Below are 72,089 nucleotides of genomic sequence, written 5' to 3'. Positions count from 1 at the left end.
CAACAATTAAAAAAAATAGTTTTAGAAATAGATTTTAAAAACGGAGTGTGTGATGGTTGTGTGTCAACTTGGCTGGGTCGTGATTCTCAGTGTTTTGGCAGTTGTAAAATGTGATCAGTTCCTTGTTGAGATATGATACACGATCACCCCATGATGGGATCTGCTGTGTGGTACCACTGGGGACGGGGCAGCTGACCACCCCCTCAGTCTTCATCTCTCTGCCCTCCACTGCCTAGGCATTCCTGCTCTCCTTCCTGGGGCTTTGGTTTTGTTCTAGATTCTGCAGCTGGCTCCTGTTCCTCTGACCTCCAGTTCTTGGGACTTGAGCTAGCATATTACCTGTGGTCTTGTCTGCCAATCTTGAGATTCGTCAGTCTTCACAGCCTGCAAGAGCCCTGCTCTCCAGCCTACCGATCTTGGGTTCTCCAGCCCCTGCAGCTATGTGAATCAGCAGAAGTCTGCGACAGCGCTGCTTTCCCACCAGCCGATCTTAGGTTTGTCAGCCCCTGTGGCTACATGAATCAGGAGAAGCCTCTCTCCTGCCCCACGGACTTGGGATGTTACAGCCTTTAAAAACTGTGTGAGCCATTTCCTTGATATAAATCTCTCTCTCTCTCTATGTGTGTGTGTGTGTGTGTGTGTGTGTGTATAGTATGTATATGTATATATACACTTTACTGGTTTTGCTTCTCTAGAGAACCCAGCCAAAAACAGGTGGCACAAAGATACAGATAAAATTCACAAAGTAAACCGTAAGGTAATTTAAGAAAAATTTTCATATTTGAAGGACTTGAGTATCAAGATTGAAATGGGCCGTCTGATGTTCAACATAATAAATTAAAAAAAATCTACATCAAGACTGTGAAGCCATTGTGAAGGCATTGTAGGACTGTAAGCATGTTTGGATGTATCTTAATGGTACTGATCCCAGGTGATTTGTGGATAACAAAATGGAAGAGAGATTAGAAGATCCACTTAGAGCAAGAGAGGCACACACAAGGATCACATTTTTAATATCTACCTTTTTTTGTGTGTGTGTGCTTTCTTTGCTTGTCTTTTAATTTTTTAATGAAAGCTGGACATATTGTGCAGTACAGTTCAGACTGAGGTAAATAAATTTTATGCTTAAACATGGCATGGCTCTTCTACTAGGCATTTAGTGTGGGGGTGTTGAGTCAATCTAGTCAGGATTTTAGTTGGGTTTGGAAGTTATTGTTGCTATGGTTATTCTCAGTGTACCACAACAGGAATTCTATTCCTCTAGGATTACTTTGTGTTTAGAATGGTGGCTGGTTTCTCAGAGGACTTTCCTCAATGTCTGCTCCACCTTCAACTTCAGGTCTTTCCTTTGTTCCTGTGCCTTTGATGGATCTCCCCACACTGTTGACCCTCTCACTAAAAGTACACAGCTATCAGCTTTGACTAGAAGGTTGTTAACCTGGCTTGTGGGGAAGGGTACTTACTCTGTTCCTCTGATTCAGTGTCAGTATTATGCAGGAACTGTGTCCCTTGGGTACAGGGCTGGGACCTTCTCAGTGATCCTATGTGTCCCTACTTGTAAAAGATCTATAATGGTGTGGACCCAGGAGTATTTCTACTTCTCCCTTTGAGGGAGGGGATTTTTATGTTCTTTTCTCCTAGCTGTAATGATTCTTCACCAGTACACTAACTGCAATAAGGGTTTGCTGTTCTTTACCAGCAACCTTTATTCCTCAGGAAAAGTTTAGGGGTGAAAGATCCAGGCAAGGATTTAAATTTTCCCTGTGGTGGGTGCTGTTTCCCTCCCTAGACCTGCACCATCCCCACTCATCTGTCAGTTTGTCTTACTGTGGTGGATTGTGTGTTGCTGTGATGCTGGAAGCTACACCACTGGTATTCAAATACCAACAGGGTCACTTATGGTGGACAAGTTTCAGCTGAGTTTCCAGACTAAGACTAGGAAGAAGGGCCTGGCTGTCTACTCTGAAAAAAATTAGCCAGTGAAAACCATATGAATAAAAGTGGAACATTGTCTGATATAGTGTCCAAAGATGAGCCCCTCAGGTTGGAAGGCACTCAAAATATGACTGGGGAAGAGCTGTCTCCTCAAGGTAGAGTTGACCTTAATGATGTAGATGGAGTTAAGCTTTCAGGACCTTCATTTGCTGATGTGGCATATCTCAAAATGAGAAGAAACAGCTGCAAACATCCATTAATAACTGGGACGTGGAATGTACAAAGTATGAATATAGGAAAATTAGAACTCATCAAAAATGAAATGGAATGTGTAAACATTGATATCCTAGGCATCAGTGATCTGAAGTGGACTAGCACTGGCCATTCTGAATCAGATAATCATATGGTCTGCTATGCCGGGAAGGACAAATTGAAGAGGAATGGCATTGCATTCATTGTCAAAAAGAACATTTCAAGATCTAATCTGAAATACAATGCTGTCAATGATAGGATAATTTCTATATGCCTACAAGGAAGACCAGTTAATACGGTTGTTATTCAAATTTACACACCAACCACTAAGGCCAAAGATGAAGAAATTGAATATTTTTACCAACTTTTGCAGTCTGAAATAGATCCAGCATGCAATCTAGATGTATTGATAATTACTGGTGATTGGAAAGCAAAAGTTGGAAACAAAGAAGGACCAGTAGTTAGAAAATATGGCCTTGGTGATAGAAATGACTCCAGAGATCACATGATAGAATTTTGCAAGACCAATGACTTATTCCCTGGAAATATCTTTTTTCAACAATATAAACAGCAACTATACACGTGGACCACACTGGATGGAATACACAGCAATCAAATCCACTACATGTGTGGAACTAGACGATGGAAAAGCTCGATAACATCAGGCCAGGGGCCGACTGCAGAACAGATGATAAATTACTCATATGCAAGTTCAAGTTGAAACTGAAGAAAATTACAGTTTCATGAGAACCAAAGTAGAACCTTGAGTATATCCCACCTGAATTTAGAGACCATCTCAAGAATAGATTTGATGCATGGAACACTAATTACTGAAGACCAGACCAGTTGTGGAATGACAACAAGGATATCATACATGAAGAAAGCAAGAGGTCATTTAAAAGACAGGAAAGAAAGAAAAGACCAAAATAGATATCATAAGAGACTCTGAAATCTGCTCTTGAACATCAAGCAGCTAAAGAAAAAGGAAGAAATGATGAAGTAAAAATGCTAAAAAGAAGGTATCAAAGGCAGGCTCAAAAAGACAAAGTAAACTATTATAACGCCACGTGCAAAGACCTGAAGTTAGAAAATCAAAAAAGAAGAACAAGCTTGGCATTCCTCAAGCTGAAAGAATTAAAGAAAAAGCTGAAGCCTCAAGTTGCAATACTGAAGGATTCTATCGGCAAAATACTGAACAATGCAGGTAGCATCAAAAGAAGATGAAGGGAATACACAGAGTTACTGTACCAAGTAGAATTGGTCAATGTTCAATCATTTCAGGAGGTAGCTTTGTGATCAAGAGCTGATGGTACTGAAGGAAGAGGTCCATGCTGCACTGAAGACATGGGCAGAAAGCAAGGCTCCAGGAATTGATGGAAAACCAACTGAGATGTTTCAACAAATGGATGCAATGCTGGACGTGTTTACTCCACTATGCCAGGAAATTTGGAAGACAACTACCTGGCCAACCAACTGGAAGAGATTCATATTTATGCCTATTCCAAAGAAAGATGATCCGACAGAATAAGGAAATTATCAAACAATATTGTTAATATCACATACAAGTAAAATTTTTCTGAAAATCTTTCAAAAGCATTTGCAGCAGTACTTCAACAGAGAACTACCAGAAATGCAAGCCAGATTCAGAAGAGGACGTGGAACCAAGCCATATCATTGCTGATGTCAAATGGATCCTGGCTGAAAGCAGAGAACACCAGAAAGATGTTTACCTGTGTTTTATTGACTATGCAAAGGCATTTGACTGTGTGGATCATAACAAATTATGGACAACACTGGGAAGAATAGGAATACCAGAACACTTAATTGTATTCATGAGGAACCTGTACATAGTCCAAGAGGCAGTCATTCAAACAGAATAAGGGAATACTGCATGGTTTAAAATCAGGAAAGGTGCGTGTCAGGGTTGTATCCTTTCATCATACTTATTCAGTTTGTACACTGAGCAAATAATCCTAGAAGCTGGACTATATGAAGAAGAATGGGGCCTCAGGATTGGAGGAAGACTCATTAACAACCTGCGTTATGCAGATGACACAACCTTGCTTGCTGAAAGTGAAGAGGACTTGAAGCACTTATTGATGAAGATCAAAGACTACAACCTTCAGTATAGATGACACCTCAACGTAAAGAAAACAAAAATCCTCACAAATGGACCAATAAACAACATCATGACAAATGGAGAAAAGATTTATCAAGGGTTTCATTTTACTTGGATCCATAATCAATGCCCATGGAAGTAGCAGTCAAGAAATCAAACGACGCAGTTCATTGGGCAAGTCTGCTGGAAAAGACCTCTTTAAAGTGTTAAAAAGCAAAGATGTCACTTTAAGGACTAAGGTGCACCTGACCCAAGCCATGGTGTTTTCAATTGTCTCATATGCATACGAAAGCTGGACAATGAATAAGGAAAATCAAAGAATTGATGCCTTTGGATTATGGTGTTGGGGAAAAATATTGAATATACAATGGACTGCCAAAAGAATGAACAAATCTATCTTGGAAGAAGTATAGCTAGAATGCTCTTTAGAAGCAGGGATGGCGAGACTTTGTCTCACACACTTTGGACATGTTATTAGGAGGGACCAGTCGCTGGAGAAGGACATCATGCTTGGTAAAGTAGAGGGTTAGCGAAAAAGAGGAAGACCCTCAACGAGATTTATTAACACAGCGGCTACATAAATGGGTTCAAACATATCAATGATTATGAGGATGGCTCAGGACTGAGCAGTGTTTTGTTCTGTTATACATAGGGTCACTATGAGCTGGAGCCGACTCAACGGTACCTAACAACAGCAACAGACCTGGACCATAGAATGGCTTTCTTAGTAATCTCACCCTACTCCAAATGTTTTTGCTGAGCACTCCTTGAGGTCTCTGCAGAAGAAACTGAAACTGATGCTATTTCCTCTTTTGTTTGTTGCTCCACGCATTCTGTATTCTACACTCAGTCTTTAAAAAGTGTTGCTGTCGATCCTGACTCATAGTGGCCTTATAGGACACAGTAGAACTGCCCCATAAGGTTTCCAAAGTTGTCGTCTTTACAGAAGCAGACTGCCACATCTTTCTCCCTCAGAACAGCTTGTGGCTTTGAACCTTTGACCTTTCAGTTAGCAGACAAATGCTTAAACACTGTGAGATTTGTGCCTATCGTTTGATCTTTAACAACTAAAAAAAATTAGCAGAATTTTTATTATTGTCATGTGCAGTGTCTGGCAGAACCTGCCCCCAGTAAGCAATTTATCCTGCTCTCTCTCTCTCTCCTTGGAGGCACCAGTGTTTCCTTAGATTTTTGGGTTAATTAGCTGCCATATGATCTCAGCTCTCTGATGAGTTCAAGAAAAATTGTGATTTTACAGCTTATCTGGCCTTTTTGTTGTACAACAGAGTGGCAGGTGGCAGAACATATGGCAGTTCCTATCCCAATGCTGGGGTAAAGAGTTGAAGTTTAAGGTCAAACTTTCTCTAAAACACCTTTAATATTTTCGGTAAAATGTTTAGTTAATTAAGCTTAACGTTTTGATAGATTCTATTAGACATGTCTAGTGATCCATCTCCTATCTTCTCAACTCATACTTTACTCATCCCATTTTTATGGCAACCAAGTTTAGTAGATGTAATGGACAACATCTCACCTCAGCTACACTACATATCTCTTTCTTCTCATAATCATAGAAATTGAAAAAAAAATTTACCTACAGTTCCTGCCTCCCAACAAATCAAACATTTAATTTTACATTTTGTTATCTAGCTCTTGTCCATACACATAAAATAATTTGAGGTAGTTGATATAAATTTGTATTCTGATAGGGTTTCATCGGTATGAGGTTTTGCTTGTTTGCTTCACCTACTATGCCATCATAACTATCCATTCATGCTGCTAAATAGTCATCATAATCTCACATAATGACTGCATTCTTATGACCATTCCTGGAGTTCATGTAACCTAATTTAATTAAATGCCCCTTATTGTTCATATTTGGTTTTAATTTTTCAGAAATTTCCATAATAAACTTTGACATACAGCTATTTTTTTTTTCTTTTAGGTTATTAAAGTAAATTTACAGAAGCAATATTACATCAGAGTTTACAAGCCTGGATATGGTCTTTATATGATTTGTCAACTTTTTAGCAAAAATAGTGTAACAACCAATATATTAATTAGTGAGTCAGTTTTACTGTAGGTTCATCAACATTAATTATTGTCCATTTTAATGTGTTTACTTAGTAGATGTAAACAGTCAAATCATATTAAATTTGTGTTTTACTGCTACTGACACCAAATTATTTTTATTTATCATTATTTACTAATGGTGTTTCCTTTTGTATAAATGTTCTTTTACCTCTTCATTTACTAAGGTAGAATTTAATATTTTTCTTATAGACTCAATATAATATGCTAAAACCTGTGTAATATGGATATTAACCCTTCTCATGTTTAAAAAAAATGTTTTTGCTTTCTTTTTTATTTTAGGTAATAATGGCAGTAAATGTCAGTCAACTTACATTTCCTTTAGGTAGTATTACTGGTTCTCCCCTAGCCATGCTTTCCCTGCCCCTACTAATACAGTTTATTTATTTTTCATACAATTTTTATTCACCTATAAACTCTTGAAGGCAAGGGCCAGGTCTTCTCCATGGTCAGTATAGTTTACGACATATGAGATCTTTACCTTTTAAATTTATTCTATGGCTTTCAAGTTGTTTATCAAGTTGTTGCCTTTAACTAACTTGAAATATATTTTATGTGAGTGTGACTCTGAATTATTTTTAAAGTACTACTCAATTATCCTAATATCAGTTTCATTAAATATCTCTTCTTTCCCCCATTGTTTTGTAAGATTGTCATATATATTAAGTTCTTATGTATAAAAATACTAGTTTCTGGATTTCTCACACTGTGTTACTATTCAATGAATGTTTTGTTTTAACTGGGTTCCTAGTAAATGTTTTGTCACTGTCTGAACACTTTCATCTTTTTAAATACACACACACAGGGGAAGCAGAATTTGGATCCAATCCACTCTCATTTGATTCAGCGGTCACTTTTCGTTGATCTGACCAAGTTGTTGGATGACCAGCTCACTAAATTACTGAATTTTTTCAAAATTTTAGTTTTGGTAATTATTCACACCAGTAGTTTCTACAGAGGATTTGACCTGGCAGCTGAGTTAAATGACAATTTCCCATTTCAGATGCTGAGGCATTTTTCCAGGACTCAATAGTTAAGATGTGAATGGATGAGCTTTCCTTCAAGCACACTTTGTAGGCTTTTCTGTCTTTGCAGGCTTATGCCCTGTCCCTGCTTTTACCTCTGCTGGTGAAAAGGGGCTTACAAACTCTCCTTAACCTGCTAAGGATAGAAGCCTAATGGTTTCCCTGCAATTGGTAATTTGGCAAATTGATTTTCAGAGAACTGATCTAGAACCATCACCAAGCACCTTTTCCTACTGTAGTTAAATTATATTTCCATTCATAAATTAAATGATTTTAGCAGCTGGAAGCAAACTTTTTTTTTTTTTCCTTTGATGGGGGAGAGGGTAACTGATTTTATGTAAACACATGGTGTCAAATGACATACCAAAAGACAATCACCCTCCACACCACCTTTACCCAAAAATGTTGTTTCCCCTCAGATTCTTTTGTTGAGCTGGGATGTAGCAATACAGTGTGGATATGGATGTGGGGGTAGAGAAGAGAAAGTAGAAAGGCAAGACTGAGAAGTGAGAGTATAAGATTAAGGGGAAGGTCTCTCTGCCTTTACCTTTATATAACACTTTACCACTTGGAGCCCAAACACTTTCAAATACACTGTCTCATTTGATCTGCTTAATCAGTTAATGAATTTTTCAGAGCCCATATTACTCTATTTTTCAGTTAAGTATATGGAGGCTCATAAAAGTTAAAGAACTTCCCCCAAAGTCATACAGGCAGTAAGTGAAAGAATCTGCACTAGAAACAACCTCCCAACTCTTCTTTGCTTACCCCTAACTCCTATTTGGATGCTTTTTACATCTCTACCTAAAAGAACATCAGTCAAATTCCATTTCCTTTAGGTATTATTTGTTTAGGTTTGCCTCTAGGCATGCTTTCCCTGTTCCTGTTAATACAGTTGATTTATTTATTATTTTTCATGTACTTTTTATTCATCTATGAACTCTTGAAGGCAAGGGCCAGGTCTTCTCCACAGTCAGTGTAGTTGACAACATATGTCTCCTGGATCCCCAGATAATTTTTTCCTTTGGCTAGAGGCTTCCTTAGGTGGCTTGAATATGGCCAATAAACATTGACCAATCAAGTAGTTTCTAAGCTCCTCCATTACCCATTGCCATCAAGTTGATTCTGACTCATAGTGACCCTATAGGACAGTAGAACTGCCCCATAGAGTTTCCAAGGAGCGCCTGGGGGATTTGAACTGCCAACTTTTTGTTTATGTTAAGTTGGCACTTAACATAGCACTTAACACTATGCCACCAGGGTTTACGCTAAGGTCCTGGCAAGACTCATAAGACCTGAATTTAAGAAGGAGAATAATATGTCAGGCTGTTTGCTCTAGGAACAGACAGCAGAGAGGTTTTCAAGTTTAATTCACTAAGTATCAGCTTGCAATGTCTATCATCTCTCCTAGAAACTGGGGATTTCTAGTTTTCTTCTCTTAACAATACTTATCATCTGGAAAATTTGAGTTCTGGTGTTGATCTAGCTATCTTAAATGGTATTACAATATACTGTTCAGTGAGAAAGTTAAATGCAAGAGCATGTTGGGAAAAGAACTTAACAAGAAGGCTGCAGCCACTTTAGAAGTGTAAAACTCCTTCCACAGGGGAGCTTGGATGCTAAAACTTCTGTCAAAGGGTGTGAAAATGACATCAGTGGTCTGTTATCCCCTCATAAACGAACCAGACCTGTGCAGGGATGTTTGAGCAATGTCAGTCTTGTCAAACCCATAACAAGGTTTGACATCTGTTAAATCATTAAAGGCACAAATAAAATGTTAACCAAGAAGGAGCAAAGAGGTGCTGATAGCATGTATTAGGACTAAAAGTAAGAGGCCAGAAAGAGGTGATTAATTCCTGGATTTTGGAATATCACTATAGCTTGTTGGCTAAACCTTCCCAAGTTCCAAGTCACTGGCAACTACTCTGGTAATAAAAAGACAATGGAAATCTGTAATAGATGGCTTTAGGGCTTTTAACACTGATATGGCTCTTTCCACAATAAGTAGATACCCTTTGGTTCCTCACATCCTCGTCTTTCTGCAGACTCCTTGTTTCTGTTCCATGGAATATGATTCTCCCTGACCTCAAAGAGAACTTTATCCGTGAACAAGTACCATAAGAGAAAAAACAAAGATTGGCCTATAGTTCTCATTCTAGTTTTTACACTCAACGAAACAGTGAATTCTACTTTATCTTTTGTGTCCAGGGGCATACAATTGTTGGAGGCTCACTTACACAGAAAATAGAGAAATGTCCCTTCAAAACCTGTGGCAAGAACAAAGCTAGGTAGTCATCAAATTGCTTTATTTTCATTTTCCTGGGCATGAAGAAAGATTGCATTTCTCAGAATCTCCTGCAGGTATCATGAGGCTGTAGGATTGATTTCTGGCCAATAGAATGTGAACAGAAGTCAGAAGTGTCACTTTCTGGCTTAGGCAGTTAAGAGCAGGTGTGCTTTCACCATATACTCTCTTTTCCCTTTACACAGCAAACTCAAAAGTCAAGTTCCCAATGGTATAGTTAGAAGAAGGAGTCAGGCTGGGTCTCTGAGTCACCAACTGGAGGAAAGATGCCCAGAAGAGCTACCTGACCCCATACAGGACCCATAAGTGAGTGAGAAATAAACTATTATTGGGCTATGCTGCTGTTACCCAGTGGTTGGTTGACACTGCAGTTAACATTAATTTCCATGACTAATAAATAACTTCCATAATGTTGATACTTTTTAAGAAGAAACAAGCCTGAAGTGTATGTGATAATTGTACCATGAAGGGACAGGTGTGCACATGCACCCAGTTAAACTCAAGAAAACCCAACTGGCTTGAAGAGGGACAGACACCAGCCTCCAAAATTAGGTACATGGGAACTTCCCGTAGCTACAAGAAGAGGAAAAATAAAGTACCATTCCACTCCCTTGGGGCTGCCAATCAAGGAAAGAATCCTTAAAAAGAATGGCCAGAGTACCTTAGCTCACTAAAACAGACTTTCATTGCTGGATGGAGATGAAGATGGATCTGGGGTAGGGATAAGAAGAACCCACAGCATGAGGAACGGGCAAGTAATCTGGACCACCCACCTAATCCCACACAGGCAGGACGACAACCTTTCAGCAGGACCCAACTTGTACTCAGGCCCGGAAATGGGAGTTTAGTGTGATCATGAAGACTGTAAAAGAGGCAAAAGGAAAGTTCAGCAGCTTGGTGGCAATGCCCGTAGCAGCAGAAGCTCCAGAATTGCCAGTCTTCCAGGAAGGAAGTGTGTGAATGCTGAGCCAGCAGGACTAGGCCAAGGCTCTGGGTTGGCCAGAGCACCAAGGCCCCTTGGAGGATAATCCATGAGAACCATTTTTTGGGAGAACACAGAGGATTGAGGGAGGGGCAGGGTTGCAGTTCCAATCACGTAACTTGTATGGGGAACTAGGAAGTGACTTTGTAAAATATATTATCTCTTTCCCTACTAGGGCTGTTCTAGAGCATGGTTTAATGGCTCTGGTTGTAGCTCTCTTCTAGAATCTGTACATTTTTTTTTTTTTTTAATTTTTATCATACTTTAAGTGAAAGTTTACAAATCAAGTCAGTCTCTCATAAAAACATTTATACATTCCTAGTTGCTCTCCCCCAATGAGATAGAATGCTACTTCTCTCCATCCTGTATTTCCATGTCCATTCACCCAGCTTCTGACCCCCTCTGCACTCTCATCTCCCCTCTAGACAGGAGCTGCCCACATAGTCTCGTGTCTACTTGATCCAAGAAGTTCACTCCTCACCAGTATCATCTTCTATCCTATAGTCCAGCCCAATCCCTGTCTGAAGAGTTGGCTTTGGGAATGGTTCCTGTCTTGGGCTAACAGAAGGTCTGGGGACCATGACATCCTGGGTCCTTCTAGTCTCAGTCAGACCATTAAGTCTTTTTTTTTTTTTTAATGAGAACTTGAGGTCTGCATCCCACTACTCTCCTGCTCCTTCAGGGATTCTCTGTTGTGTTCACTGTCAAGGCAGTCATCAGTTGTAGCCAGGCACCATCTACTTCTTCAAGTCTCAGGCTGATGTAGCCTCTGATTTATGTGGCCCTTTCTGTCTCTTGGGCTCATAATTACCTTGTGTCTTTGGTGTTCTTCATTCTCCTTTGCTCCAGGTGGGTTGAGACCAATTGTGGTCTCAACATCTCAGATGGCCACTTGCTAGTGTTTAAGACCCCAGACTCCACTCTTCAAAGTGGGATGCAGAGTATTTTCTTAACAGATTTTATTGTGCCAATTGACTTAGATGTCCCCTGAAACCATGGTCCCCAAACCCCTGCCCCTGCTACGCTGGCCTTAGAAGCATTCAGTTTATTCAGGAAACTTCTTTGCTTTTGCTTTAGTACAGTTGTGCTGACCTCTACTGTATTGTGTGTTTTCTTTCCCTTCACCTAAAATAGTTCTTGCCTACTATCTAATTAGTGAAAACCTCTCTCCCTCCTTCTCTCCCCACTCATGTAACAATCAAAGAACATTTTCTTCTCTGTTTAAACTATTTCTTGAGTTCTTATAATAGTGGTCTCGTACAATATTTGTCCTTTTGCAACTGACTAATTTCACTCAGCATAATGCCTTCCAGATTCCTCCATGTTATGAAATGTTTCACAGATTCATCATTGTTCTTTATCGATGTGTAGTATTCCATTGTGTGAATATACCCTAATTTATTTATCCATTCATCCGTGGTGGGCACTGTGGTTGCTTCCATCTTTTTGCTATTGTAAAAAGTGCTGCAGTGAACGTGGGTGTGCATATATCTGTTCATGTAAAGACCGTTATTTCTCTAGGATAAATTCCAAAAAGTGGGGTTGCTGGATCCTATGGTAGTTTTATTTCTAGCTTTTTAAGGAAGCACCCAATCGATTTCCAAAGTGGTTGTACCATTTTACATTCCCACCAGCAGTGTATAAGTGTTCCAGTCTCTCCACAACCTCTCCAACATTTATTATTTTGTGTTTTTTGGATTAATGCCAGCCTTGTTGGAGTGAGATGGAATCTCATTGTAGTTTTGATTTGCATTTCTCTAATGGCTAATGATCATAAGCATTTCCTCATGTATCTGTTAGCTACCTGAATATGTTCTTTAGTGAAGTGCCTGTTCGTATCCTTTGCCCATTTTTTAATTGGGTTCTTTATCTTTTTGTTGTTGACTTTTTGCAGTATCATGTAGATTTTATAGATCAGATGCTGCTCAAAAATGTCATAGCTAAAAACTTCTCCCCACTCTGTAGGTAATCTTTTTACTCTTTTGGTGAAGTCTTTGGATGAGCATAGGTATTTGATTTTTAGGTGCTCCCGGTTATCTAGTTTCTCTTCTGGTGTTTGTGCACTGTTAGTAATGTTTTGTATACTGTTTATGCCATGTATTAGGGCCCCTAGTGTTGTTCCTATTTTTTCTTCCATGATCTTTATCGTATTAGATTTTATGTTTAGGTCTTTCATACATTTTGCTTTTGTTTTTGTGCATGGTGTGAGGTATGGGTCTTGTTTCATTTTTTTGCAGATGAATATCCAGTTATGCCAGCACCATTTGTTAAAAAGACTGTCTTTTCCCCATTTAACTAACTTTGGGCCTTTGTCAAATATCAGCTGCTCATACGTGGATGGATTTATGTCTGGATTCTCAATTCTGTTCCATTGGTCTATGTGTCTGTTGTTGTACCAATACCAGGCTGTTTTGACTACTGTGGCAATATAAGTTCTAAAATCAGGTAGTGTGAGGCCTCCCACTTTGTTCTTCGTTTCCAATAATCCTTTACTTATCTGGGGCCTCTTTCTCTTGCATATGAAGTGGGTGATTTGTTTCTCCATCTCGTTAAAAAATGTTGTTAGTCCATCAATGGGTGAATGGATAAATAAATTGTGGTATATTCACACAATGGAATACTAGGCATCGATAAAGAACAGTGAGGAATCTGTGAAACATTTCATAACATGGAGGAACCTGGAAGGCATTATGCTGAGTGAAATTAGTCAGTTGCAAAAGGACAAATATTGTATAAGACCACTATTGTAAGAACTTGAGAAATAGTTTAAACCGAGAAGAAAACACTCTTTTGTGGTTAGGAGATGGGGGAGGGACGGAGGGTGGGAGGGGGTATTCACTAATTAGATAGTAGATAAGAACCACTTTAGGTGAAGGGAAAGACAGCACACAATACAGGGGGGATCAGCACAATTGGACTAAACCAAAAGCAAAGAAGTTTCTTGAATAAACTGAGTGCTTCAAAGGTCAGTCAGTGTAGCAGGGGCAGGGGTCTGGGGACCATGGTTTCAGGGGACATCTAAGTCAATTGGCATAATAAAATCTATTAAGAAAACATTCTGCATCTCACTTTAAAGAGTGGCGTCTGGGGTCTTAAACGCTAGCAAGCAGCTATCTAAGATGCATCAATTGGTCTTAAGCCACCTGGATCAAAGGAGAATGAAGAACACTAAGGACACAAGGCAATTACAAGCCCAAGAGACAGAAAGGGCCACATGAACCAGCGACTACATCATCCTGTGACCAGAAGAAGTAGATGGTGCCTGGCTACAACTGATGACTGCCCTGACAGGAAACACAACAGAGAACCCCTGAGGGAGCAGGAGAGCAGTGGGATGCAGACCCCAAATTCTCATATGACCAAACTTAATGGTCTGACTGAGACTAGAAGGACCTCAGTGGTCATGGCCCCCAGACCTTCTGTTGGCTCAGGACAGGAACCATTCCTGAAGCCAACTCTTCAGACATGGATTGGACTGGACAATGGGTTGGAGAGGGATGCTGGTGAGGAGTGAGCTGCTTGGATCAGGTGGACACTTGAAACTATGTTGGCATCTCCTGCCTGGAGGGGAGATAAGAGGGTGGAGGGGGTTAGAAGCTGGCGAAATGGACACGAAAAGAGACAGTGGAGGGAGAGAGAATGGGCTGTCTCATTAGGGGAAGAGTAATTGGGAGTGTGTAGCAAGGTGTAGCAAGGTGTACATGGGTTTTGTGTGAGAGACTGACTTGATTTGTAAACTTTCACTTAAAGCACAATAAAAATTATTTAAAAAAAAGTGTTGTTAGAATTTGGATAGGAATTGCATTGTATCTATAGATCACTTTTGGTAGAATAGACATGTTTACAATGTTGAGTCTTCCTAAGCACAAGGAAGGTATGTTTCTCCACTTATGTAGGTCTCTTTTGGTTTCTTGCAGTAGTGTCTTGTAGTTTTATTGTATAGTTCTTATAAGTCTCTGTTAAGAGTTATTCCTAACTATTTTATCTTCTTGGGAGCTACTGTAAATGGTATTGATTTGGTGATTTCCTCTTCAATGCTCTTTTTGTTGGTGTAGAAGAATCCAACTGATTTTTGTATGTTTATCTTGTATCCCGGTACTCTGCTGAACTCTTCTATTAGTTTCAGTAGTTTTTTTTTTTTTTTCTGGAGGATTCTTTAGGGTTTTCTGTGTGTAAGATCATGTCATCTGCAAACAGAGATACTTTTATTTCTTCCTTACCAATCTGGATGCCCTTTATTTCTTTGCTCTGGCTAGGACCTCCAGCACAATGTTGAATAAGAGTGGTGATAAAGGGCATCCTTGGCTGGTTCCTGTTCTGAAGGGGAATGCTTTCAGTCTCTCTCCATTTAGGATGATGTTGGCTGTTGGCTTTGTATAAATGTCCTTTATTATGTCGAGGAATTTTCCTTTTATTTCTATTTTGCTGAGAGTTTTTATCATGAATGGGTGTTGAGCTTTGTCAAATGCCTTTTCTGAGCCAATTGATAAGATCATGTGCTTCTTGTCCTTTGTTTTATTTATATGATGGATTACATTAATTATTTTTCTAGTGTTGAACCATCCCTGCGTACCTGATATGAATCCCACTTGGTCGTGGTGAAATATTTTTTCAATATGTTGTTGAATTCTATTGGCTAGAATTTTGTTGAGGATTTTTGCATCTAAGTTCATGATGGATATAGGTCTACAATTTTCTTTTTTGTGCTGTCTCTACCTGGTTTTGGTATCAGGGATATGCTGGCTTCATAGAATGAGTTTGGGAGTTAGAATCTGTACAGTTTAACAGAACATAGTTGTCTTCTCACTCCTTTCTACTTCTCTTTCCCTGAGAAAGCTTTAGGGAGTTGTCAAGAATGGCCAAGGAAACCATGTCACAGGCATAAGCAGGCCTCCCTGACTTCCCCTTCCTGATACCAGATGGATTCCATTGTTGGCTAAACACTGGAGGCTAGGAAGAGACAGATGAGTACCCAGTACTCTACTGTCATGGGGTGGGGGAAATTCTTCCCCCCATGTGCCTCTCTCCTTCTGCCATCATAAGACTTGCTTTTCTTCTGCTATTACATGCACTTGCTAAGGAAAAAGAGCTGGATATTTGTTCTAGATCATTCAGCCTGTATCCCACAAAGAACAAGCACAACCATTAATGTGCACATACTGGCTGACAAGGAGACAAGATAGCAGGACGGGGCAAGGAAGGAGGCCTATGAAGATCTCCTCCCCAAAGTTTTGCAGCCTAGGCCAGACAATAGCAGAGTGTTAGCCTGTCCCACTTTTTACACTAAGTTAATAGATGTTATGAAAAGAATAATATTTTATTCACTCATAAACATTTACTGTGTACAGTGATGCAGAGCACTGGCTTAGTACTTTTGGGGACACTAATGTAGACTCTCCCTGCACTCACCGGGCTTGTGATCTAATCGAGACTATAAGAAATATAGGGAGCCATGTTGGCACAGTGGTTAAAGTGCTCGGCTGCTAACCAAAACCTCAGCAATTCAAACGCACCAGCCGCCCTGTGAGAGAAAGATGTGGCAGTCTACTTCTGTAAAGATTTACAGAAAACCTATGGGGGACGTTTTACTCTGTCCTATAGGGTCGCTGTAATGACACGTGCAAAGAGCTGGAGGTGGAAATCCAAAAGGGAAGAACACACTCGGCTTTTCTTAAGCTGAAAGAACTGAAGAAAAAATTCAAGCCTCGAGTTGCAACAGTGAAGGATTCTATGGGGAAAATATTAAACGACACAGGAAGGATCAAAAGAAGATGGAAGGAATACACAGAGTCATTATACCAAGAAGAATTAGTCGATGTTCAACCATTTCAAGAGGTAGCATATGATCAGGAACTGATGGTACTGAAGGAAGAAGTCCAAGCTGCTCCAAAGGAATTGGCGAAAAACAAGGCTCCAGGAACTGATGGAATACCAATTGAGATGTTTCAACAAACAGATGCAGCACTGGAGGTGCTCACTTATCTATGTCAAGAAATATGGAAGACAGCATCCTGGCCAACTGACTGGAAGAGATCCATATTTATGACTATTCCCAAGAAAGGTGATCCAACTGAATGTGGAAATCATAGAACAATATCATTAATATCACATACAAGCAAAATTCTGCTGAAGATCATTCAAAAATGGCTGTAGCAGTATATCAACAGGGAACTGCCAGAAATTGAGTCCAGCTTCAGAAGAGGATGTGGAGCCAGGGATATCATTGCTGATGTCAGATGGATCCTGGCTGAAAGCAGAGAATACCAGAAAGATGTTTACCTGTGTTTCACTGATTATGCAAAGGCATTCAACTGTGTGGATCATAACAAATTATGGATAACATTGCGAAGAATGGGAGTTCCAGAACACTTAATTGTGTTCATGAAGAACCTTTACATAGATCAAGAGGCCGTTGTTCAGACAGAACAAGGGGATACTGATTGGTTTAAAGTGAGGAAAGGTGTACATCAGGGTTGTATTCTTTCACCATACCTATTCAGTCTGTATGCTGAGCAAATACTCCTAGAAGCTGGACTATATGAAGAAGAACAGGGCATCAGGATTGGAGAAAGGCTCATTAACAACCTGCGTTATGCAGATGACACAACCTTGCTTGCTGAAAGTGCAAAGAACTTGAAGCACTTCCTAATGAAGATCAAAAACCACAGCCTTCAGTATGGATTAAACCTCAACATAAAAAAAAAAAAAAATTTTTTTTTTTTTATGTTGAAGAAAACAAAAATCCTCACAACTGGACCAATGAACAACATCATGATAAATGGAGAAAAGATTGAAGTTGTCAAGGATTTCATTTTACTTGGATCCACAATCAACAGCCATGGAAGCAGTAGTCAAGAAATCAAAAGACACATTGCATTGGGTAACTCTGTTTCAAAGGACCTCTTTAAAGTGCTGAAGAGCAAAGATGTCACCTTGAAGGCTAAGGTGTGCCTGACCCAAGCCATAGTATTTTCAATTGCATCATATTCATGTGGAAGCTGGACATTGAATAAAGAAGACTGAAGAAGAATTGACGCCTTTGAACTGTGGTGTTGGCAAAGAATATTGAATATACCATGGACTGCCAAAAGAACAAACAAATCTGTCTTAGAAGAAGTAAAACCAGGATGCTCCTTAGAAGCAAGGATGACGAAACTGCGTCTTACATACTTTGGACATGTAGTCAGGAGGGATCAGTCCCTGGAGAAGGACATCATGCTTGGTGGAGCACAGGGTCAGCAGAAAAGAGGAAGACCGTCAACGAGGTGGATTGACGCAGTGGCTGCAACAATGAGCTCAAGCATAACAACGATTATGAGGATGGCTCAGGACCGGTCAGTGTTTCGTTCTGTTGTGTATGGGGTCGCTATGAGTCGGAACCAACTCGACAGCACCTAACAACAACATAGGGTTGCTATGAGTCAGAATCAACTGCAGTAGGTTTGGGTTTTTTGGTGTTTATGAGAAATATTTTCCAATAACTTTAATACAAGGTAGGATGTGTTATGTGCCTAGAAGAGGAGGAAATAAGATGCCATGAAGGTTAATTCAGAGGAGAAAGAGATTACCCTCAGCTGGAAAGTGGATTCAAGATCATACAGTGTTGGTGCCATATGGCGCCATAGAGATCATCTCATCGAAATACTTCACGTAGAAACTAAGGATGTTAAGTGATTACTCAGACTCACAGAGCCAGTGACAGAGCCAACGAAGCCTTGAGCCCCTCTCTTCTGAGGGCCTACCTGCTATTTCATGCTGCTTCTCGGCACCTTGGCTGCCTCAAACTAAAAGAAATTATTTGCTGTTAAAGATTTAGTCATTCAACACATAAACCATCATGAGGTTTCTGACCTTGAGAAGCTTACAGTCTAGTAGAACAGGTCAAACATGCTCACTTACATCTCCATACTTCCCTTTTACTTGGAATGTCTGAGATACAAATAACTTTAGAAAATATAGAGACTGAAATATACTGTATTTATATTTAACTTATTATCAAACCACGCATTTTAGTAGGGGGAGAAGGATGAGAGTTTAGTGGGTACTGAACAGGTAAACTATGGAAGAAGGAAGAATGACAAAAAGAGAAATCCCTCTGAGGGTCAATTGTCTGGATTGTCCTAGGTCATGGCTCCAGGAAAGAGAACTTATCTTCATAACGCCTAGCATCATTGCTGCGGGTACTCAATGTAAAAGCTCAACATAGGCACAAGCAGGGCGAGGTAGGAGGGAGAAAGAGGAGTGTCACCTTGTATTTTGGCCCTGCCCCAAATCCCTAGTACTTATGAGAATGCTGACTTACTGTAGGACCTGATAAACCTTAGTGCTAACCTCCTTCGCCCTCCCTCTGCCCCCCCAAAAGATAAATACTACTCAAAGATATATACGTCTTCTTGGAACCCATGATTCATCCCAACATCTAGGTGGTTGAGACAACCTCCACACCTACTGGTGACTAGGAGTATGGCTGCTGCACAGAGCTGCAAGTGGGACTGCAGCTTCAAGGACTGGCCCTCTCCCATCCTTGCTGGGTCAAGGCAAGACCTGTCTTACCAACACCCACTTCTCTCTATCAGAAACTGGCCTTACTCTTTAACCACTGTGGACAAGAAGGGAGGATAAAGGAGCTCACAGACCTGACTTGCCTGAGTGCACTGACATGTCTTCAAGTCCAAACTTTGGAAGTCTCACTTGCTCTGAGTCCCAAAAGTAGAAGCACCTTTGAATGCTGTGTAGCTGTAGAAATGGGTGAAGGAAACTAATATTTGTGGCACGTTGATTACAAAACAGCAGTAATAGCCTCACACCGATAAAAAAGTTTCTTAAGTTTGTGGTATCCTTTCTATAGCTCTCTGGAATACATTCAGAGTACCTGGGTGGTTCAATTAATGTGCTTGGCTGCTAACTGAAAGATTGGAGGTTGGAGTCCACACAGAAGTGCCTTGAAGAAAGGCCTGCCAAACTACTTTAAAAAAAATCAGCCACTGAAAACCCTGTGGAGCACAGTTCTACTCTGACACACATGGGGTCACCATGAGTTGGAGTTGACTCCGTGGCAACTAGTTTTTATGGGATATATTAGCCAAATTTTATAAAGGAAACTGGGTCTGAGAGAGAAATTAAGTGACTTGTTCAGGGTTATAGCACTGAGTGCAGAAGCCAGCATTTGAATCCAGCTCTGTATCATTCCAAAGTTCTTTCCAGACACCAGACTGTCTTTATATAGAAAAGCAGCTATGATCAAAAAGTAACAAAGTAAAAATAGCCCAGGAAGAGTATCTGTGTCTGTTGGGGAAGGGAAGCAGTGGTTCTCCCAACTGGAGCACCATGTAAAACACACCATTGCTGCTCCTGCTAATACCGTCATCGTTGTCGTCATCGCCAAAAGGAATATATTGCTTCCTGTAAGGCATCCACATGATTTCTCCTTGTGCTCAAGAAGGATCAATGAGTTTCATTTTTACCCTGGCTCAGAAACAAGTTTAAAGTGCATCTTTAAGAACTATCTAGAACTGCACATGCGTATCAGAGTTCTAATTCTTTTCTCATCTTGACCCTGGATTGTGACTTCTATTGTGTCTGGTTCTAACTTCTTACTCAACATTTACATATTTATTCATTATATGTATTATCTTGAGAGTCCTCAAAACTTCAGTGGAGTAAGTAAGATATACATGACATTAATAAGAAAAATAATTTACCTAAGGTAGGGCTTTCATCTGTAGCATCACACGGATTCTTCAGTCCTTTGAATTCTATTGCTAAAAAAAACTGAAGAAAAATCAAGACACCATCTGGCTGCCTTTGGAAAGACAGAAGTAATTCAGGCCTTTGATCTGCTCTGCACGTGGATCAAGAAAGGGAAGGAGGACCAAGTCTCCCTGACACAGACAATCGTTTGCTTTATTAAACAAGTGTCTTGTATTACACACAGAGAGTAGTGCATCACATGGATGCACACCAAAAAATTATGATGAAAAGTAGATACTGAGCATGCTGAGTACTTTGAGTTTTGAAACATTAACATCGCAGCTGTTTCTAATAATTTTTCTCCAAATGCAAGCATATTTCCACATGTACTAATGTAACTGTAACTGCCCCAAAATGTTTCATTTTTTAAGTGAAGTCTTCTTAGAAATAACTGTGCAACTGAGAGCCCATAAGCACCTTGGATCACCACCTCACAACCAGGTTACTTTGTGTTTATTTTTCCATCGCCGGCCATGATTAAAGATAGGGACTGTTTGAAACAGTTGACCGACTTACAAGTTTTGAAATGTGCCTTACTTATAAACTTGTGAAATGTGCTTTTCTAAGAAAAAAGCAGAGACAACCTCACTAATGACAGAAGTGAAGAAAGTTATTAGGTAGGGTGCCCTGGGAATTAAAATGAAAACTGCAGGGGGGAAGAAGCTCGTTCCTCGCCCACGATCTGGGGCCATAGTAACAGTAACAGGTCGTGGAAACTTGCCTGGGAAATAGCCCCTGGGTGGCTCAGAGCTGAGTCTGGTTGGTCGGTTGGTTGGTTGGTTAGTTGGTGGGTTGGTCGGTTGGTCAGTCGGTTCAGTTAAAAGTCAGGTTAACCTGTACTCAGATGGAAAGAAAACGCATATTGATACACTACTTCTAATTACCTTCATTCAAATTCTCTCCCCTATATTTTTGTAAAGGGTCGAGAGGCTTCTTTCTTTAGTGTCTCTTCCCACGGAGGTTTGACACACAGAGGCCGGTGCCTTCTCCGGGGCTGACTTACGCTGGCTGGGTGACTCAGGGCTGCCTCCATGGATGGCATCCTCAGTTCAGGGCAAACTACAGAGCCCCAGGATGCTTCCTTTTCAGCCCAGTTTCCATTGGGACCAGCTCCAGCCTCTCCGGCGGCCTCCCCCTCCCTCCGGAATTACGAAGTCTCACAGAGCTTCTGTGGGTGGGGAGGTGGCGCGGGGGGGGGGGGGGGTCGGCACGGAGCCTGGTGCTGGGTGCGGGGCCAAGCCCGAGTCTTCAGGGCGTGCCTAGAGAAGCTGTTCCGCCCCAGGCCGAACCCAGAGCAGTGCGGCGGCCCTGGGTCCCCAGAGGGCGCCAAGTGCCCCCTACCCAGTTTCCTGGCCGCGCCGACCCGCCCTCAGTCTCCGGGGTTCCCCGGAATCTATCCACCCCGAGTCCCTCTGTCCCTGCGAGTAGTCGGGTCTTCGGTGCTGAGACCCCAGCGTGGGGGGTAAGGGGCGCAGGCCGGGGCTCAGTTACCTCCCCCCCATCCCCAGTCCCTCAAATCTGGGCGGGATGTGAACAGCCGCACAGCGAGATACTTGTCAGTATCTCGGTTAACCCCCACCCCCCCCCCCCCACCAGGGACTATGTTATTCCATCACCACCCCGCTGGCAAGCCCGGCAAGTATTATTATCCCCGTTGTAACGCTTTTTTTAACGCCGAGGAAGCCAGTCTCGGGAGGTTAAGAACAGTACGTGGTCACAGTCACAGAACAAAAGCATGCGGAATCGCTTCGTGAGCAGAGCTCAGTTGTTCCCCTGCCTCCACCCCCGAATCCCCTAGAGACGAAGAGGCGGAGGGCGGGGGGTGCAGGCCGAGGCCGGAGGCCGGGGTGGATTCGCGTGGACCCCGGGGGAGGGGGGGAAGCGGTGGGCTGCGCGGCTGTCAGGTCACCAAGGGCCCAGGACCGCCGAGCCGAGAGCGAGAAGGGACACATGCGCCGCGGGGGCTCAGAGCAGCGATGCGGCCCTGGCACTCGGAGCGCAGCAGCCGACAAAGGGGACGCACAGTTCCCGGGCGCCTCAGGCAGAAAACAGGCCATGCGCGGTCCCCGGAACTGGAGCTTGTCGCCCCTGGGGCCATAAGTTTTCACTCACTTTGCTCTTTAAAGCGATTTAAAAAAGAAACCCTTAATACAAATATATGGGAAAAAGTAATATTCTCGTCTCACTGTCAACCTCTCCCTAACCGAGATTGACAGCCTGGAGCCAACCCTTCCACCCCAAACCACATCCACCGCCCTTCCTTCGACTCTGTATCTGGCATCATGTACTCCAAGGCCTTCTCACAGGGTGGGGCAAGACCCAGGACGCCTAAACTCGGGTCTGTGCGGTTGTGTGGTCTTACGGGTTCGAGGATGTTTCCGAAGATTTTCATGATAATTATTACTTCCACTCTTAGGAGCCGGGGCGCCGCGTGGGGCTGGTGTTGGCCTCAGCCAGAACGCGCCCTTCTCGCCCGGCGCTTGAAGGCGCAGGCGCCCAAGCTAATCAATAACCCTTTGCCGGCTATGAACAGCAGGGGGCTGAGAGGCCTTTTCAAGACAGACGCCTCGGGAGATGATGTATTTATTCTTCGCACTTACTGTGCACTTAGCACCGAGAGGGCTGTTCTTTGCACTTATCAACGAGAGCCCGCGGCTCTGCTGCGGCCCCTGACATCGCGGCTGCAGAGCGCGAATCCGCCCGGAGCCGCGGGCGCCGCTACCGCCCTCGCGGGTTCTTTCGGCCTCAGCTCTCCAACAGGTGGCTAAAGCCGCCGGCAAGAGATTGGGACGCCCCTTCGCCCTGCCGGACACACACTTTCCGGGATTCAGCGGCGTCTCCACGCTGCTTCCCGGCCGGCTGTGCGGGCCCCCTGCCTTGCGGACAGGATGCTCCCTGGAAACAGACGCGGGGCTCGCGGGAGCCTGAGGCCCGGAATGGGGTGTATTTGCCGGAAAATGAATATATCTGCTGGCTTGGGGCTCCAAGTAGCTCCACAGCCGCCCGCAGAGGGCCGAATCTCCCATCCAAGTGTCGTGAGCCGTGAGAGCAACTCTTCTCGGATCCAGAGACACTCCGGGGTTGTTACTTCCTCTCTCTCGGTCATATCCCCCTCCCTGAAGTTTGCCTCCCACGTCCTCTTTATTTTACACATACACGCCACTGGAGAATTCTCGATAATGATTGGGGGTCATTTATCCGTGGTGATACCTTCCTCCCCCAAAATGACCCTTCCCGAGATGACGCCAGACGCGGGCCGACTCAGGTCCTCGCTCCGGCCTGGGTAGTGGAGCCCCACTCGCTCCAGCCGGGCGAGCCCAGCAGTCTAAGAATCGCTGCTGCAGCAGGAGCGCGGCACTGGGCGCGCTGCTTTGCTACACCGCCGCGATGGTGATTTATGCTCCAGCCGCTCGCGAGAACCCCAACGCTTTGGCTGGGTTAATTTTTGTCAATACAGCCTCATCACACTGAGATAGTTTGTAGCTTGCAGCGGATTTTATTTATCACCCTGCACATCTGAAATATAGTGAGACATAAAAATAACCGACTTTGGAACTCTGTCTCAATACTGGAGCCGTCGGGGAATAATTTGGCTAACTGGCTTGGACGTTTCACCTTCTAAACAGAAATGCAACTCTCAAACTGTAAATCAGATTGTCTTCGGCAAGGAAAAAAAAAAAAAAAAAAGAGCACCCAAACCAGAAAGGAATGGGAACTAAATGAAAGAAAACGCAGGTATTGACCAAAGCAAAACAAGCTTCAGAAACCCAGACCGGATTTTAATTTTAAGTGTGTAATCTCACGGAGAACGTGAATTCCTGAATGTTTTGCCGGTGGAATCCACCCCAGGGATTCTCGGATGACAGCACTAACTGAATTGATTTACTTCTATTTACTATTATTGCTGTCGTCGTTATTGTTATTGTCATTATTAAGTAATAAATAATATTCATAATATATAAATAAACTTGAACCAACCTTACTCTAGTCCCCTTGACTAGTTCTAATTATAAATGAAAACAAGGGGACGAAGAACGGCCTGGGCAGGACTGGGTGGGAGCTCAGGAACGGGCTTAAATCTTGGAAAAGAAAGACATCAGAAATTTTCCTGGCACTCCTCTCGTTCCCAAAATTTTCGTGAATGGATTGAAAAGAATCTGCTAGTGTTCCATTGAGCATCAGAGATCCCTCTCGCCCACCTACCTGGAACCCCCTAATAATGAATGCTCAATTTCTTACCGCTCCACGTAGACTGAATGTTCAAAATCACGGCCAGGATGAGCCCTTAGCAAGGCAGGAACTGGAAAGGAAGAACACAGATACAGGCGACCACTCAACAATTGATTACAAGGGGAACTCAAAACACAATCAAATAAAACTTTTCCTGGGGGAAGGCGCATCTGCTATTATTTTGCATTATTTTCCCCCCAAGGAAATTTCATTTTAGCGCCACAAAACGGAGACCAGTCTCGTGCCTGTTGCCCTATGCTTCCACTACGGAAATCTGAGGATGGTTTTCTTGACCTTGTACCCACAGCGACTTTATGCGTAGGCAGCTGCCGCATTCTTAGGGAATTTTGAAAAAAAGTACGTATTCATTTAAGCTCATTTTAAATCAAGACCATTGGCATTAATTGCTTCCAATATTTCTCCAAATAAACTGGAATAGTAGAGCGGAGGCTCTTAAAAATCCACAAAATTAAATTTAAATTTAAAGATACCACAGAGGGCTTCAGGTGGAAAATTAGAGGGATTATTTTTAAATAACTTTGAAGATTAAGGGGGAAAGACCTTGGTAATTGCAACGTTTCTAACCACTGATCAAAAACCAAACCCGTTGCCATCGAGTCAATTCCGACTCATACTGACCTTATAGGACAGAGTAGAACTGCCCCATAGAGTTTCCAAGGAGTGCCTGGAGGATTTGAACTGCTGACCTTTTGGTTAGCAGCCATCGCTTTTAACTACTATGCCACTAGGGTTTCCTCGACTTATAGCGGCTCTATTATATCCACCGTTAGTACTGAATATAGGAGCCCTGGCGGCACAGTGGTTAAAGTACTCGGTTGCTAACCAACGAGTCGCTATGAGTTGGAATCGACGCCACGGCAGTGGGTTTAAGTTTTTTGGGTTTAGTATTCAATGTGTAATATTAGATTATTATTGCAATCAAAACGTGTGCTTTCACATTTAAATGAGGGAATTAAAATTGAATCTAATATTTTGATGGGAACAGGATCTTCGGGTAATGGGAAATTTTCTTCAAGAGCAAATGAATCGGTGCTGTTCTGAAAGTTGCATGGTTCAATTCCTATCTGGTAGTTTTTATATAGGCCCGAAAATGGCTTAGCTCAAGTTGGTATCTCTACTTCTTCAGAGCAGAACTCAATGAAACGTAGTATGCCTGCTGAGGGGCACCTCCTGTGTTGTGAGTAATCCTTTGCCAATAGATGCCCTAACATCCTTTTTGGTATAACCAGGTGGAAACTAAAAGGAAAAAAAAAAATGCCTTTCTACATATTTATTTTTATTTATTATTTTATTTCTAATACATCAACATGAGTTCTTTCTCTTAGGATCCCAAACCACAATATCTGAAAAATAATAATACTAACCAAAGGTGTATCTGAAAAATTAAATCTACAGATGTAATACGTACTGTGAACCCTATAAAATGCGTTTACAATGCTGACTTAAAGAAAGAAATTTATAACTTTCATATGTACCTTCCTTGTGCAATAGGCAACTGCCATATGTTTCCGACTTCCATAATTCAGTTTTTGCTGGACATCTGTAGCAGGTAGTGAGTGCTTCTTAAAGTACATTTTATGTAATTTGAGAAGGAACCCGCACCAAAGACTAAAGGTTAACATAAAAAAGCACAGTCTTCGTAGAAATGCTAGTTTTTCTACATTTACATCACCTAATACACATGGGTGAGATAGCCTTTTTTTTTTTTCCTCCTCCTTTATGTGACTGAATTTTGAAATAAAGTGATTTGGAAATGTGGTATATATGTATATACATATATATGTATGTATATATACTGAGAATTTTTTACAAGAAACATTTCCAAAAGTATCTTAACATTTTGGTAGCATTCCTCTAGTTACTACTACTCTAGCCTTTTGCTTCAAGATTCTTATCTGGCTGTCCCTGAAAACCCAGGTTGGAATATATATTCCAGTATGATTGTTTTAATTGGGACAACGTTTTAAATTTATTTTGAAAAGGAGAAAAAACCCTGAGCTCTTCCATTTTTCATCTGTCTTAATTGTTTTTTTTTTAGTCGTACAATTCTTAAAGGAATGGAAGAGTTTTCACAACTGAAAACAAAACCAAAAGTCATAGCATGTCCAAGTTTTTGCCCATGTGTTTAAATGCAGGGTCCATCCCCAATGCTAATACTATTTTTCAATAGCTCCCTTCTTTTTGTGCAATTCCAGTGCTGGCTTTAAATTAATCTGTTAAAAATCTTTTCATTCAGCTGAAACTGAAATGCCTCATCTGTCAGTACAAAAGTATGAATAAATACCAGCCACATTCTTCATTGTTTATACAATCAGCAGATTATATAAATGTGCACAGAATTTCCACTGTTTAAGAACTAAGGATATCTACAGATGGGAAGCATGGGAACAGGACCCAATTTACAGCCAATTAGGGGGTGTAATAATTTTTATAAAAAGTTTAACACCAAACCAAGTGGCTCTTAAGTGGGGCCTAATCCAGGACATGTAGTTCCATTTTCAATTCATTTTATGAAGCCGGCAGACTTAGGTAATCTTTCTTTATAGGGGAAAATAGCATTAAATATTTAATTCCAAGAACATGAAGGTGCATATTTTAAATGTCAGTTTAAACATGATTTTACATAGCACAGACTATTAATATGCCCATTAACTACTTAGAAAATATTATTTGATTTCTCCATTCATTTTCTCAATTTGATTTATGTACAAATCGACTTGTTGCAGTGCTGGTATCAGCGCTGTCCAAGTACCCCCCGTCTTCGAGCACTCATTTACATCTGGATGTTAATTTCATTATTTCTTCAAGTTATCTCATATTTGGATCGGGTATTAGTGATGGGGACCACTGTGGCCCTCTTTGAACGTTTCTGTTTCTAGCCCGTTTCTATAAGGTTGTGGGAGGAGCTGGGTCAATGAGTGAGGGGGAGAGGGTGGTGGTTTTTCACTCAGGGGAAAAATGATTGCAGTACCATCTGAAGGCAGAGCAGAGAGTGCAAGAAATTGGACGTGAATCGGGAGGCTCATTTGCCCAGCTGCGAACTCACCCTGTGTTTTCTTCTTGACACATCACCAGGTTTATTACCTCCTCGCTGCCCCACGACTTAATCAGTATGAAAGCCCCTTCTCCTTTTCCCCTTTCTTCTGCTATCCCCAAGCTGTAGAACTTTGGGGAGACGGAGGGATGCAGACAAGTTTACCCTGCGGGTACGTGGCAGCCGAAACTGCGCACCTCCCCTAAGCCCCAACCAACCAGAATGAGCGCTGACTGAAAAATCAATACTAGGAAAGGTTTCCCGCCGGTAACTGAGTTAAAGCGCTCACAAGTACTGCAGTGCTCTTCTGCCGGCTGCGTGGATTCTTTTGTACCGATGCTAGGTCGGTTTCAGTTGACTGGAATCTAAAAGGACAGGTTGTTGGAAGGAAAGAGTCGCCAACATATGGGTGCGTGATGTTTGTGTGAGCAAGTCCTCGACAGGAGCGAGCCTCAAAGAATTGCGACTCTGGATTGCTTTCTCCACCCGGACTGGATTTGCAGCTGCGAGCCCTAGACTCTGCAACGAGGCAGGCTGTGACAGCGCAGCGGTTAGCCCCGTGGCTGCCTTATTTACTCTCCTTAGTCTTTGTAAATTATACCGATTGTCATTATTTTTATTAACGCAGATCAGAGAGGGGAGGCGAGAAAAAGAGTATATGCGAAGAGAAGAAGGAAGAAAGTAGGATAATGTAGGAACAGGAAGGAGAGAGCAAGCCCCAACCCTAGTGTACGGCTCCTTCCTCTGACCCAGGGGAAAAAAACCAAACCCGTCGCCATGGAGCGGATTCCGACTCATTAGACCCTATAGGACAGAGTAGAACCGCCCCATAAGGTTTCCTAGGAGTGCCTGGTGGATTTGAACTGCTAAACTTTTGGTTAGCAGCCAAGATCTTAACCACTATGCCATCAGGGTTTCCCTAAGATTTAGAGCGGCATCTAAAGTCCATGGTCCTCAATTAGGATATGGCTCCTTCCCAGGTTATGTTACAAAGTAAAGAAGCCAAATAAGTACCCCTCTAAGGGCCTGGATTTGGTCCTTGCTCACCTCCACTCCTCAGCCTATTTCTGTATTTCTCGCTCAGCTAATCTTTTAGCTAATAATAAACATCTTTTTATGCGTGGGAAGGAAGCCCAGCTCCTGCCTGTTTGGGAAACTCGGGGACCACCCGATGAGCCTCGACTTCAGGGGCCAAGAACAGACTCTCCTGTAAAACAGGACTGTCTGCCCTGGGGCTAGGGACGAACCTGAAGGAAGGCAAAACATTTGCCCAGTTGTGAACCCTGTGTCAAATTCTGAGTCCCGAAAACCAAATGCAAGGATTAAAAACGCCAGCAGGTATGTGCCTACGGTGATTATAGAGAGTAAAAGGAAAAAAAAAAGTCTAGAGAATGAAGTCCTGACGCGTAGGGCTTTTTAAATTTAGAATTCAAGAATAAACCACTCTTTAAAAATAAAACATGTGCATCTTATAAGTTAGGTAAGATGAAATTATATATATAATTATATATATATATATATTCAATACTGTGAAAACAGGCTCCAGACTGAAAACGCAGCGGGAGCCAACAGAAAGAATGCGCTTAAAAAAAAAAATTCTAAACTATCCGATTTTAAACTGTACCAAGAAATAAAGAGAGACCGGATATGCTTTTTAAAAGCTCCCCCACTATCCTTAACTTTGCTATCTGGAGGGACCGGGATTCCACTGGTGCACCAATCTGCCGGACCTGGAGGAGGAGAGATCTTCTGCCCTCCCCTCCCCCCAAGTCCCTGAGCCAGACTCAGTCTGATAATTTTCTTATCTGAGTGACTTTCATTTGAGATAGAGCCCGGCTGGTCTTGTCAGAGGCTTGACAGTTTAATTCAGCTCTAATAGTTTCCTTAAGGTAACTCATCCTCGGAGAAGACATTTTCTGTCCTAAAGTGACTCCTCCACCCATGTTTGCACGCGGTCAGGTGCACACACGCGCACTCGCAGACGCATACCACGAACACGAACACACAGGGACAAATGTACATACTCTCACTCACGCTCACACACGCTCATCCAGACGTGCATATGCGTGCAACTCACTGACCAAGCTCTCCTCGCGTGTACACGCGCCCCAGCCCGGTTTCCTTTCCTCATGGACTCGCAAACCGAAAGGGCTTGTCTCTGCCCGGGAGCGCGCCGGCAGCGCTTTTGGAAAAAAAGACCTTTCCAGGGCTCTGGCCTCGCCCTCCCTCGGAAGGCTGCGCCCCCGCTGCGCCCGCCGGATCGCTGCTTCCGTTTTTCCTTCCTTTCTTCCTTCCCTCACCCAGTAGAGGTTCGACACCCCCTCTCTAGAAGCAAAGTTCAGGGTGCGCTCCAATTTACCACCCGGTGGGCTACGGGGTGGGGGACAGCTGGGCCTCTTCGGTCCCGGAGCCTGAGCCCGATTCAGCGCGAGCCCGAGGTGGCGAGCAGCTGCGCTACTCTATCGCTATGGTTTCCAGAGCCCAGCCTGGACCAGGACTAAAGGGACTGGCGTCTTCTTTCCCCAGGAGCCCCGCGCACAGCTGGGTTATTTCTAAGGGCCCCGTTCTATCTGACATCGCCAGGCCCCGCTTTCCAGTTTGTTGTCCTTGCGGTCACAAGTCCCCCGTGTCAGCGCTTTCTCGGGTCTGAACCTCTCCTTCCCGGGGGTAAAGGCGAAAGATGTGGCAGAGGGAGCGAGTAGGGCTTGGGACTCTTGTGATACTGAGAGTGCCATGCTGGCCTGTGTACTTCCTCCTAAATCTGCGTGAGCTGCAGGGCATATAAAGGGACAAGTACCCGTCTACAAAAGAGACTGAGACTCGCGTCTGGGAATCTTGTTCGTCCGTAGGGGCCTCAGGTTTCTCCCGACTGGCCGCTTCTCCTCCCTCTGCCGGAGGCCCAAGTAGAACCTTGGGCTCCAGCTACTCCTACCCTAGGCTGCAGAGTCTCCAGGGAGACAAAGGCTCAGAGAACTAGACGCGGCGTGAGGGACGCCGGGTCGCTACTTCTCAGGGTCGACGAGAATCTGGGGCGGGGCGCTCCGTGCTCGCAACCGGCCACTACCAGCTGCAGAGACCCTTTAGATGCTCAGCTTGCCAGGAGCATTCCCTGGTCACGTCCGCCCCCTTTGCACTCGCGGCCCAAGCCCTCCAGACGGCGATCTGTACTCTCTGGCCATCGCCCGTCCTGGGACCCGCTTAAGATTCTGAGTTCGCGCTTATTTTTAAGGCTGTCGAGGCGCCGCCAAGCTTGGAGGCCCACTGGAGACAGGAAAGCCCCAGACCAGTCGCAAAGCCTTTCTTTTACAAATGCAAAGCATCTCCCAGTTGAGTGTGTTTTTTTTTTTTTCAAGCGTTTAAAAGAGGTCCCCTCAGCACCAGTATTACCGAGTCCTTTCTGATCACAAGGCTGCTGGATAAGGCTGGGCAGTGTGCACGTGCCTCTGTGCACCGCCAGCTCAGATTCCCGCTGCTCCGCTGCTATCCCGCCTAGGGAGGGACCGCGCGTCCACCCAGCTACGGTGAAAATACCGTAGCAGCGAAACTACTCCATCAATCATGGTACGGAAAGCTTAAAGAGAAGTCAAAGATAACAGGACAGCTAACAGTTCCCGGAGGCTGAAGTGAATGAAGGAGAGGAAACACAATACTTGGTTGCGTAAAGGTTACGAATAATACACATTATGAACTTTATTCTACAAGAGATTTCCTCTATTTACACCAAAAATCTTGACAAAAAATCGAGTTGGAAAAAGTACAAAACAAACTGTACATACGTGTTTGGTATCATTCAACTAAGAAAGGTCGTTCTTGTTTCAAACTGGCGTTTTAATGAAACAAGTAGACTCTCTAAAAGCCTGAGATTAAAGTGGTAAATTGTCAAAAGTAGAGCAAATAAGTTATGTTAAACCAGTTTAAAAAAAATTCAGTGGGAAATGATTTTGCATCTTAAAACTTCACTTTAAGTTTCACGAGCTTTTAAGGCTAAATCCGTACCATTAAAGACACGTTGTTGTTGCTGTTGTGTGCTATCTAGTTGACTCATCGCGACCCTATAGGACAGGGTAGAACTGCCCCTTTGAGTTTCCAAGTCTGTAATCTTGACGGAAGCAGACTACCACATCTTTCTCCCAGGAGAGGCTGGTCGAACCACCAACCTTTTGGTTAGCACCCCAGCGCTTAAACACAGCATCACCAGGGCTCCATTGAAGACACACAGAATTAAAATCCCATGACCTGAGTTTTAAAATACTTAACTACCGTGCTTAGAAAAAAAAGGCCAGCTCGCCGGCACACTTTTTTTCTGGCTAGTTTATAGGAAAAATTGAACGATGATGTAAAATTCTGCCCTCCCAAATAGAAAGGATTTTAACATTTCTTGAACCCACTCCCAAAAGGAAAATCCAAGGAGTAAAAATAAATAAACAAATAAATAAGCCTAGTGCCACGACGGTGCAGTGTGGGCGCTTAAAATGCAAGAGTGTTTAAATTAGAAACGACAGGCCTGGGTTCTGTGAATTCTCCCGACTACCAAAACTTTCAGACTTGCAGCAAGCAACCTTAAGTGGTAAGGCAATGGGACGGGAATTTAAGGTCTCCTGAAGGGTTCTTGCTATTCTAACTTGGTGATCTTCTCGGTTTAAAGACAGGAGCCTGCATCTTTCTTGGTCCTGCGGAGGAAAGCTGGAGAGTCTCGGGGTCTAGACTGGGCTGCAGGCGGCGGAAGACCCTCCGGGTCCGACGCGCGCAGGGCTCGCACCTCCAGCCAGACGGCGGCGCTTTTCACTCCTATGTTTTCGCGACCTTGTAAGGAAGTGGGTGCGGGCTCTGGCGGCGTCGGCTCCCCCTGATTGGACGGCCGTCTCAGTGATTGACAGGTGCCCCTGGCTCCTCCCCCGCCGCTTTATTGACATTAATGAACAAGTTCTTCCCACCGCTCTCCTGCCTGGAAGTGCTGACAGATCAAGGCAACAAATTTCAATTACAATCCCTAATTTGTGTCCGCAGAGTGTTTTTTTTACCCATGTTAGTCCTCTCTAGTGCATCAGTCGAGGCAGATCTTGGAGCAGCAAGAGGAGGTGGAGGGGGTGGGAGCGAAGGAGTGCATCAGTGAGAGAGCGCGCGCGGGAGACCGAGGGAAGGAAGCTTGGCAGGCGCGTCGCTGGTTCCTCGGATCCCAACAGGAGCGAGAAAGAGGAAACGCCAAATTTGTTCTTGCCCGCGACAGGGAAGGGGCAGAGCTCGGCCTGCGTGAGGCCCCGAGAGTTGTTTAAATTTTGGTGGGGGAAGGAGAGCGAGTGTGTGCGTGTGCCCGCGTGAGTGTATATGAGAGAGTGGCGCGCGGCCGACGGGCGGGCGCCGGGCGGCGGGGATGGCCGAGAAGCGGAGGGGCTCGCCATGCAGCATGCTAAGCCTCAAGGCACACGCCTTCTCCGTGGAGGCGCTCATCGGCGCCGAGAAGCAGCAGCAGCTGCAGAAGAAGCGGCGAAAGCTTGGCGCGGAAGAGGCGGCCGGGACCGCGGACGACGGAGGTTGTAGCCGCGCCGGCGGCGGCGGCGCCGGCGCCGGCGCCGGAGGAAAGGGCTCCTCTGAGGGAGACGAAAGCGCCGCGCTCCCGCAGCCAGCTGGGGCGGTGTCCGGGCCCGACCGGAGCTGTACAGACCTGGAGCGGAGCTGCGGCTCCGGCGGAGCCGCGGGTGAGTCGGCCCTTTCCCGCCTAACTTCTACCGGGCGCGTCCTCCGGGCCGGCCCGTACCGCGGCCGCGAACCTTAACTTCTCAGAGTTTGGGGGTGTGCGTGCACCCCGTGTCCCGACGTGCCAGAGGCAACACGCGTCGGCCGTGAGTATCACGGCGAAAACTTGCTGCTTCCCTTGCCGCTTGTGCGCGCAACTCTGGTCACGCTCCAGACGGTTAAAATGAAGCTTCCAGCCTTGCTTCGCAACTCCTCAGCCGCGGCTGGGAAGTTTCCTCATCTGCCTCCCTTGGGCTCCCAGCCAATGGGTGCTCTTTTTTTCCTTACTAACTTTTAAAAGCGTGGTGGGTGGAGTGGGAAGCAACAGGGGAATCCCCCCGAAACCGGAACGAATACCCTAAACCGCTTGTGCAAACCAGGAAGAAGGCGGCATATTTGCAACGATTTCCCGGGGGTAGCTGACCATCCTCCAGCCTTTCCTTCTAGATTTCCGCTGTACAAGGCCGAGGGCGACCGCGAGGTTGCTTTTCGTGCTATCTCGCCGCTTTGCTGCTTGGCTAGAAGCGCAGGAAAGCCCGGGAGGTTGGCGGGAGACGGGTCTGAAGAGCTTTTTAGAAGTTGCCTCTCTCCGGGCCGAAAGTGAGGCGCTCAGACGCCTATTGATTGCGAAGAGAGGCCCAGGCGCTGTGGGCCAGGGGCCGGGACACCACGCTCTTTGGCTGCTTACCCTTCGGAGCAAAGGCTATGTTTGGACCAGCACTAGGGGCTCTGAACTCGAGAACCCGGCTCAGATTCTGTTGAGCACGAGTTCTAGACCCCCGCGGCGGCGCGAAATATTTTTGGGGCCTTGACCCCGCCGAGGCCGGGCGGGTGGGGTGGACGCGGCCCGCGCCTAGCTCGGGCTCCGGACTTGGGGGCCACGCAGGCCTCACTCGAGTGCTCAGTGTCCCCTCAGCGGGCAGACAGCGGGTGTTTATCGATGGGCCTGTTAGAAGGCTCAGATGGCACCAAGGCTTCTCGTTTTCTCCTGGTTCTTCTCCCTCTCCTCACCCCCTCCAGGGGGTTCGCGTCTCCCTGGCCGGCTTCACCTCTCAACTTCTCACCCATTCCACCCTCTCTGTCCTTTTCTGGCCAGGCGGTTGTGAGGACGGCTTCCTGCAGGGAGCTTCCCCACTGGCGTCCCCGGGGGGCTCCCCGAAGGGGTCCCCTGCACCTGCCTTGGCCAGGCCCGGGACCCCGCTGCCCTCGCCGCAGGCCCCGCGGGTGGATCTGCAAGGAGCCGAGCTCTGGAAGCGTTTCCACGAGATCGGCACGGAGATGATCATCACCAAGGCGGGCAGGTAAAGTAGGAGCTGGCGCGAACATTCCCCATGTCCCCCGACCCTGGTCTCACCTCACCTCCTTCAGTTAGGAAGGAGAAGGGCCTGTTGCGCAGTGAGAGCTCTGGTTCGAATTTACGGGCAGACGTGACAAGGCCCTGGACGGTGGTTCACTTTCGAGGTGGGCTTTGCCTTTCTAGTACAAGCCATGAGGTGCACAGCCTGGCTGCCCTATTACCGGATAAAAAAAAAAAAAAAGGATGCCGGGGAGAAAATCACTGCGCCATCGATGTTTGCAGTTAAGGGTAGTTATAGATTCGAAGTCGTATTTAAATCCGTCCATACATTTATTTAAGCTCTAGTTATCATTCCTGGGAACAAACAAACAGATTTTTTTTTTTTAACACCGTTTACTCTTCAGCCAAGCTATTATTTGCTTTTTCGGATTTGAGACTTTGAGGTTGGTTCTATATCAAAAGATTCACTGGCAATGTGAGGACGTTATGTGTTGTGCTATTTTGATGTTAGACTCGGATGAAAAGTCACTGAAGTCACTAATAATACATGTTCAACCGCCTGTAATTGCGAAAATAATTACCCTGCTTTAAAAAAAATCATTGTTTTATAGATCCACAGTTACGTGATTTTTTTTCCTAAATGAAATTCAACTTCTTAGTTCTAAATATGCTGAAGAATATAAAACTTTTCTAAGAAGTTATATCAGCTTTTTGAAAGTATAAAATTTGTACGTGCATCAGTTAGTAAAATGAATGGATTTGTTGGCTAGATCATATTAATTTGAGGTAGGCACAGAAATATTTGCATTTTAAAGTTTTCAGTTCATGTACTGCAATGAAATCTATGAATAATATGCTCACTTAAAAGAAACTTAAAAACACACACCACTCTTTCAGGGAGTACACATGGTAAAAACCTGGATAGCATGAAAATATCCAAACTTATTAGAAATTACAAAAACATATTTTATTGAATCCATATGGTACCTTCTGCATTTTCACTGAGCTTTTATTAATGATCCAAATTCAGCCTTCAACAACACAAAGCAACAGTTGTCTTATAAAGGAGGTAGTTACAGACCTTTACTCTTTATCTTACAGGTGCAGTGAAATACCACTAGAACAGCCGGCATATTAAAACTGTTCTCATGCCTAGTTAGGAATAATGGACTTTCTTTTCTCTGGAAGTGGTCTTTTAATGGCATTATTGCTATAGAATAAAAATCTGGTAAATAACCATACTAAAACTTGTGTTATAAGATTAAATTAGCAAAAATTAGATTTAACTGGAAAGTCCTAGACATAAATCATTAGATGACAATTTTTAAAAATTCTGTTTTTTTTCCCCACTCAAAACAAATAGTTTGCTGGTATTCCTTGCTACTACTATGTCCTTTTTAAGGGGTACGTGCATTTACTTTAGCATCTCCTTTGATACACATCTCTGAGAAGCCAAGAGAAAATGTTTATTTTAATTTGTTTTAATTAACAAAATTTTAAGTAAGTGTGGTTAAGTAAGAAATTATTTTCAGTGTACAGAAGGGGAAGGAATGATTTGGTAAATATGCATTGTGCTTAGTTTCTGCTTTCAATAAAGAAGTTTTACTATACCTTTCAAATTTAGAGCAACTTTTGCACTTCACCTTTACCATGCTGCAGACAGGAAGTCCTGTCTCAATAAAGAACATATTGTTTGGTTATAGCATGGCACATTGGCTCCTTGTGGCTTTTTATAACCCTTTTAAAATTTCACATTATAATATATTTTACCACTTGCAGAAATTCGACTTTTTTATTTTTATTATTTGATATATTTTATTATTTGTATTATTGAAGTAAATATGTTCATTAACTCTTGTTTTATAAAATAAAATGCATTATTTAGTGCTATTACTCCTTCAGTATACAGTTCAGCTTTTAAACTATTCTGACATTTCAGTAAACATGGAACACATGGACAGGGCACAACAAATTACAGTGAAAAAACATCAGTTTTGATATCCCTTCCCTGTGTTCTGATTGTTTGAATTATATTTACCAAAGTGAATGCTATAAATTTGTGTATATGAAAAATGGAGATTTGAGAGGTTTGTTTGCTTATTCATTCTCCATGTCTAAGCATAAACAAAAACAAACCCAAACCCTCTTTTCCTTTCCCTCCTTTACACATAGGCGCATGTTTCCAGCAATGAGAGTAAAGATCTCAGGATTAGATCCTCACCAACAATATTACATTGCCATGGATATTGTGCCAGTGGACAACAAAAGATACAGGTACAGTGATTGTCTACAGAAACTACTAGGATTTTGTAGGCTAGTACCTGTTTGATCTGTGAGGACTGTGATAGTTGTTTCCAGTAGCCTGTAAAATTTCCAGTTCCATAATCCAACCACCTGTGGGTTCCAGCAGCCCAGCTGGTGTCTTCTCTTTTAGCAAATGTGAAAACAATTTTTGTTTTGTTTTTAATAGACAGACAGATGTCTTCAAGTATAGCACTTTATCGACAGGGGCCACTTTTAATGCAGCTTGGTGTTGGTAAACTGAATGTGTCCTTTAGATGGGTTCACGTTTCGATTCGAATTTTGAGGGAAAATGTTAAGTTTGTAGATTACACTGTTTCATTTTCTTTGTGATTTTTTTTAACTCTTCAAATAAATTTTCTTTATAACTTGTTACATTCAAAATCATAAAATGTCTGGGGAATTTTTTCCTTTCCTTAACTTCTGAAATGTGAGAAAATTATTTCAGATTTTCTACAATTAAGAAAAATAAAATCTCATAATTTATTATATTGACATCTTTAAAATGTTAATAAACTGTTACCTTACCGTTGTTTTTTGGTTGATTGCTAACACAATATATATATATTTTTAAACCTTATAATACCTGGGTTTTGAAATAGAATATATTTATCTAAATACCAAGTAATCTTTGAAAAGATATACATTCTTTAGTTTCAAACCAACCTTTGCTCTTTTTCTTTTGCAAGAAAGCAAATCTGCAGTTTTTAATGATAGTGATTTTTATCTTCATGAAGTTAAAATCAGTAACATTTGAAAAAGGAAGTTTTGAATGTTTGGAAAATAGGAAGACGCTGTTTTAATTTTGGTTTTCTTAGTTTTTCATAAATAGAGTGATTGCAAGATTGCAAGTGATTGCTTTTAGTAAGTTTTTAAATGAAATCAGATTTGGTTTTTGCTACTTTTTAAAATATAGGGCTGCTTTTTTGAAACATTTATGGTGTTAAAATAGTATACAGGTTTTAATTAGCACATAGAACTATGAAATACTGCAAAAATGGCCATGTAAATGGCAGTTTAATTATTTGTATTTTATGCATAAGTTGTATTGCTTAGTTACTTTAGTTAAGTAAATCATTAAGATATTTTGCTAAAATTACCTGACTGCATAACAGGCTAAAAAGCATTGATGTTCATTCTTTTTATATAATTGGTTTAAAACCCATGTTCTAATTTGGATTTTGTGCTGAGGAAGGTAATGTAAATCTTAATGAGCTTAAAAACTATTACTGTCTCTTCTAAGTTAAGTCTTCTACTTCTTTCTCCAGATTTCTTCCATGTGTTTCGGATAGTTTATTTTACTTAACTGATTCTTATTTATTCGCACATAAAACAAGGGAATTTCAAGTATTAGTACTAAGATGCCGGATTTTAAAAGATAAACTTATAAAACATGAGTTTGCTTTCACTTACATAGTTTCCCAAGAAGAAATTTGTTTTCAGCATTTCAATTTAGAATATTTTACAAAGAATATGTAATGTGTAACATTAATTCTTTTGATGAATATAGATGTTTAAACTATTTAATATATATACTTTTTTCAAGGGTTTGATAGAGCATACAACTGTGTTTATTTTGGTAATGATCAAATTCATATTCACAATACAAATTTTTCTTTTGTTTCTAAGATTTCCATTTTATATTCCACTTTTTCCAGCAGTATTAGAAAAAGTTTTGGGGTTTATTTTCTGATGTCAAAAAGTGGTATTTAGTCAAGTTAAAATGATTATGTTTCATAAGAATGTAAATAAAAATTCACAAAAACCCACACTTGTGAAATTTATTTATTGAAATTATACCATACCAATTAGAGGAAGTTAAAAAAAATATTATTCTTCTTAATTTTGTGATTTTTTTTTTTCCCTAAGACCAGGAATTAGAGTATAGGAGGCATATTGAGAGTTCAAAAGAGAATGAAATATGTGACCATACTTGAAACAAAGGGTCTCATCAGAGATGTTATGAGAGGGTATCATGCTATTTAAAAAAGTAATTGGCAACAGTGAGCTCAGGGATAACAATGATTGTAAGGATGGCTCAGGACTGGGCAGTGTTTCATTCTGTTGTGCATAGGGTTGCTATGAGTCAGAGCTGACTTGACGGCACCTAACAACAACAATTGGCATACTACACAGGTAGAATTATCTGAGACCGTTTGCAGATCATTGCTTTAAGTTGTATGCCATATTTCAAAACACAAAGAGAAGAATATCTAAGTATATCATTTCATTTAATACCCTTTTCTAAGTGATTCATTAGTATACTAGTTTCTAGTTTTTTTGAATTAGTGTATGTTAAATTAACATTAGTAAATGAAAAATTAAACATAGGATTAAATATTATCTTATTACTGGAAGTGTTGTTTAAGTGTTTATTCTTACTAAATCAATATATTTGACATATATGAACAAAAACAATAGGATGGTTGTCTCTTAATTAAAAAAAGTAATATTAATGACCTGTGCCGTCATTTCAAAGTTTGATTATATTTGAAATCTCTTTGCAAGAATTTTCTTACAGGGGCCAAGAAAAATGTAGGAGATAAAGGCCTACATTTTCTGAATATACAAAAATTTTAAAATATAACTGAATAATTTATCTTCAGCATGTAGAATCATAGCATTAGGAAAAAAAAATTGTAAATGATAATAGATAAAATTTTTTCCCTATGAAAATCAAGTTTACTGGACCTTCTGACAATTTCCTCTTGCCTTTCCATTGCCTAGCCTGTGCATAAACCTAAAGTGGGAAGTGATCTTAAAGGAAGTGGAACAACTTAAGATATTATAACTCTCAAGTATTTTTGATATTTGCTTAAGGTGAGATTGATAATTTAATAATATTTTCATGTCAATTGAATATCCAGCTGAAAAGTTAAAAAATATTAGACTATCAGGTGAGATGCCTAATGTGAATATGTTTTTCATAAGCATTAAGACACTTGCATTTATGGTAGTTATAATGCACATATTTTTCACTAAACCCTTAACACACAACTTACTCTGAGTTGTCACTAGGCCGTCGCCACCTTAGAGAAGTTTTGAAAAGTACTTGAACTCATATTTTTTTATATACCGGGTATAAAGAGGAAATGTTTATTTTAGACCTTATAAAAAAAAGAAAAGATGTCCATTTTGTCAGATTTTGTGGAGTTGGAGATTCTAGGAGACCGATAGTCCATATACTGAACCTTGTCATTGCCTTGCAGGTATGTTTACCACAGCTCTAAATGGATGGTGGCGGGTAATGCTGACTCCCCTGTGCCCCCTCGGGTGTACATTCATCCAGACTCACCTGCCTCAGGGGAGACTTGGATGAGACAAGTGATCAGCTTCGACAAGCTGAAGCTCACCAACAATGAACTGGATGACCAAGGCCACGTGAGTAGACGGCCTCCCTAATGCCACACCATTCAATAGCATGCTTACATCTATATTGCATGTGACTGAAGGAGACAAACCCTTCTAAGATTATAGTATTCCTTTCCTGGTTGATCAGAGTGTGAACGGTCTGTTCAAAATCAAGGTTCTTTTTGCATCATTTTTACCTATGGCCCTGGTGGCATAGTGGTTAAGAGCTACGGCTGCTAATCAAAAAGGTCAGCAGTTTGAATCCACCATTTACTCCTTGGAAACTGTATGGGGCAGTTCTATTCTGTCCTATAGGGTCACTATGAATTGACTCGATGGTGATGGGTATATGCCTGTGGTCAGAGAATCCTGTGAGGTATTTAATAGGTTAAAACTAGATACTACATTTGTACGAGAATAAAAGAACCTCAGGCAAACTTTTTTTTTTTTTAGCCAAAACGTTTGTTTGAATTCCCATGAGGTGCTAATTATTATACTTTGTGTATGAATATTTGGGAATTGGGTTAACCAGGATAATTTATTGTGTCCCGCCTGCATCCAGCTCTCGTCCCAGCTGAGACTCATTGCTTCTCAATAACTGGGCCAGGCTTATGCCGTTTGTGTGTTTCGCTTACAAGTTCCCAATTGTTTTGTAATAATATCTAATGTGTCAAAATATGTTACTATAATTCTTTTTATTCATAAAACTGCTGAAACCTGATATGTAAGTCAAAGTTCAGCCATTGCAATAATATAGTCATTTTAACATCTGGTTAATTTTTTTATGCAGTATTGTTTCTAGGCAAGATTTCTACATTATTATGTTAATGAATAACTCTAGGTGCATGCTGATTTGCAATCAGAGTTAGCATTTCTATTAGGTTTTTGTTATTTGGGAGAGTTTTGATTGAGGCAGCATAGAAATGCCTTTTGAAGAATGTATTATACCTAAAGGAAGTCCAGCAAGTTCATTTCTCAAAGGGGTGACATAACAGCATGTTTACAAGCAAATCTTTTAAAACAAAAATGTAAACTGTCATAAACTAGTAATACAATGATGACAGGATATGATTTGCAAATTTCTAGACAGTTGGACTTAAAGAAAACCTGTAGGTAAATTTAATTGCTGTACAAATGCATATCTAGATTTTTTAATATGCATCTAGTGAAATCTCACTTTGCCAGTGCTTTTGTTTATTGTTTGTTGTCTTTTATAATTTAAAACAATCAGAAAACAACAGTAGATTTCTTTTCTGAATCCAACTTCATGCCTAGTATTTTAATGCATTACTTCTAATTTTCCTTTTTTATTCTTGTTTACATAGTCAAGTTTTAACAATTACTTTTTGTTTGACTTCAGTGAAAGGACACTGGTTTCTTCTGTAGCATTGAGGGGGCTGGAAAATGTTGCGTGCGTGTCCGTTAAGGATTCTGTCATTTTTGGGGATAGAAAACTTTAGATTAAATGCCATTTAGTGTCACTGGTTTTCAAAATCTTTAGTATACCACACTTCTGAGTTCTGTGGTTTTAAAGAGATAAATAGATCTAAAAACTATATACTAACATATATTAGTTATAAACTTATTTAAAAATTTAAATAAATCATTTTAGAACTCTTAGGTCAGATTACTGGATCTATATGTAGTATTTAATATATCTAATCTTAGATATATATTTAGTAATGATTATCCATATGATTTTGACTTTGTAGTTTCACTAGATTTTATTTAAAATACCATTTGTTTAAAGCACAGAAGAATAGATTGCGAACTAAAATTCTATTGCTTCAACATAAATAATTATAAATATTTCACTATTAGAAAAAATAAAAACAAAGCCGGTAATAGGCAAAACCTAGAGACGTATGTTGTCTATGGGTAAAAAATTTCCTTTAAGGAATGCACTATTTTAATTAAAGGAGGTAATTAGTGTGTGAAGGAGAGAGAAAGAGAGATAAGTATCTGTGACATTAGGGAGCGAGGAAATTGGTTTTGAGAATGGTAAAAATGTATATATTATAATTGATTTAAAAAAAAGTTGCCACTGAGTTGATTCTGTGACAAATGGCAACCCTGTGTCAGAGTAGAACTGTGCTTCATAGGACTAGAGAGGAAGTAGGAGGAGAAATGCTCTTTTTTGTTACTCATTTAAATAACATTTTTTGAAGACTTTATAAAATGTGGTGAAAGATACAAAGCCATGGTGTAGCCTAGAAGGAAGAAAAGACAAGCTTAATAACCATCCTGTCAGCCCTCAGAGAAGTCCTGAGGCCATTTTATTCCAACCAGGAGAAATCAGTTTGATGCCCCCAAATGAGGCTGGATTAGAGATTGGGAGAATTTGCTTCTAAACCTATTGCTGATTGTGACTCAGGGTCTAAGAAGACAGTAGTACTGTTCTGGTGGGACTTCCTAATTCAGGTGTCCTTTTCCTGATGCAAGACACCTTTCAGGGACTAACCTCTACCCTCATAAGGTTAAGTTCCCCCTGCCACCTTTCATAATTTGAAAGGAAGTATCACTAATCTCTGACTAATAAAGCTGTAGACTCAAATAAGAGGAAATCTCGTAATTTGCTTTCTTATTTTTTTCCCAGTTCCCAGCTTTACTCTGCTACACATGTGCAAATTGTCAACATAGTGACTTGAGAACTCCATGTAGACCTGGGACTTTTATTAAATACAGAGTTATTGCTGGAATCAAATTCTCACAGGTCTGGGACTAGACCTAGGATTGCGTTTCACCCTAACATGTAGTCCCTGCATGAGATGTGAGATTACCAGCCACTGTTGTTTGCCTCAAAGTGACTTTTCAGGTATTTGTATATCAAAGATTCTTTAGAGAAGGATATTGGTGAGAATCCAGAGTAGAAATGTCCACCACCCCATAGCTAATCTTTGAATGTAGTGAAGGCTTTATAACCCCTACCTGTTTCTCAAGGGCATCTGTAGCCACTTTTTGCCTGGTCGCTGTGGGTATCATCACAAAACAAGACTGGTGCTTGGCCGACCCACGTGCAGATCTACTCGTATTTATGATTAACATGCTTGGGTAGGGTATTCCTTCTCATCTTGTTCATGTTTCCCTGTTCACCAGAAATTTGCTTTCAGGAGGGAAAAGTTTAGATGAGAATTTCCCCCAAAATTTGAAGACACTTCACAGGTAACAGTGCGCCTTAAACCTTGGCAGGACTCCTACCTGCAGTGCTGAGGGCTTCTAGAGGAAACAGGGCCCTGCAGCCACAGCCAGGGATCTGTGGGAGGACCTGTACTCCCAGCTGCAAAGGATTTGCTGATACAGAGTCACTCTTAGATCTAAGTTTGTCCTCACCCCCTTCACATTTCACCTTGAGAGTTAGGTTAGGGAAGCACAAGATAATAGGAGAGGCTGTTCCAGTCTCCCTTGTGGAAGGAACTTGTAAGAGCTTAGAGATACAACATATTCACGTTATTGGGCAAGTCACTTACCCTTTCTGAGGCTCGGTTTTCTCGTGTGTTATATTGGAATCAGAGAACTTTCAGTGAATCCAATAAGCTGGTGACCTTGAAAACATATTCTTAAAGAGTGTTTTATATATGGTGTCACACATGAAACAAAAATAAGACCACCTTGCTGTGGAGGCTGTGATCCAGTGTGATAGCTTTGACCCCTACTGTTTTAAGTGAGTTAGTAATTGGCCTCACCAGAACTGCAGGGAGCCAGGCTTTGGTTATCTGTTCCTCTTTGGTCCTTTCCTTGGCTTTTCCAACACTGGCATTTAGGTCTTCTGGAGAATTTCCTGATTCAGCAGATAGTGTTTTCCTACTGAGCTGTTCTGTAAGACTGTCTATCAAACCAAGGGCACTTTAGGCCTGTCAGAGCAGAAATAAGTAATATTGTGCTTCTTTTGACTCAATAAAGTAGAAAAATACGTATCAATCTGCTTCATGAGAAAGCACTGTGTTTATTGGACATTGGTCCATGTGACTCCCTGTGTTACAAGGTAATGCCAAAAATCAAAAAGATCCTCCCTCTAAACAGAACAGAAAGCATGGAACATACGGATATAATTTTTTGGGTTTTGGCAGTGGCCATTATCATTGTGGTCTCCTTGTTTATATGGCCTGTGGTTCTCCTGGTTCTACATGTTCTGTTAAATAAGTAAAATGTTATTGATCACTCATCATTTTAAGTTTGGTGGTTCCTGAGAAAGCCAATAACGCTATCTTGTAAAGAAGAACTGAAACTTGTTCAACATTTCCCAAAAAGTTTCCAAAGATACAGTAAATTCCTATAGATAATATTGAAAATTATGGTTTTACTTGGATAATCTTTATGATTAGTAATGTATAAACGCAGGCACATACAAGCTGCGTGTGCATCCCATTCCACTGTGCCCCACCTTAGATTGTTTTTGAAATAAGGTGAAGATATAGACAAATACATTTAAAATGGCTCTGAAAAAATATAACTACTGAGTTCTAGATACTTTTCAGCCCTGCTGAGATATTGGGGTTCTGAGGATATTAACTTAGATTTCTATTATATCATTTCAAATGAGGATTAGTAGACATACTACTCAGATACCACCTTAGTTATCTAGTGCTGCTATAACAGAAATACCACAAGTGGGTGGCTTTAACAAACAGAAATTTATTTTCTTGCAGTTTAGGAGGCTAGAAGTACAAATTCAGGGTGCCAGCTCTAGGGGAAGGCTTTCTCTGTCAGCTCTGCAGGAGGGTCCTTGTCTCATCTGAGCTCCTGCTCCTGGGCAATCTTCATGTGGCTTGGCATCTCTCTCCCCCATCTCTGCTTGCTAGCTTGAGTTTAATCTTCTTTGTATCTTAAAAGTGATTGACTTGCTATACCTTAGGCTAATCTTACCTCACTGATATAGGAAAGACAACTCATTCCCAAATCAGATTATAACCATAGGCATAGAGGTTAGGATTTACACATATTTCGGGGGGACATAATTCAATCCATAATACTATACCCAGGAAATGAAAATAAAAACATTTGGATATGCTGATCATTAGAATGATTAGAATTACATCTTGATCCTGTGTTTTTCAAACTGTTTGACCTGACTCACAGCAAGACATACATTTGACGTTATGATCTAGTGTGTGTGCGTATGTGTCATTGTGATCTCCTTGTTTCTACACAGACATGCCCACACAGCCTGATTAACAGAAAAAAAATCTCAATGCAGTGCTCATCCTTACTACACGGACTGTACTCTGATTTTCTTCGCCATCTTATTTAATAATTTTATACATTTAAAAAATGTCCGGTTGCGATCTTCTACGTTGATTTCGTAAGCCACTAATGGGTGGTTGAAATTCTGCCCTTTCCTTAGACTTGGAAAGAGGAAAAAGAGAATTTGGCAGAAGTTGCAGGCTCATCTGTGTGTGTGTGTGTGTGTGTGTGTGTGTGTGTGCGTGCGCACGTGCATCTGTGTGATGATGAGGGCTACTGTCTCCTCTTGTCCTTTCCTCGTGTTCACACGGCCTCGTCAGCAAACACACCTGATGGGGCAGGGTCATGAGCTCTGCTAACCAGACCTTTCTTCCAGGAAAAAGAAAAACGTTAGGGTAAAACAAGCAAGCAAACAAAAACAAAAAATCGACCACAGCACTCTTTACTGTCAGAAGGTAAAGCCATCTTGTGGCAGCTAAAACACTCTCCAGGTATAGGACTATTTGTGTTTGAAATGACCAGAGATTCTGAGTTTTGCTTATTAAACTGCCCACATCCTGAAAATCAGGAAACGGGTTAGACATTGTGTTTTTCCAAGAGTTGTTTCACCTCCAAGCTCATCACACCCAAAAACCTAAATTCAAGCCTGCATCAGGAAAGATATAGGTGTATTAACCAAACTCATTAATAAATGACTCAGCCTGGAATCCCAGCAGCAAATAGAAAATCCTGCTGGAGAAGCCTATTTCTTCACCCTACCTGTTCAATTTTGAAAGCATAGAACATATAAACAAGAAGAAAAATTAATCTACGGTTCCATCACCCAGAGATGATCATGGTTCGTGTCTTTGCATGGGCCCTTTCTACTCTATATAGTCGTGATAAGTTTGCAAACAATTTTGATCCTGTTTTTTTATTTAACGTTTAAAAAGAAACGTATGTACCATGTTGTTGTATATTTTCTAAACACTGTTAGTAATGGCTGAATAATACTGTATCTCATTGTGTGAAAATGTTTTCATTTACCTAACCTCTCTGCTAATGGAGATTTTAATTATTTTAAGTGATTTTGTGATTATTTATTGTTGTTCATCTTTGTACACAAAAAGCTATTCTGAATTTGAAATATTAGAATGAATTCTCAGAAGGAGAATCATTGGGTAGAAGGCTGTAAACATTTTCAGGGTAATTGAACCATATTGTCAGATTCCTCCAGCAGAGTCTGAGAGCACCAGCTTTTCTATCCCTGGGCATCTGTTTTGGAAGCCTTGTGATAGAGGCACTGGCCCTGAGCTCTCCAGGCAGACCAGAGAATTTGCAAATCAAAATATGTCTACCCAGGCACACGAGGCAGAAGGTGGTGTATCTTTAAAATTCCCTTTGCCCATGAATGGGCATGTAGTATCACCAATGGAGGAAACATGAAGAAAACTAGGCGTGCAAATAATTTTAGGGGGTGTGTGCTGTGGAATTTAAATATAATTTTAATCTCATTGTTAGTTTTATTGGTTTTAAGCTTTGTGTTTTTATTGCACTCATAAATAAAACATCTATGGATTTATTCTTGTATTTTCAGTGATAGAAAATTTGATGTTAAATTTGTGTACTTGTACATAGGATTTCACCAAATAATGGTTTTATTTCTATTTTGTATTCTTATGCACATTTTATAAATGACTTCTCAGCTCTCCTGTTCCAATTTTGATATAGTTTATTAAATTCATACTTTTGCATTCTTGGAAACTTAAGTTTCATACCATAATTTATTTTACATAAATTGGCTTTTCTTTCCTCAACATAGATTATTCTTCATTCTATGCACAAATACCAACCTCGAGTACACGTCATCCGTAAAGACTGTGGAGATGATCTTTCTCCCATCAAGCCTGTTCCGTCTGGGGAGGGAGTGAAGGCATTCTCCTTTCCAGAAACTGTCTTTACAACTGTCACTGCCTATCAGAATCAGCAGGTATTGTTCCGAGAATTGCTGTTTTTCTACACTTTTTATTTCAGGTGTAAATAGAAAGCTAACCATCCTTTTCACTGTATCTAAATATTATGAATTTTTATAAAGCATTTGCCATGTATGACATCCAGTTATTTCCCCATGATCCCCCAATTAAGGCTACTCCGGTAAGGACTTCCTTAGACAAGAAGTGTGTCTCCTGACTGAGTTTTGTTCCATTTAGAGGCTTTCCATTTTGAGATATTGAATCAGAATGTCATATTTAAAATTAGAAAGCATGTTTATTGCCCAGGAAATAGAAATGTCAAATGTAGAAATGTGAATTGTGGAGAGTATGGGATTTGTCGGCTCATTTTATTTGAAAACTATCCCTCATGTATTATGAGAAATACTATTTCAGAGGCATGAATCTGATATAGTCATGTTAGTATCTATCCAAAAATGGTTACTTCTTTCAGGATATTCTTTAATTTTAATAGAGGGTGATATACATGCTTGTAATCTGAGAAATCAACAATTGTGTAGTGGTTTTTTCATAAAATTAGAAATAATTTAAGGGGCAAATATGTATAGTTCTTTAACGCTCTGTCTACAAGTGCTGAGTAGGTGGAGAATGGAATTGGAGGCAGTTATTTAATCCATGTGATTCAGGCCAGTTTTCATAATAAATAGCTACATAATTGAGGTTGGTGTGGCCTGTTGCAGGTTTTTCTTTTAATTAAAAAAACTTTTATTTCAATGGTTAGCAAAATTATTTTAGGTCTTTGCTTCTCTTTACATGTATATACACCCTAGTTAAGACTGGAAGGCTTTATAATATCTGCTGTGGTTTCTGTTGTTGTAAAGTTTCTTGGATCTCTGTCCTATACATTCCCCTCTAAGGCTGAGAGACTCATCGGCTCTCATCACTGTGGAGACGTCAGCCCAGGGCCACAACCGAAGCTGCCCTGTCCTCTCACCCTCGCATTGCCACACTATTATATGAGCTCTTAAAATCAGAAGGACCAAGGAAAGAACATGAAATGTAGTCTTTAGAAGGAATAGAGATAGTTAGGAAAATATTCTTAAAATATATTAGGGCAGAAATAGATTTTTTAAGGAAAAAATTAATACATGAGGAGAAAAGAGCAGAGGCATTTAGCACCTTATTAACAACCCAATTCATATTCCACATTCATTCATTCTCTTTCGTGCACCCAGACAAATTATCTGTGTTATGTGTGTATTTTCAGTGAGCTTCTGTGGCCCTGTAAGTGAGGTAGAGATACAGTGAGCTTTTGGTACGTGTTGGTGAATAGCTCACCGATTAGCAAACATTGACAAGCCGATGAAGACGGTGGAAAAATTGGAAGAAGGGAAATTGATAATGATCAAATGCAATCACATCCACCTTTTAATTTCCTAGCTACTATTTTTAAGAATTTACGGAAAATTGGTAGGCCTAGTAGTTAATAGCATGGGCTGTAAACCCTGGCATCTTAGCCCAGGGCTACTGCTTATTAACATGTGATCCTTCTTAAGGCTTAATTAAGCCTCAGTTAAAACATAAAAATAAAGAAGTAAACCTGGAGTAATTACCATGTAAGTTGTTGTAAGAATTAAATTAGATAATATGCATAAAATTCTTAGCATAGCATACATAGTATATACTTGATAAATGTGGTAATGCTAGTAATAAAAATGATAATAATAATGATAATAGTAATTGGGATATACCTTTATACAAGGAATCATTATTTAAATCTGTACTCTCTTTGTACTTTAAAAAAGTGCTTTTAAAAATATTCTGAAATGAACAGAAAATTGAGCTATGAAAATCTGTAAAGAAGGATTCCTTCACTGACAGTGGCAGACATGGTGAATTAATTCGCAGACCCTTTCATTATATCATTTATAATATATTCATATCCACATACTCAGAAAATATATAGAGCACACGTGTATTAGGTATTGCACACCTGATGGGGGATGGCTGAGAACATGCACCGGACAATATAGGGAGATGGCAGATGACTTTCCAAAGGCACTTTTCCTTGCCTTAGTGTTTTTGTCATTAGCCAAGATGGTATAGTCAGAAGTCTGTTAATTAATGTTCTAGATTTCATTAAGCCAAGGAATGTGGAAAGCAAAACATGATAAGTCTCTTAGAAAATAGGCTGTAAATTCCACTGGACAAAGTGGAGATCTGGCAAGAAACACATGGGTATTGTTTGTTAGTGTCACATTTAAGATAAACCAAACCAAACAAAACCCGTTGCCACTGAGTCGATTCCAACTCATAGCGGCATTCAGGATGGTATAACTAAAAAAAATTTTTTTCGTAAACACTTGCACCCCAAATCTTGTAGTCTTAGTGGTCAAGAAGCTGGTTATGCGTATTTTCACTACATGTATAAGATTTAATCCCGTTGGAACCTTCAAGCAGTAGTTACCCCTAGTTAGGTAGTCACCATAGTGCTCTGACCAGGTCAGGACTTGAAAACTAAAAGATGAAAAAATAAAACTTTCGGTGAAGAGTCACAAAGATGATTAAAGGAAAAAGAGATAAGATAAAGAAGTGTGTATTACCTAATTCTAGAGAATAAAAAACTAGGATCTATAAATATAAATATAAATATAAATATAAATATAAATATAAATATAAATATAAATATAAATATAAATATAAATATAAATATAAATATAAATATAAATATAAATATAAATATAAATGGCTGTCAAATAGAAGTTGGCTATTAGGGTTCCCAGTCACCATTGTTGCAAGAGAAACAGGATTAAACCACATCCCAAAGTTAGAAGGAGAAACTTCAGTTTAGAGAGGATAGTCAAACATTGGGCAAGTTACCAACAGAAGAGTCAGGGATGTGGAAAGCAAAATAAACCTTTATCTATTTATAGCGATCGAACAGGGGTGGGGAGTGTCTTTGTCATGGCAGATGAATGTCCTAGATGATTTCTGAAATTTTCTTTTAGCTTTTCTTCTAGGATGTTAAAACATCTGGAGGATTGGAAAGAGGAAACAGAATCCTTCAATAGTTAATTCTGGAATAGTTTGTTTTTCTGCAAACATTTCTGTCCATCGTAATCATACTTGGCACTTATATAAGATTTGATGTAAATTTTTTTCTACTCTGCAGATTACTCGCCTAAAGATAGATAGAAATCCATTTGCCAAAGGCTTTCGAGACTCTGGGCGTAACAGGTAAGCCTTAGTATACAATATTCTGGCTGTGATAAATATATCTGATGTCTTATTGTGAATTTTCTGTTACAAAGTAAGCAGTTGAATTTACTAACATGGTTTTGAAATAATTTCTTTTTGAGGATTTAAATTTGTTAATACCATTGAGCTTTGGAGGCAACTTACTTTTGGATGTAATGATGTGGCCTGCCCTTTCTTTAGATTAACTTTCATGTACGGTGCTGCGTGAAAATAGAAGTTCTCAGAGTGTACATTTCATGCTGCTTCTGAAGGAGTCTTGGGGAAACCTGCCCTTACAGCTCCAGGGGCCTGAATACCCCAAGTCAGTGTCCTTTCTGCATCTGTTACTGATTTAGAATTTGCTTAGTGATACCAACACTATTATTGATTCTGTCTTCTGAGTATGATAGGGTCTCTTGTTTCCTCATATTTCCAACTAGAATATGAAACTACTACCCCATTGCCAAGAGAGCTGATGTTTTTAGTTTCCAAATTTGTCTTGGCTTCTCTGACAGCCACACACTTGTTTATTTTTTCTGTGTCTCGTTTTATGGTGTTTGTGCTAAGTGGGAGAGCTGCAATAATGAATTCCACTTTATTACTTCTATCAAAAAAGCAAATCACCTAGTCTTTGTGCCAAGATTTTTTTGGATTTATTGATATGATTCTATTCCAGTGTAGACCAGTGCAACATTTTCTAAAATAGCCATTAGTAGTAAAAGTGGTTAATAATAGACTAATGTTCTCCAAATGCCTTTTTGAGGTAAAACTTTGAACTAAATGTTTTTAAAAACATCTTGCTTTTAAAAAGAAGTGTCTAAGTAATTTTTATTATTGTTTTATTATTTTAGTCCAGACATTATTCTAAATCTCCTTGAAATTTTATATTGATAGGCTGTGTTTACATGAAGTCAAAATCACCGATTAACTCATTTTAGAGACAGTTTCATTTCAAATTTTAAAGAGAAAATGATCAGATAGTAGTCCAGATTTTTAGTTCTTCCAGCTAGGCAATTTGGCAGTGTAGGTATAGACAGCAACCCTTTTCTCAGCATACACACAAGTGCTTTCGGAGACTTGGTTTCACTCCATACTCAAGCGCATAGTTTAAACATCATGCAGTATGAGAACTAAAACACATCAATGACCCGTTGAGATTAGAGCAGCCTTCAGTTTAGTGCAGGTGGAGGCACAGCACTGACTAACAGCAGGACTTCTCTTGGAAGTTCTTCACTCCATAGGAAGGTTTGGATGTATTCCTAATACATACTAGCTGTCTGCTGTATTAAAATTATTCTATTTTGTTTTAGACTTCTGTTTCAAAGTGAAGACAAACTTTGCCTCTGAAAACTGCTTGGCTTTGGTCATATTAACTCTGATTTATCTTGCTGTTTAGAGGAGCTTCTGAAAATTGGGTGTGAATCAAACCATCAGTTAGTAACCTGAGATGGTCACTAACAAGGGTGACTTGAAGGGAACTTTTAGGATGACTTCTTTTCTAACTTGACAAATACTTTGATGGAATATTCTGGCAGTTTTGGCTTTAGCAGAACAATACTTATCCATTTAAGACTCTTGTATTACTTTCGGTTCATTTTTGAAGTAGTAAATTAAAAATATTTTTATAAACATACTTTGGATAGATAATAAGGAATGAACTTTGAATGAGTATACTTGAGACAGTAGATGTATAAAAATGTTTCAGGAAGAATTTTAGATATGTCAGCATAATGAAAAGAAATTTTACTTTAATTTGGTCAGTGACAAAAATCAGTGACATTGGCGAAAATAAACTATTAAGCCTATTGTTTGGTATGGTGAGGTCAAAATGCTAGTTTTGATATGACATCTTTATTTCCCTTTGGGCGTTTTGGGAATGGTGACAGAGCATCTGTGATGCTTGCTACTGTTTTTTTTACCTGACTCTAAAACTTTTAGTTTCAATGGACAGACAGAAAAATAATTGTTTTAATACTATTTAAACTTTTGTTAAAATTAAAATTTTTTATTTTGCTCCAAATGTGTGAACAGTATCTTAGTCCAGGAAAAGCAAGTTGAGCCTGTACATAGCCTTCGTACTAATGAAATAGTTTCGCTCTTTTTTCCCTCTGTTTACTATAGATAAACTCGTCAGTACTTACTTTGGAATGCTAAATATCTATATCACTATTCCTTGTTTTAAAAAAGTCAAATTTAAATGCAAAAGATACTTATATGGGAAAGAGAGAATTTGGTCAACTTTAAACATTTATAACATCTATTATTTTCTTAAGGAAAAAAAAAGCCTAAGTTATATGTAAGACTTGGTGGAGGGCACAGTGCTATCGGGTGGGTGGGTGGGGGGTGATTTTTTCCTATATTAATTGAGAAGGAAGCCATGGAAAAAAAAGTTCAGCATATTCCTTTATTATGCCTGGTTCTGTTGTACTATTGTTACTGCTTTTTAAAACACATTTTATTTTTATTTTCCCCAGTATGTGAAATAAATTAATTGAGCAGGACAAGAAATAACGTGCAATTGTGATTGCTTAAACTGTATAAAACAATTTGCTTTAATTAAAAATGATCCCTTTCTGGCTATTTACAGCTCCACAGCCTATTTTATAGGAATCAGTAGCTTCAGCCCTTAAAAGCTCTCCTGTAAGACATTTGCTATGTGAAACAGAATTTATGTGCTGAGAATAGTTTCATTCTTCAGTTAGGCCTTAGGTTTGACCCTATAAAATTTTTTACTCAGGAAGGTACAAAAATTTCTTCTCTTTAAATACTTCAGGAAAAACATAACCATTTCACTAAATAAACTTGACCATTTGATAGCATAAATTAGGGTGGTGATAAAATGTGGAAATTGTTCAAAGGCATCTTGTATAAATTATCGCCTTGGCTGCACTCCTGCAGGAGGTGCCTTTTATCTTTTCTTTAACTAGACAGGAAAAGTCTCCATTCCTGGAGAAAATGAAGGCTTTTTTTAAAAAGTCCAGATTCAGCTAATAAATATTTTATAACTGTTTCCTGCAAAATATCTGAAATCCTTTCTGGAACTTGCAGTGTGAAACATCAGCCTCAGGAAAAATATCCATAGCTCCAAATGAGATCATTTGTAGATATGTCACCTTCCGAGCATCTCCTTAAAGCTTAGTGCTGTATGGTTGTGATGATCAATAATCTCTCTCCAAGAATCTGGTCTGTGAATTTGTATTAAAGCAAATACTGCTAAAGCGAATAATGCGGTAATGTTCATCTTGATATTGAGTAAATCAAGTCCAGTGGATGCTCGTTAAATACCTTCTAGTATACTACCCTCAGGACCGCTCCATGACCATTTTGGTATCCTTAATATTTAAAACTACAATTACTAAGAACTCATCTCTGTGCTCATAAAAAGAAGTTTTATGTAAAGCCATATCCTAACATTCTATAGCATTAAACTTTTTTTTTAAAAGCATGCTTCTAGAAAGTCATAAAAATTTTGAATTAATATAAGCTAAAATAAGGGTAATGTCCTAAACAGCACCCAGCATTCGTTTGTCCAGTAGTAAATGCAGCCCATGTTCACATGGGATTTGGGGACTGACCAGGCCTGCAAAACTGTCCAAAATCAATATTTTGATTCACCAAAAATATTACTGAGTGATCTTGGATTTGTCCTGTAGTTTGACTGCAATTAAGATGTCTGATTCAGGGGAAATCACATAGTATTAAAAAACTTTAGAGCTGGAAGGGGGGTCTGAAATTTTGAAGTCTAATCCTCACTTTATGGGAAACTGAAGTCCAGGGAAGTTAAGAAATTACTTGAGGACACACAGGGAGTTATAGTGAGTGGCAATCATAACCGAGTTCTCCTGACCCCAGTCCAGGGCGCTTACCCCTAAATAGTCCTCTCTTTGTGGGACACTGATGAGACCTGGAGATGGATCCTGACCTTCATTCCCAGTGTAGCCCACGTAAGGCAACATGTGGCTCTACTCTGTGCTCTGCTGTACCCTGTGACAGCCCAGTACTGGCACCTGTGTAGGGCTGGTGCCGTCTCCTTGAAACGCTCTCAAAGCACATTCCTCCAACCACCTGTGACTTAAGAGATGCGTCGGGTTCATGCGTGCACTCATGTGATGATGTGTTCATGCATGAGAACGTGCGCATGCACACACACCACCCTTCCACACACACACAACCTTCTCGGATCACCCAGATGGGGCAGTAATGCTCCTCACAGAACAGCGACAGAAATCAACAGGTTAATAGAGAGGGACTAAACGCTGATGGTCTAAGGAAGCAAACTCCATGTGTAAAACCCTGAAACTGAAGGCAAGTAGTGTGAGATGGTGAGATCTACACAAATCACTCACCAGCAACATTGAGAGAGCTTTCGACATTGTTGTGTAGTTGGTATGGCACTTTCAGGTGATTCCTGTAGTCTTAGTTCATAGCTCATCATGAGTTGGGGATGCAGGGAATCCAGAGGGGTAGGACCTTGGGTCTGAGCTATGAAAGATAGATCTTGCAGCGTGTTTAACAATCACAAGAGAATGGCTGAGCATTATTTGACACTCTAGGAAGCAGGCATTTCGTACATGGGTGCTATATGTTTCATGAAAAGAACAATGATATTTAGATTAACGATTTCTTAAGGCTGTGGTGGTTGAGGGAAGAGTGGTGAGGTCTCAGGTGTGGTTATCTTGAGAATGGAATAGTTGAGCGAAGGGCCTCATTCCCAAACCTAGAGAAGGAGAAGACTGAATCCATCACTCAGGATAGGTGATTTATGTAGACCAAACCATCTTAGAGTATTAGTTGTCCTTCTGTCCAAGGTTTTAAAATATATGTAAATCATGTAATTAGTCTATAATCAGCCTGTTCTGTCTTATTAAATATTAACTTATCAAGTGTACAGAGGGGCTTTATTTTTGATGCTAATACTAAGTCTGTATACTGTGTTGGCTTTGCGAGATCACTGTCCTGCTATCCTCCTGCACAGTGGGCTGAGAAGCCAGTGCTGCCCCCTCCTGGACCTTCTGTTGCTGGAGGGAGAGCCCAGGTGGGCTGCGTGGGGTGTGGTGGAGATTGTGCCCTGAGAGAGAAGTCAGTTTTCTTTGGATGAGTACTCCTCTGAGCTGGATACTAAGGCAGCGAATGATGGGGCAGGAATGCCTCTTAGAAAAGGGATGGCTTTACAGGGGCAACTTTTGTGGCAAAGCCTTCCTCACCAAGGGGAGAAATAATATGACAGGGAGAGAGGGTGGATTCCAGACCACAGCAGAGCCTTGGCCTCACCTCAGCTCCTTGGCCAAAGAGGACAGCATTTTACCCTCCAAGATAGGCTGTTTTCTGAGGATGTTAGCGGGACGTATTAGGTAGGTTCCAGCCTCTTCTGGTCCTGGTGAGAGAAAGGTCACTCATCTCAAGACTATTATCTTCTACCTGTGGCAATCATCTGACCTGCCAATGGCGGGGTGGGGTGGGAGGGAAGGAGGATGGGTACCGTCAACACCAGTGTTGTTTTCTGAGATGCATATTACCCAGTAACAATACAAAGCACCAACTGCACCTGACTAGACTTCTCTTACCTACCCTCATCTCAACCCTTCCATTTAGAATGGGGTTGGAAGCCCTGGTGGAGTCGTATGCATTCTGGCGACCTTCACTACGGACTCTTACCTTTGAAGATATTCCCGGAATTCCCAAACAAGGTAAATCACAAAGTCCCCTGGATCATGTCTGCAGACTGTTTATGCCTAGAAGCTCAAACCTGTTGTCGAGTCAATTCCAGCTCATAGCAACCTTATAGGGCGGAATAGAACTCCCCAGTAGGATTGCCAAGCCTGTAAATCTTTACAGAAGCAGACTGCACATCTTTCTCCTGTGGAGGTGGTGGGGGTTTGAACCGCAGACCTTTTGGTTGGCAGCCAACCACTTTAACCACTCTGCCACCAGGGCTCAGGCATTGAAAAAATACAGAAGTTACTGTTTACACCTGTAATGGTGATTTCATCACCAACATTCTCCTGCTACAAAAATCCATCTGTTTTCTCAGGCAGTATAGGGAAGCTCCAGGAAAGAAGGCTGTCATGGTCATAGGTTAAATCTTGGATGTTTTAGACTGTTTATATATTGCATTGGAATCTCTGGGTAGTGCAAACAGTTAATGTACTCAGCTGCTAACCTAAAGTTGGCTGTTCGAATCCACCCAGAGGCACCTCAGAAGACAGTTCTGGCAATCTACTTCCAAAAAGTCAGCCATTGAAAACCCTATGGAGGACAGTTCTACTCTGACATACATGAGTGGGAGTTGACTTGACAGCAACTTTTTTTTTTTTTTAATGTGTCATATGACTTTTACTTTACCTTAAATCTCTTATTAAATTTAGAGGTGGGCTAGTGGGTGCTGGTGTCAGGAGCACTTCACGAGAAATTGCTGATGCTGGTCCCACCCTTTCTTGCCAGATGCTTTCTTCATTCCTTCAGAATGGCCTCTGGGTAGGGTTCTCCTAAGGGGTTTTTGGTGAGAAGGTCAGGCAAACGCCCCTGGACCCAGCTCTGAATGTTTTGCACAAACCCAGGGCACGTGTTTCCTCAGAGGGAGCTGCAGGGCATGAATGAACTTCCTCTCCAGTCTGCTCAGTAGATAACGGCTTTCTGCCCACGCTTGTAGTCAGGCTTTTACTCATGGTCCTGCCCTGCTTTCTGGTGAGAACTTGGCATACTGGGTTGTAGACGATTATCATGGATTGATTGGGCTTTTAGGTTATTTTGAGAAGCTATATAAAACACTGTTGCTGCAGTAATGAAGGTTTGATAGCCTTCGTAGCCTTTTGGAATCCCTCCTTTCCCCTTAATTTCTGTCACTTACAGACATCAATCTGCCAGCAAATCTGGAGAGGGGAGTCAGCCACCATCACTGTTATTGATTGGATGCAGGGTTAACCACCCTCTTTAAGTTTCACAGGACCGTTTATTCATTGGATCTCTGCTCTTAGGTTAGCATGGGTTTTCTGGTTGGGGGTGAGATTTTTGAAGTACTAGACTATTGCCTTATCGCAATAGCCAAAACCTGCCAAGGCACACACATAAGCTTTCAGTGGCAAACTGCAGGTGTGTTTGAGGCTAGGTGTACCTTTGAGCAGTCTGGCTCTTCCCTTTGAGTTACTTTTTTTTCTTGCAAGAAAATATATTGATCCAGAGTGAGCTTTGCTGAGGGAAAAAATGAAAGATGGTAGAAGAGAGGTGATGGTTACACTTATGGAACAAAGTATGGAGTAAGACAAAACATATTTTATAAAGTTGCTGGTAAAGTCAGTAATGTCTACTAGAGTAAATGAGAAAGCTAATTGAGGGTAGAAATTCTTTGTGGTAGTGTCCCAATATTTTCTGCAATTAAAAAAAAAAGAAAAAAAACTTCATCCCGTCGTAAGATAATTTGCGTTAAAAATATTGAGGCAATCTGTGTTTAAATTATGTCAGTCCGAATTCAATTAAATTGTAAATTCTTTGACAGCCAAGACCATCTCCTTTTTCTCTTTCCAACACCTGTTGTAACAAGCTGCGTCCAGCATGTGTTTACAAAATTCAAAGAACAGATGACTCTTGACATTTCAACTGTTTTTTTTTTTTTGGTAGGAAATACAAGTTCGGCCACCTTACTCCAAAGTTCTGGGAATGGTGTTCCTGCCACCCACCCTCATCTTCTGTCTGGCTCCCCTTGCTCCTCTCCTGCCTTCCATTTGGGGCCCAATACCAGCCAGCTGTGTAGTCTATCCCCGGCTGACTACTCTGCCTGTGCCCGCTCGGGCCTGACCCTGAACCGGTACAGCACATCCTTGGCCGAGACCTACAACAGGCTCACCAGCCAGACAAGCGAGACGTTTGCACCCCCCAGGACTCCCTCCTATGTGGGTGTGAGCAGCAGTGCCTCTGTGAACATGTCTATGGGTGCCAGTGATGGGGACACCTTCAGCTGCCCACAGACCAGCTTGTCCATGCAGATTTCGGGGATGTCCCCCCAGCTCCAGTATATCATGCCTTCACCATCCAGCAATGCCTTTGCTACTAACCAGACCCATCAGGGTTCCTATAACACGTTCAGGTTACACAGCCCCTGTGCCTTATATGGATATAACTTCTCTACATCCCCCAAACTGGCTGCCAGTCCTGAGAAAATTGTTTCTTCCCAAGGAAGTTTCTTGGGGTCCTCACCGAGTGGAACCATGACCGATCGGCAGATGTTACCTCCTGTGGAAGGAGTGCACTTGCTTAGCAGTGGGGGTCAGCAGAATTTCTTTGACTCTAGGACCCTAGGAAGCTTAACTCTATCATCATCTCAAGTGTCTGCACATATGGTCTGATGAAGCCTTAAAGTTAAACTATGTTTGAATTTGTCTAATGTATTTTTTCTTCTTTTTCCTTTTTTTTTTGAAGCAATATGGAAGAATCTATCTATAGCTTGTAAAATGTACATATAATAGGAAATGAAGGCTCATTGAGCTTTTTACTTTCTCGTGGTGAGATTGTGATTATCTGTTGGTATATATGTATACTGTACATACATAACATAGCATGTGGAATTCTGCAGCCTACAAAACCACACCCTCCCTTGATTTTTTCCCCTAGTTCATCCAGTTGCACAGAGTACTGGCATAAATGTAGTATGTTTAACCCGTGTTCTTAGACTTTTTTAAAAAACAAAGGATAAAATTTGGCTATGATACTAACCAGACTAAGACTTGTAACTTAATTTATAAGAAAAATTCTTTAAACAGTCTCATACTTCAGTGTTGATAACCAGCAGTAACCAGCATAGAGTCCTATGATTTCTGTTATTCTTGGACACAGTATGTGTGAGAACCTTAAATGCAAAAGCCGGCTGAAGTTGTTAGTATTAGATATGAGGTATTTATAATCACGAAGGATTAGCTTTTGTGTTCGTGCTTGTTCTTATTTACCACAGATATTCTATGACCTTGGGTCTGTAAAAACTCACAACCCATAATAATTGTTGTTATCTTCTTAAGAAAGGTGAGAGACTTGCCTGGTTTTTGTGGTTTTTTTTTTTTTTTTGTCACTTTCCATTGGACACGTAAGAGGCACTTATTCATCTGCAGAGAATATATTTCCAGTATTATGATTTCTTGTTTTATTTAGTTGATCAAATAGACCATTAAAGAATGTTCTGTAAACATTACTAAATTCTGATTTTCAAAAGGGAAGGAATATATGACTTGAATGGAATGGCAAAATGAAAATAAATTCTCATCAGATTCTGTGATTCCAATGAGAAACATCCATCTTTTAAATCAAGAAGAATCATATTGTCAGCTATTCCTTAGGTTTTTATGTAGTTTGTTTTTTCGTTCAGGAGATGTTTTCCCTCTTCTTTTGAGATTCCTGACCCATGGTCTATAAGTAAGGAAAACGATATTTGTGCTTCTATTTATGTCTCATAACTCCTACAACTTGAGACCTCCCCCGCTTCTTAACCTTACCCCTCTGTCTGAGTCGTCCCCAAACAGATACATCCTAGGCCTTTATGGCGTTAAATAACACTGTAAGGAATTTCAGGGGGTTATCTTCAGCAATCTGTCTTTTGGGAGTTGTAGTGCAAAGGCCAAAGCCCATTATTATAAAGGCCCTCTTGGAGGACTAAGGAGGAAGATACTAATTATGATAAAAGGACTATAAAACTTTAAAACTCAACAGCATTTTTAACCTCAAAACTGAAGAAATGAAAAACAGCATTCGCTTTTTAAAAACTCCTGAAAATAATGTGTATGTGATTTAAGATTTAAAAGCAAGGAACTTACGTAGCACATTATGAGATGAATAGAAAAGGCTAAGAATGAGTGGTGAGGAACATCACCATACATCTGGTGAGAAACTAAAATAATGTGTCTGCCCAGTAACACAATATTTCATTTATCTGACAAGCTAAAAGGGTATGATTTCTATTCATTGGTAAGCCAAGTTGCTTTAACTCATCCCTAATTGGGATGGCAAAAGGGTGTAGCTCCTGATTTGCTTCTTTACTTTATAATAGCATAACTGTTAGTTATTTAGGGCGAATATACTATTGGAATAGAATTTACAAAGGATGTGACTTGCATTTGAAGATATTGGCAAATTTCCTTATGGATTCTGTAACAACTCATCAAATTAGTATTGATTTTTAATTTAAGATTAGCACACGGGGAAATAAAACATTTGCAATTGGTAGATCTATGTAAGATGTTTGTGTGTGGTATTAATAGCTTGACAAAAGATTTGGAAAAAGGCTTTGAGAATGAGAAAAGTCCTCATGAGTACATCTCAGCCTTCACGCTTGATGTCTTTCAAAGAGAACAAGAGAGTTTTCCATCTTGAGAAAACATGGAAAGTTATGATTTATGCCCATATGTACTATAAGGAGAGAATTTTCCTTTTTGCTGTTGGTAATTTGAGATGACATCACAATACGAGTATAATTTTTTATTAATATTTTTGGATAAAATTTAGCAATATTGTACAAATGTTATTGCCTTTAGGTTTTTACTGTAAATATTAATCACCATGTCATTTCAAAGACTAGCCTTTTATTGCATTAAATGACATATACATTGATAATTGTAATTATATATCTGTATTTTATTAAAAAGTACTTAAGAAATTATATTAAAGTATGTTATTAAACCCTTTTATGATCTTACAGGACGATCATTTAAAGTGTCTGTAAATGTTGTTCTAAGAATAAGTACACACATGCATAACCCAAACACAAATTCTGTAGCTCTCAATTATAAGGCAGGGAGAAATGGCCCTGTTGTCCCTTTTTCATGTGTTAAATATAATTTCTTGGTTGTTGACCATGTCCTTGGAGGTGAAAGCCCCGACAAATGTTGAACACATGAAAATTCTAATGTGAGGGGGGAGGGTGGAGGTGGTATGTGTTGTTTCCAGTCCGGAGGAGAAGGGCAGGGATACAAGAATGAGTTGCTTGCACTATTGACCAGTGATGACAGATCACTTCTAGGCCCCTTGACTAGAAAACATTCCAAGGGATGTCAAGATGGGGTGAGGTCGCTGCTATCATGACCAGTCACATTTTGAAAATTAACACTTGCTTCCATACAAGCTCCCTCCCAAAGATCAACAACTTTTCACTAGTGGGACTTCCAGTTGCTGACCCCTGATTTCTGGAATGTAGAGGGTCAGGAGACCTTGGTGACCCCAGAGAGGATTGGGGTACAGTGTTGCCTATATAGCAAAGGATCACACTTAGACTCTTTAATTAGAATTTGAGCAAGAAATCTCACTTTTAAAATACAAACGTTTCCCTTCCCCCAAGACTTCAATCTATCAGCAACTCATACCTTAGTGTGAAATAGATTTAAAAAAACAGCTTTGGAGATAAGTGGAGGTTTGATTAGGGGAAAAGAGAGTCATTTCTAGATCAAGGCAATTCTGGAGAGGAGTGGATGGGGAGGAGAAAGTGCAAGAACAGGGATCCCTAATCAAACCAGATTCGCATGAAATCCTGATGCAGAACCATTACAAAGAAGTCAATCATAAAAGGACAAATACTGTATGAAAACACTATTACAAAAACTCATGAAAAGGTTTGCACACAGAAATAATCTTTGATGGTTACAAGGAAGGGGAGAGGTAGGGAGGGAAAAACACTAGTCAATAGACGGAGCCCTGGTGGCACAATGGTTAAGGATTTGGCTATTAACCAAAATGTTGGCAGTTCCAATCCACCAGGTAAGTGGTAACTCTGATGAAGGGTAAGGCAGTACGCAATACTGGGGAAGTCAGCACAACTTGATCAAGGCAAAGTCATAGAAGCTTCACAGACAAATCCAGACTCCCTGAGGGACCTGGTTACTGGGCTGAGGGCTGGGGACCATGGTCTCAGGGGACATCTAGCTCAATTGGCATAACATAGTTTATAAAGAAAATTCTGTACATCTGATTTGATGAGTAGTGTCTGGGACTTTAAAAGCTTGTGAATGACCATCTAAGATACTCTACTGGTCCCACCCCATCTGGAGTGAGAGAGAACAAAGAAAACCAAAGACACAAGGAAAAGATTAGTCCAAAGGACTAATGGACCACAAGTACCACAGCCTCCACCAGACTGAGTCCAGCACAACTAGTTGGTAACCAGCTACCACCACTGACTGCTCTGACAGGGATTGCAATAGAGGGTCCTGGACGGAGCTGGAGAAAAATGTAGAACAAAATTCTAGCTCACAAAAAAAAGCCTAGACTTACTGGTCTGGCAGAGCCTGGAGAAAGCACGAGAGTATGGCCCCCGGACACCCTTTTAACTCAGTGCTGAAATCAGTCCTGAGGTTCACCCTGCAGCCAAAGATTAGACGGGAGTATAAAACCAACAGTGATACATGGAGTTCAACTGTGTATATGAGACTTAATGGGTACACCAGCCCAGGAGCAAGGACGAGAAGGCAGGAGGGGATAGGAAAGCTGGGTGAATGGAAACGGGAAACCCAAGGTTGAGAAGAGGGGAGTGCTGACATGTCTGAGGGTTGGCAATCAATGCCGCAAAACAATATGTGTATTAATTGTTTAATGAGAAACTAATTTGCTTTGTAAACCTTCACCTAAAGCAAAATTAAAAAAAAGAAAGATTTCATGAACTTCTTTCAGGAGTCATGGTAGAGTTGGTAGAGGCTACACCAATGTTCTCTTAGGGAAGTTTGTAAAGAATTCCTTAATTTCAAAGTGTAGCTTAGTGCTGGGTTTTCTCATGGGGGAGTTTATTGGCCGCTTGCATGAAAGTTTTCCTAAGCCTTCCATTGGGAATGAAATAATTTTGTTTAAACAGATTGTATTTTAATCTTCATTGATCATCATCCTTAAAAAGTAAGTGCTTGGATAAGTTGAAAGTGAGGTTCAATATGTGAAAAGTTCACTACAAATGCAGGATTCCAGCATTCTAGGAACTCAAAGCTTAAAAACGAACACTTTCGGTGGTACAAATGAGTGAATAATATACATTCAAGTATAGTAACATCCAATTAAAAAAAAAGAAGTTTTTTTTTTTTTTTTTTTACAAAAATTCAGTATTCTCCATGCTGATAGATTTTCAAATGAAAAATTTTCTTTTCTTTGAAATTTGGTGTAGTAAGAACATCATTGCCTTGGGGATTAGGGAACTCGATTTCAAACTGTGGGTTTTTCAGTCATAATTTTGGGCAAAAAATGTAACCACTTTGGGTCTTAGTTTTCTTATGTATGAAAGGAGAGGCTGAGACTAGATGATCTGTAGTCTTTCAAATTCGTATGATCCTAGTTATAATATTTAGCTTAATATTAAGAAAATAGTTTTATAAAACTGTTATATCTTTTGGAAGTAAATATGTTACAAAGAACATAATACCATGAGGGTTATTCTAAATTTATTGGATTGCTTAGAATTTAACTTTTAAATGCATAATATGTAGGGCATATTTAAGCATTTTATTATTTGAAGGAAGCTGTACTTAATAATATATTTGCATCTTTATAGTGAACAGAAAAAATTATTGAATAAAATTTCCTTTTAGTATGACATCTAGTAAAACATCTAGAGATCATTTCAAGTTCATTGAAAATATATTTAAGTCTTCATTGAGAAAACACTTTTTTTTTTTTACAGGATTTTATTCATGCTAAGACTCAGATACAATAATATGAAGCAGTTGATTACTCTGCAGTTTATTAAATTTATACAAGGCTGGATCAACACACGCATCCTTCTTCCATGTCTTATCATATTCATCACGTCACTGAAATGACTTGATAATATAGGCCAACACATTTTTAAAAATAACAGCTTCACTAAGATATAATTCATATACCATACAATTTACCTATTTAAAGTGAACAATGATTTTTAGTATATGCAAGAATTGCACAACCATCACCTGTCACTATCATCAGTTTTAGAACATTTTTATCACTCTCCCAAAAAACTTCGAACCCATTAGCAGTCATTCCCCTTTTCCCTCTATCCGAGCCTCTCTGACCCTAGCCCTAGGCAACAACTAATCTACTTTCTGTCTCTATAGATTTGCCTGTTCTGGACGTTTTATATAGATAGAATCATATAATATGTAGTTATTTGTAACTGGTGTCTTTCACTTAGCATAATGTTTTCAAAATTCGTCCATGTTGTAGCCTGTATCACCATATTTCTTTTTATTGCTAAATGGGCTATTGTCCATTGCATGGATATACCACATTTTATGTATCCATTCATCAGTTGATGAACAGTTGAGTTGCTTCCACTCTTTGACTATTATGAATAATGCTTTTATAAATATTTGTGTACCAGTTTTTGTATGGGCTTATGTTTCATTTCTCTTGGGTGCATACCTAGGATTGGAACTGCTGGGTCATATGGTAAAATTTGAGTAACCGTCAGATTGTTTTCCGTACTGCTACCCCTTTACATTCCCACTAGCAGTGTATGAAGGCTCTGATTTCTCCACATCCTCATCAGCACTTGTTATTATTAGGCTTTTTGATTCTAACCATCCTAGTGGGTATGAAGTGGCATCTCACTGTGGTTTCGATTTGCATTTCCATGATGACTGAAGCTATTGAGCAGCTTTTCATGTCTCTCTCTTTTTTTTTTTTTAATTTTTATTGTGCTTTAAGTGAAAGTTTACAAATCAAGGCAGTTTCTTGCACAAAAACTTATATACACCTCGCTACATACTCCCAATTGCTCTCCTCCTAATAAGACAGCCGGCTCCCTCCCTCCACTCTCTCTTTTCGTGTCCAATTCGCCAGCTTCTAACCCCCTCTGCCCTCTCATCTACCCCCCCAGGGAGGAGATGCAAACATAGTCTCAAGTGTCCACCTGATCCAAGAAGCTCACTCCTCTCCAACCCATTGTCCAGTCCAATCCCTGTCTGAAGAGTTCATGTCTTTATTGGCTATTTGTATTTATTCTTTGGAGAAATGTCTATACACATCCTTTGCCCATTTTTAATTGGGTTATTTTTCTTTTCGTTATTGAGGTTTTAGAGTTCATTATGTATTCTAGAAACAAGTTTCTTATCAGATATACGATTCACAAATCATTTTCTCCCATTCTGTGGGCTATCTTTTCACTTTCTGGATAGTGTCCTTCACAGCACAGACGTTTTTAATTTTGGTGATGCCTAATTTATTTGTTTATTTATTTTTGATGCTGTGCTTTTGGTGTCAGGGCAAAGACATTTTGATAAATTCTTTTAATCTGCCCTTCTACATTCTCAGTAGTAGTAGTGGAAGTGCATTTTTAAAGTGCTTTTTGGATGTATAAATGTAATACCAAAACCAAACCAAACCAAACCCGTTGCCATCGAGTGAATTCCAACTCATAGCAACCCTATAGGACAGAGTAGAACTGCCCCATAGGGTTTCTAAGGAGCATCTGGTGGATTTGAACTGCTGACCTTTTGGTTAGCCGCTGAGCTGTTAACCACTGCACCACCAGGGCTCTACTACTTGATACATCACCCCCCTCCCCACACACATACACCTTGAAATGTTCTGGGGAATAAATTATATATCCTTCAGTGTTTTTAAGGCAAGGTGAAAGGATCACAAAGCCTCATGAACTCTGTGTTATCATAGAAAATGGTTGGCACTTATAATGTTTATTCATTCAATAAATATTTATTGAGCATCTACTATTTGCTTAGTGGTATTGTAGGAATTTGGGGTATAGCACTGAACCAAACTCTTGGTGTCTCCAAATGCCTTGTAAAAGTCGAGCTGCTCCAAAAAAAAAGTTCACACTGCAACGTATCATAGTTGGCATGAAAAAAAGTGTTGCTTCTTGGCTTCTCTATGAGCTGGTGCCCCTGCCCTTATTACGATGTTACATATCCCAGATGGTCACTGCAAAATGCTTGCTCCTGTGCCAAGGTACAACAGGGCTGTATTATCGCCTTAACTCTGAGTTTGTTTTGTGGTTTTCTTTGGAAACCCTAACACATTTAAATGCAATTTTTTCAATTTGGCTCTGTTTACAGAACTGTAATAAGATAGTTCTCTATTAATAGCAGGAAGGGAAAACCTTGCATGTTTAGGGTTTTGGAAAACTCTTGTACATTTTTCTTAAAGGTATTTGGTGAAATGGATTGCAGAGATTTGCAGATTCCTTTCTCTTAGTTTGCCTAAGTGAGTTTCAAGGGAAAATTAGTTGAACCGTATGTTTTTCATACAAAATAGAAACTCTCACTCGGCAACAGTAAAGGGAATCATAAAAGGCACTTCTATCCAGAAAAGTGACGAAGCTCCAAAAGTTCTTTGCCTTAGGGAAGGTTGGCTCAGAATGAATGAACATCATGGTGGGCCCCTTGTAGCTTCTGCTAGTTTTGTTTTTCTGAATTTGATGGGTGTGTGGGGGGAGGGAGAAAATAGAAATTGTCCGTGTTTAAATGTCTGCTGCCTACTTTTTTTTAAGCTTTATCTTGAGAATATTGAGAGGGTGTAGAGACAGAAACATAAAAATTCAGTACCAGAACATCTTTAGAGATGAAATATGAAGGTTTTATGTGTGGAGATGTAAATGATCTTCAGAGTTAGCCATTTTGACTCATTTACTGGCTTCAGAGGACATGGTCAGCGAATTCAGTGACTGAACCAAAAACACCAACTTGTTGCTGTAGAGTCTGATTCCCAGTGACCCCATGTGTTGCAAAGTAGAACTGCTCTGTAGGGTTTTCTTGACTGTAACCTTTATTTCTTCTGTGGTGCCACTGGGTGAGTTTAAACTGCCAACCTTTAGGTTAGTAGTTGAGGACAAACCCTTTGTGCCACTCAGGGACCTAATTCAGTGACAGCCTCTTCAATTACATCAAGCATTTTCGAGCTTCTTGTCTTCCTCTTACTTTTCCCTCAGTCTTCAATGTCCTTCCCCTCCTACCTGCCCATTTTTTCAGGAACTTACTCAAATCATACCTCAGTGAGGCCTTCCCCAAATTCCATTCCTCCTATCTTCCTTTCTTCAAGAGGAATAAGCTCCCCCTTTAACATGTTGTCACACCACTCTGTGCTTCTCTGAAGGAATCTCCCTCAACACCTGATTTTCATGGAAATCAACCAGCCCAGCTAGAATGGGAAATCCATGATCTAGGGAGCTATAGCTCATTTATTTTATGCCACAGCACCAGGCGAACTGGAAGTCACAAAGTGATTAATAAAGGAGTGAATACATGAATAAATGTGCGAATAATTGTTGAAATAAATTAATTTTAGAGACCTAGGATGAAACCTCAAATTTGGATGATCTAAAGGTTTTGTATGGTGAGCTGCCAATTTGCTGTGTAAAAGATAATTGCCCACATCCTAACTAGGTGAAATCATTATCAATAGAGACACAAAGGACTGTAGCTTCCTCATTAATATGCAGGAAAGTAAAAACTTCTTTCATATGCTTTGTAACAGAGGATTGTGGCCAACACCTAAATAAGATCCTTCTCCCAATGCTGTAGATATTTTGTTATAGGTATCTTCCAAAGCTACAAGGATGGTATGTAAATACAAAGGGGGAATATTCCTAAGGAAAGAAGGTATTACATGCAACTTGGAGATAATTCAATCTAGGGAGCTTCAAGAATTGACTGTTTCTGTGGCAGGAACCCCCTAGAGTCTAGTCTTCAAATAACATGAGGTAAGCTAGGACATCCAGCTAGCCACAGATGCATATTATTGATTGCAGTGAGACAGAGTGAAAGAGAAGCCCAGGCTTCAAAAGTGAAGGGCATATTGTATCCTGGTAGTTATGGGCCCATGACTCTAAAAAGACTGTTGTCTTGGGTTACTAATATGCTTAATTCTAAGTTATGAGTTGTACATCTGTGCAATGAGTTGGTATTGCATTAAATATCCTTTTATCTAGGAAAAAAAGTATTATATTCTGTCTTGGCTTTTTAGTGCCGCTATAACAAAAATACCACTAGTGGGTGGCTTTAACAGACAGAAATTTATTTTCCTACAGTTTAGGAGGCTAGAAGTTCAAATTCAGGGCACCTGCTCTCTCTCTTGACTCTGGAGACAGATCTTTATCTCTTTTCAACCGCTGTTCCTTGGTTCCTTGGTGATCTTCATGTGGTGTGTATCGTCCCTTCCATTTGTGCTTGCTTGCTTCTGTGCCTAAGCTGCTCTTTTTTATATCTCAAAAGTGACTGGCTTGAGACTCATCCTGTCCTGATATAGCCTTATTAACATACCAGAGAAAACTCTATCCTCAGATGGGATTATATCACATGTATAAACCAAAACTAAACCAAACCAAACCCATTACCACTGAGCCAATTCCAACTCATAGCAACCCCTTCAGACAGAGTAGAACTGCCCCACAGGATTTCCAAGAGGAGAGGCTGATGGATTTGAACTACTAACCTTTTTGTTAGCCGCCAAGCTCTTAACCACAGGACCACCAGGGCTCCATATCACATGTATAGGGGTTAAGGTTTACAACATGTATTTTTTGGGGGGATATAATTCAATTCATAACATTTTCTAATACAGAATAAAAAAATTACAGAAAGGAACGTTAGCGTTCTCCCTAAACCCCATGGTTTAGGGTTGTGCTATCATGGTGGAGACTCAACACTTTGAAAAGAACCTTCTTTGCTATGAAAAAAGCCATGTTGATGGCAGGTACTATCTTAGTGGTGGGATACTTAGATGAGTGGGCCACACACACTCCTTCTTGTCTGTCTCACTTTTTTTCTCTGAACATGTGGAAATACTTTATATTGGTTTTTCCTCAGATACTAGTGGTAAGGTATACCTAAGAGCTTAGGGATGAAACAGGCATAGATTAGGGAGAAGAAGCATAGAGAAAGCAGGAGTCCTTACAGAGTTCCTTAGCCCAGCTTTTACCATAAAACAAAACAAAACAAAAAAACTCTGCTTAACGTCCGCCCAGACTGATAAAAGTGTACTTTGCTTCTACTTTTTGTTTTCCATGTGTGTGTGATGCATCTGTCAGAACCCTAGTGGGAGTGGGGTGCATGACATCCTGAACACCTAACACATGCATTTGTTTATTTACAGGAAGTTATTCATTCATTCATCCCTTCATATAGCATTTGTTGCTTACCTGCCAGATTCTGTTGCTGGAGATGTGGTGATGAGCAAGAAAAAGTTTTTTTTTTCCTTTTTAATATTACTTTTTTAGGGGAGCTCAGAGCCTCACCAAAGACTCAGATAGAAACACATAAGTGTGACACAATGTGGCAAATATTAAAACAGAGGTAAGTAGCTGTGGGAACATCAGAGGATGTGATTAAGGTTATATGAAGGAGGGAAAAAGAGCCAAGGGAAGCTGTGAAGATGAGAGACCATTTGATAAAGGCTAGGGAGGGGTGGTGAGAGTGGGGATGAATATTCTAGAATACCACAAAACCAAACCCACTGCCGTCAAGTCCATTCCGACTCCTAGCGACCCTATAGCACTGTCCGTAGGACTTTCTGCAAAGCTGTAAGTATTCTCTGTCTGCTAATAACAGTATCCATTAGCCGCATGTAGCTATTGAGCACTTGAAATAAGGCTAGCATAACTAAGGGACTGAAATTTAAATTTTATTTAATATCAATTAATTTAAATTTAAATAACTACATGTGCCTAATGGCTACCATGCTGAAGAGTGAATCTCCAGAAACTCAGCAAAGCAGAAAGTGATATGTGTCCTAAGAGAATTATGAATAACAGACAACGGGGAAAACAGCTTTCTCAATACACAGTTCACTCACTATGTGGATGATGCTTCTTGGGGCTATTTGATGAATAGGCAGTGACTCTGTGGTCACTGAAAACCGACCACTGCTGCATGACTCTGCCAGGCAACTTAGTCATGACTTAAGAGTTTATTGAGTACTTACACAGTTCTCCTCTCTGCCACAGAATTGTTCTTCTCTTACAATCATCCAGCAAAGACCCAGGTCTCACATCATTTCCGTTCTATCAGGCAGAGGCCAAAAGATTTCTTTTGGGGAGTTTACACGTTGTAATCCATTCGACAAGGATCCCTGGTGGTTCAGTGGTTAAAGCACTTGGCTGCTAACGGAAAGGTTGGTGGTTTGAACCACCAGACTTGATATACTTCCATAAAGATTACAGCCTAAGAAACCCTATGAGGTAATTCTGCTTTGTCCTGTTGGGTCACTATGAGTCAGAATCAACTCAAGGACTCACAACATCAACAAATCCCTTTTGACAAGGCTTGCTTTGGAAAGAGCAGTTATTAAACAGTGAAGGCTGTTTAAGGTATCGGTGACTACCTCACTGGCTGAGAAGACTCTGACACTCCTGCCCCTTTCTCCTGGCCTTACTCTTCCCTCCCTCCTTGCAACACCCACTGAAGAACCTGGGGAAAAAGCTTCTTTTCACTTCATCCTCCCGTGTCAAACGAGGCTGAACTAAGGCCTACTAAACATTTACTGGTTGACGTGATTCTTTCTCTTGCTTTACCTCCATCAAGTGCATTAAGCAGATAATTCCTCTCAGGGAGAGATGGGAAAAAAATAATGCAGAGCTTTGCTCATATGACGCATGAAAAACAATGAGGGTTTGCACAGCATTTTACAACACATGTTGCACATTCATGTCCATTATTTCATTTTGTCTTCATAATCATCCGGTGGCATGTTTTTGTCCTCATTTTATAAATAAGAAAGCTGAGGCTCACAGAAGTTAAGGATTTTCCCACTATCACTGGACCATCAAGTGACAACAAGCTGGGATTGAGCCTAAATCTTTGGATGTCTAACTGATGTCCTGACAAAATGGAAGGAAGGAGGGAGATTAGGGCAATAAGAATGATTAGGGAAATAATAATTCCAAGTGGGAGGTGAGAAAGAGAGAAGAAAAGGGAAAGAAAGAGGAAAAAGTGCTCCTTGCTGATATCGTGTAACTAAAACATGAATCTCCTGTCAGGGAAAACCATTGGTTGGTAGGACGAATCACCAAAACATATCCTTTAACACAACTTTCGGAAACCATGGTGGTATAGTGGTTAAGAGCTTGGCTGTTAACCAAAAGGTTGGCGGTTTGAATCCACCAGGCACTCCTTGGAAACTCTATGGGGCAGTTCTACTCTGTCCTATAGGGTCGCTATGAGTTGGAACGACTCGACGGCACTGGGGCTTAACACCACTTTCCTTCCTCTTCCTAGCCATTTCCGGGGAACAGTACCCTACCATGAATGGGTAGCTGAGGGATTCAGAGCTGAGGTGAAACAAGTGGGAAAATCTGGTCCCATTAAGAATTTACCACTAGGGGTGGGAAAGGGGGAGGGAAATAGAACTCTTATGATATCTCCTCCTAGAGGTATGTG

General features: G+C 40.6%; 1 protein-coding gene across 3 annotated transcripts; it reads left to right on the top strand.

Moving 5' to 3' along the window:
- The first annotated feature begins 32,730 nt into the window (after nucleotides 1-32,730).
- Nucleotides 32,731-59,879, top strand: TBX18 (T-box transcription factor 18). 3 transcript variants are annotated; one of them, XM_049896648.1, is made up of 8 exons: nucleotides 32,731-33,440; nucleotides 34,574-34,778; nucleotides 36,947-37,048; nucleotides 40,285-40,456; nucleotides 47,409-47,576; nucleotides 50,711-50,775; nucleotides 56,368-56,462; nucleotides 58,390-59,879. In XM_049896648.1, the coding sequence occupies exons 1-8, from the start codon at nucleotides 33,116-33,118 to the stop codon at nucleotides 59,112-59,114; spliced, it is 1,857 nt and encodes a 618-aa protein (XP_049752605.1). In that variant the 5' UTR covers nucleotides 32,731-33,115; the 3' UTR covers nucleotides 59,115-59,879. The 3 variants fall into 3 exon arrangements, with proteins under 3 accessions (XP_049752605.1, XP_049752613.1, XP_049752620.1); XM_049896656.1 differs by lacking the exon at nucleotides 36,947-37,048; XM_049896663.1 differs by lacking the exon at nucleotides 56,368-56,462 and having other exon boundaries at nucleotides 58,390-58,612.
- The last annotated feature ends 12,210 nt before the right edge of the window (nucleotides 59,880-72,089 follow it).

The sequence above is a fragment of the Elephas maximus genome, chromosome 1, assembly GCF_024166365.1.
Source record: "Elephas maximus indicus isolate mEleMax1 chromosome 1, mEleMax1 primary haplotype, whole genome shotgun sequence".
Classification (NCBI taxonomy): Eukaryota; Metazoa; Chordata; class Mammalia; order Proboscidea; family Elephantidae; genus Elephas; species Elephas maximus.
The sequence above is the reverse complement of the archived record's forward strand: the minus strand, read 5'-3'. Positions and strand labels throughout refer to the sequence as shown.

Coding starts and splice junctions, on each gene's coding strand:
- TBX18 (XM_049896648.1), top strand. CDS start 33,116: ATGGCCGAGAAGCGGAGGGGCTCGCCATGCAGCATGCTAAGCCTCAAG. Junction 50,776..56,367: donor CGAGACTCTGGGCGTAACAG/GTAAGCCTTAGT, acceptor CCTTCCATTTAG/AATGGGGTTGGAAGCCCTGG. Junction 56,463..58,389: donor TCCCGGAATTCCCAAACAAG/GTAAATCACAAA, acceptor TTTTTTTGGTAG/GAAATACAAGTTCGGCCACC.